This window comes from Arachis hypogaea, chromosome 17 (assembly GCF_003086295.3).
Source record: "Arachis hypogaea cultivar Tifrunner chromosome 17, arahy.Tifrunner.gnm2.J5K5, whole genome shotgun sequence".
NCBI lineage: Eukaryota > Viridiplantae > Streptophyta > Magnoliopsida > Fabales > Fabaceae > Arachis > Arachis hypogaea.
The window spans coordinates 116472391-116544479 of record NC_092052.1 but is presented as its reverse complement, the minus strand read 5'-3'; the positions used below and the strand labels follow the sequence as shown (position 1 = coordinate 116544479).

Below are 72089 nucleotides of genomic sequence, written 5' to 3'. Positions count from 1 at the left end.
AAAAATTAATTTATTTAAATTAGAATTGTTATAAATAGAAATGATATGTGAAATGTGTTTCTGGTGATTATGAAGTCTTATGAATTGTGTGATTTGCCCTGGATGAATATGGTTGCTTGTTTGATTGAAATAATGTCTGATTTTGTTTAAAATGGAAATTTCTAATTGTTTTGGATTGAAATTATTTTGATATTTGAAAGTCAGAATTTTGCTTATTGGAAACTATTTTGGCTTGAACCCATTGGAAAAAATTGATGATTAGTTTGGTTGGGACCCGAAAAGGGTAGCAAAGTCCAAGTTTTAGGGGAGATGTTGTCGAAATTTCTATAAAATCCGAGACTTTGTTTGAAATGTAATTTTAAAAATAATGAATTATGCTTTGATTTGAATTATTGAAAAATGAATTATGTTTGAACTTATTTTAGTAAGGAAATTATTATATTTTGAATGTAATTTATTTAAGAAAAGAATTATGTTTTAAAATCGAATTAAAGACGAAAATTCTTATGTTTTTGAATTTGATTTAAGTAAACAGATTTGGAGGAGTTTTAGTGGATTTAAAAGAAACTTGAAGTTCGATTAATTGATTTCACGTGATGTTTTAGGAGAAAGTTGAAGTATTCTCTAGAACTTTGATTTGGCAAAACTAAAACAATTTCCAAGCCTTTGGAAAAAGGTTTAGGAATGAAATTGGAAATTGGATTTCGGTTTAAAAGAATTTGGTTTTGGTTTAAGTAAGTTGGTTTTGAAATTGGTTTGGAATATTCGGATATGTGATTTGGTTTTAGTTCAAATTCTATTTTTTTTTATTTAAATAAAAAAGCTAAGTTTTAGAGGTTTTCAATGGATTTAAGGAAATGAGTTAGGTTATTCTTCCCTATAGTCTTGAGACTCTGCTGAGGAATTTTATGACCAAATCCTGATTTAGAATGAATGATTTTAAATCTTTCAAAAGAGATTTTGAGTTTGGCCGGGTTTTAAAGTTGTGTGGAAGTTTTTGAAAGATGTTATTGAAAGTGGCTCTGTTTTGAAAAGTGATTCTTGGCAAGATGTGAAATGAATATGTTTGTTAATTGAAAGTAAATGGGCCAAGAATAATTATTGAACTAAGAGTTTGAGCCTGTTTGATTGTTGGATATTGAAAGTGTGCAGGGCAATATATCCCTGGCGTGGTAGATTTTTCTGTCGCAAGAGTGTTCCCGGCACTATATCCATGGGTTAGGTGAGGTCGGATGTAGATTATCCCGCTCACATCCTTTCGGAGTCACAAGAGTGTGCGCGGGTGTAACACCCTACCACACAGAGCTTTACACCTAGGATGTAAAATAGAGGTGGCGAGGCACTACGACCTCTAAAAGAAAAATTACATGTATAATATTGTGAAAAAGGTTTATAACTAGGAGTATTTGAAGAAAGGGATAAAGCAAAACTATTAAATTGAAAAGCGTAACGCTCACGAAGCGATAAAGCAAACGAAGCAAGATAGAACAAGCTAAGGGGTTAATTTACCAAGAGTTCCAAAACATATGTAACAAAACTCAAGACTCGGCTCGCGAAAATAAACCGGTCCGAGCACATAGTTATACATATATAGGAAAACCCAAAAAACCCAAAATACAGAGTTACAAAACCTGAGTCTCCAAAATCACCTCTAAGAGAAATTAATACAACATATATATAATAGGTGGAGATAATAAGTATCTAAGCAAATAAAAATAACCAAAATAAACCCTAAAGATAAATATCTTCGCAACATCAGAAGCTTCCAGCATGCTTCAACTAGGTGCCGCCTGTCCTACATCTGAGAACCACAAAACCCGCATGGGTGAGAAACGGAGGTTCTCAGCATGGTAATAGTGTCCACATATCTAACATATAATGTCCTGGGAAAGCCGAAGGCAATTCTAGAACTTCCAACAGATAATTAAAGCTTAAAACGTAACTAAATCATGAAATTAAAATAGGCAACTAGCTAGGGGTCTTTAGAGCTATCTAAAACTCCCCTTCCCAACTCCTCTGAACCTCCCAACCACCAGCGGAACCGAATACAACAACTACAATTATTACAAATAGAGAAATCATAAATAGGATTCAAATATAGCAGATAATCAAGTAGCATTTAGTTATGCAATCACTTAGGTAATCCAAACAAGACATATAGATGCATATGATGCATGCTTGTCCTAGTGGCTGATGAGTCTCATCTGTCGGTTATAAAGCCAACCCGACAAGTCTTGGTAGCTAACCATTGGACTGTCCTTCTGTCGCGCATCCCCAACTCGAGTATTTCTCAATCATAAACATAATCATAATCATATTCATACAACACCCACACTGGTGTTTATCCACGGGGGAGAGCTTATTCGGAACTTTCACAATGTTCGGCCACCCTTGCGACATAGGGTCAGTAGAGTATCGAGTCTCAACCTGGAGCACATGGTGGCTAGTCACTGCTTTCATCCAGGGAAAATCGTATTTCAGATATTCATTTCACATTCATTTATAATGTTCCATAATCATTCATTATGAACATATAATCACTTATACATCATATAATTCCACTTTTCATACATCACTCATCATAACCCGTGGCAAGTGGGGCGAAACCACAACCCTTGTGTCCACCCGGGGAGTCTCTATACTAACCAACCTGGAGCAAGTGGGGGCAAAACCACAACCCTTGCATCTACCTTGGAGGTACATTCTCATATGCCTAGGAGAAACCAAGGAGGGGATCCTAACCTCCCACCATCTCGTTGGGGGGCGATTTTACAATACCAGGAGGAATAAGGAAGGGGATTCTCACCTTCCAGCATCTCTCTGGGGTCGCACTTTCGAGAAAGAGAGCTCAAGATAAAACAATCATTCACATTCACATTTTTATTTCCAGCCATAAATCACAATTTATCATAGCCATCCGGCTCATAACATAATCCATAACCAGCCAATAATCATTATTAAATACAGCCCTTCGGCTCACGGCTTACACCGCACTTCCATCATCACCCTCAACAACTCATACAATCATCATTAATCATAATTCATTATTAACTCTCCCCTCACTTCACCCTCAAACTACCACCCTTCCTAGCTTCATCTCATTACGAGGCATACTATAAGAATTTAGGACTAAACGGATGAAAATAAAAGGCTTAGAAGTTTAAAACTCGGTTTTAATAAACACAAAAGTCATACTCGTTGAAAACAGAGTCACGGAAGATTACAAGCTTGCTGGGAAGGTTCCACATTTAAAAACAAGGTTTTTATAAGAAAACAGGGCAATGTGCATACGCACAAGGGTGTGCGTGCACACGCCCAGGAGAATTTTCAGAAAGAGTGCATGCGGACAAGGCTGTGCATATGCACAGAAAGTAAAATTTTCATTGTTGAGTGCACGCACAGATCGTGCAAATGCCCCCAACAGAACGTTGTTCCCAGTGTGTGCGTGCGTACAAGGCTGTGCGTACGTACAGCTCATAAAACTTCGTTGATTATGTGCGCGCACAAAGCGTGCTAACGCTCCCAGAAGTAGCCATATCCCTGTGTGTTCGTACGCACAAGGCTGTGCGTTCGCACAGTTTCAAAAATCCACAGGGTGTGCGTACGTACACAAACCAGAAGTCAAATTCTGTAGCATTCACAGAATTCAGATTTCAGACACCAAATTTCAACGATCATATCTCTTTCTACCGAATTCAGATTTCTACAAAATTTAAACCATTTTAAAGCTCGTCGAATCATCTTTTCATTTGATATAAAATGCACTAAATTTCAAAAACGGTGGCTCAAGATATGATCCGTTGAAGTTCATAAAAATCCATCTTTTTTCACAAAATCCACAATCTCCAATTTTCAGTCATACACTTCCAAACCCCCCTTTTTTTAAAAAACCAACCAAAACCTTACTATTTCAATCTTACCTACATTACAACTTCCATATTCATTCCACAACACATCAATTCTCTATTTCATAAATTTTAACTCAATAATCCAAGTTACAATATACATCATCAAATACCAACCTTCCATTTTCATCAAACTCCACCACCAAGATTTCTAATTCCACAATGATCAACATACAAGACCAATTATCCATATCAAGCACAAATTTCAACTTCAATTCAACCTTTATATATACCAAGTATCATCATCATATGAAACTCACATACATCATCAATCAAGAACTTCAATCATACACTCCAAAAACCAATAATCACATAATCATACAACAATTCCAACAACCAATCAACCATCATCACAAATTCAATTCCTATCCTATGGGTCACTAGCCTAAGTTTTCACAACCACATTACATTTTAGATACAGAAAACCGAAACCATATCTTGGCTGATTCCCCGCTCAACCCGGAACACTTCCAATTTCACTTTTTCCTCAATTTTCAAGGCCCCAACACCTCCAAGATCAGCTTTCCAGCACCACAAGCCCACTCCAAGCTTTCCAATACCTCAATCAAGCTTCCATATTCACATAGACACTACCTAAACCACAATTATCACATCCAAACACAACAACTCAATACTCAAATGTCTAAATTCAGAAATTTCATTAGGGTTTGAGATCTCTTACCTTACCTAAGGATCAAAGAGGCAAGATTAAGCCTTTCCTTCAAGCTATTTGGATCCTATAACATCAAAGAGCCCAAAATCTCAATAATTTTTATCCAAAAATTTGAATTCAAGGGCTGAGAAAACTGAAATGAAATCGTAGCTTACCTCAAGAACAAATTTGTGGGCTTTGTAGAGCTTGACGCCGTGATCACGTGGTCACAAACGGTGCGGTAATCGGAGCTCCAGATCAAAAGTTATGTGGATTTGAAGATTGAATGAGGGTTTGGGAATTTTTGTGGTTGTTCTCCCCCTTTGCTGCAGTTGCAGCGTGTTTTGCATAAAGTGAGGGAGAGAATGAGTTGTGGTTCATTTAACTAAGTGTAGTGGGTTGGGCCTTGGGCCCATTTTGGGCCCGGTTCAACCGGTTCGGCCCGTTTGGCCCAATCTTGGGCCAAATTCTTTAAAATTAGTGTCGAAATTCTCGTTTTAATTTTCTCTATCATATTAAACCATGAAAATCACATTTTAAATTTTCTAGAATATATTTTAATTTATGAGTTGACTATTCATTAAATAACCAGATTTTACATTCTATCCACCTGATCGGGAATTTTGCGCACAAAATTCGAGTTCAGTTACCTGAAAATAGTTGCGGGTAGTCTGTCTCCATTTCTAATTCAAGTTCTTCGGTGCGCTTCTCTATTCTAACTTGATTTCCAAGTCACCTCTCTAATAAGACTTCTTTTCCTCATAGTTCCTTACGTTTACGTCATCAATCCTGACTGGGGTCACTTGAAACTTCATATCCTTTTCGAATTGAACTGGTTCAAATTGTTCTATCACCTCAGACAGCCCATCGTCCTCGAAATAAGCTCCTTTAGGTCGATCGCTCTTCTCTTACCGGACGCCGAAGTAGTCTCCAATAATACACAGCTTTCTCTTTTAAACTCTCTAAGCTCACTACGTTAGTCTGCATAAAATTTAGGTCGGCTTGCGCAGTCAGAACCTTAAACTCGATTAACTTAATCTTTCCTCATCGTTTTCGGCTATTAGTTCAGAACCTAAGATGCTTGATTCCCTCGTTCAACATGCTTCAACATTCTTAGTAGCTCTTTATCCTCTTACTGTATTTCTCGAACTCTCGGCCATACAACGCATTAAAATTCGCAACTAATTCAGTCTAATACCTCTAGCTGCTACCTTGATATCCAGCTTTAGACTACAACCTTACTTAACGTTTTCTTCTCTTTAATCATTCTCCAACAACACTCAGGGTCTTTTTACTAAGGGCGCTTGTCACCACTTTACGATGTTGCCTCCACGTGCATCCAAACCCCTTCGATATTGCACTGAAGTAGTATCAAATGATTTATGAGGTTCAAGTGTCATGAGTACTGATACCGAGATTAATCTTCCTCTCAAGACTCGAAAATTTGCTTCGCCTTCAGGCATCCACACACACGGTGCACCCTAGCATGTCAATGTAACTTCAGGTAATACGGTCGGCAAGAATTAAGGCTCTAAAACTCCTCTTGATATCAGACACATACACGCTTCATCTCCCGCGTTAAGGAGTCTTGCTCTAAGGGACCAATATCTTGACGGTTACTGATAAACCCATATTTTGTGATATATTTTGTGCTTAGTTTGAGTGATTTATTCAATCCTTCACCCACTTATTCATATTAATTGCATGGTTTTACTTTCCCTTCCTTATTATGTGATGTATGTGAAAAACATGTTTCCTAAGCTTTAAAATTGATTATTTTAATTACCTTTATTTCCATTCGATGCCGTGATTCGTGTGTTGAGTAGTTTCAGATCCTCTAAGGCAGGAATGACTTAAAGGATGGAAAAGAAACATAAAAAAATGGAAGGAAAGCACAAAACGGAGTTCTTGAAGAAACTGGCATCCACGCGATCGCATGGACGACGCGGCCGCATGCCAGCGCGAAAAGGCATCGACGCGGCCGCATGACTGACGCGACCGCGCGCCTTAAGCGAAACACATATGACGCGGTTGCATGACTGACATGACCGTGTGCCAAGGAAAACTCTAATTGACGCGACCGCATGACCCACGCGGACGCGTGACAGAGGCCACGCATCAGAAATTGCAGAAAACGCTCATAGCGAATTCTGAAGCCCTTTTTGGCCCAAATCCAAGTTCAGAAGGCATAGACCAGAGGTTATGAAGTGGGGTAATGCATCCATTCAGAAAGATAATCTTCACTTTAGTTAGTTTTTCATGATTTAGATTTAGTTTAGAGAGAGGTTCTCTCCTCTCTCTTCTCTCTTTAGGATTAGGATTTAGAATTAGGATTTTATGCGCTTTCAGGATTATCTCTTTATCAGGTTCAATATTCCTTTTTATTATTTTCTCAATTTAATTTATTTTATGAATTCTTCCATGTTACAGATTACTCTTTTGAATTAATGTTATTTGAGGTATTTTAGTTTAATATTTCTTTCCTTTATTTACATTATTGTTATTCCCATCTGAAGACATTTTTATTCCAGTAGATTTACTTTTCTCCTTTTGGTCTTGGTTAAGAAATCAATAACTCAGGAGTTATCAAACTCAAACATGATTGATAATTGTATCTTTGTTAATTGAATTGAACTTCAATAATCCCAATCTTTTCTTAGGAAATAAATAGGATCCGAAGATCAACCCAATTAATCCATTGAACTTCCTTTATCTTAGTAAAGGTTAACAAAGTGGAATTAAGATTCAATTCTCATCATCATTGATAAGGATAACTAGGATAGGACCTCCAATTTCTCATACCTTGCCAAAAGTTTATTTACAGTCATTTATTTATTTTACTTGCCATTTAAATTGCTTGTTCTTCATTTACTTTATTTGCTAATTAAACTATTCACTCCTCATTCTCAAAACCCCAATTTACAATCTCCATAACCAATAATAAGAACATACTTCCCTGCAGTTCCTTGAGAAGACGACCCGAGGTTTGAATACTTCGGTTATCAATTTATTTAGGGGTTTGTTACTTGTGACAACCAAAACTTTTGTAAGAAAGGTTGATTGCTTGGTTTAGTAACTATACTTGCAACGAGAGTTTACTATAACTTCTAAACCATCAATCTTCAGTTCTCATCAAAATAGCGCCGTTGCCGGGGAATTGCAAACGTGTGCCTTATTATTGGTTATTGTAAATATTTTTCTTTTACTTGTTTATTTGTCTTTATTTTCCCCTCTTTATTTCTATTAGCTACTATGAATTCTCACCCCTTTCGCTTTGAGTTTGGTTCTAATGTTATTGAAAGGAATGGAAGTTATAATAGGAACATGCATCAAGGTCTGACCAATCAAAGATGGATGGAGCCAAGAGGATCTGATCAACCCTTTAGGCAACAACACCCTCCAAGATATCATGGACAAAGACCATTCTACAATGCATACCAAGCAAATAGACGTGGTGGACAACCTTGCCATTACCAACAAGCCCCACCATGTGCTTATAGACCATCCTCTCAACATAACTCCGAACCACCACACTCACAAGCTCCTTTTCACCATTCACCACCGTATGATCCTCATTTACCCCGATTCCAATCAAATTACTCCCAAACGTCACCACTTCCCCATGCACCATATCCAAATCTATCACCCCGAGAATCAGAGGTTCGCTTCAAGGAAACAGTGGCTCGACTTCAAACAACCCTTCATCAACTGGAGCAAGCAGTAAGTCAATTATCTTCTAGGTGTTCGAACATTCAAGAACCTTCCAGAGCCCCATGTGGACAATCTAATGAAGAGCGTAGCATGAAGGAGATATTAGAAACTCCAGTGGACAAGACAGAGCATGGCTTCATACTAGAACAAGTAGAGGAAGCTGTCATTATACAAGAAGAAGAGTTGGTTGAAGATTTAGGAGACGCTGAACCTCCATGGGAATCCAAAGTTGTGGAGCATTCTGTCAAGGATGTCACAATTGATGCTAAGGAGGATTGTGCGTAATCCCCAGAGCAAGTCTTTCATGAAGAACTAGACAGAATAACCCAAGAAGCAAGTCTCCTTGATGATGATAATCTCAAGTCAAGTTCTTCTAGTAATGAACTTGCATCAGCGAGTGAATTCTTTGAGATCGAAGAATCTTCCCCAAGTGAATATGAAGATGATACGGAGGTAGATTTCTCTCAACCTCCAGTCTATGACTTAAGTGATGAAGAAGACATAGATGGCTTTGATCAGGACATGGATACATTTGAAGAATCTTGCAAAGAAGTGGAGAATTTCACAGAAGAGCACAAGGGAGTAGAACTCACAGAACCACTGGAACCACCTATCCCAAGGCCATTACCACCCAATACAAGCTTCAAGTGGGTACAATCCTTAACCTTTAACTGTATTTTTCCACTTGAATATGGTTTGCTTGAAACAGATGGCCAGCTTAGAGCTCTCTGCGGCTTTAAGAGTAAGCGGAAAATGGCTCGTACTCAGAGCTGGTGCACAAGGTTCAATAAGGTTCCACGCTTCAACTCGAAGTGCACGGATTGGCACCATGATCAACCGAATAGATCTCAGAAAATGTTTGGTTATTCTGGTGAGAATCTAATTTCTAAACTGCCCGGAAGGAAAAATATAGATCAAGATGAAGGCGGATTTAAAAGCCAAGTTTGGGATCCTGGAATCTATTCTGACACTCGTCACCCCGGGAGCCTGAGAATCCATTTGAAGCTGCTCAGAAGCTTTACATACCTAGTTTGGGACCCCGGAGGCTATTGGCATTCCAAGCATTGGTGGAGATTCCTGGATGAGTTCAAGCACAAGCCACCATAACAGGAAGCTCATCCAATGTCCAACTTAAGGACTTTAACTAAAAGTGCTAGGTGGGAGACAACCCACCATGGTATGATCGTCCCTTTTTCAATTTTTTTTTAGTTTTATTTGTTTTCAAGTTTTATTTTATTTTATTATATTGAACCTGGAGTTTTGCATCGCATTCATGTTAATCATTGCATTCTGCATTTTTCAAAAAAAAAAAGGGTGTGCAACGCGACCGCATCATCCATGCGATCGCGTCAAGTTGCGAAAAACACTTCCCACGCAACCGCGTCATTCACGCGGCCGCGTGATCTGGAGATTGGCGTAAACATCCAACGTCTAGAAAGTTAGGCTGGAATCGTGCGGTCATTGTGCGTTTCGCACAAACGGCCCACGCGATCGCGTCCCTGACGCGATCGCGTCACTTGCACAACATCAATCCCACGCGACAGTGTGAGCGACGCGATCGCGTCGCATGGATTGCACAAACACCCCAAAGGAGACAGAGAGTTGCGCTGAAATGATGCTGGAACTGTGCGTTTCGCACAAATTCCAGCGACGCGATCACATGCCCCAGGCGATCGCGTCATTCACTCTTTTAGCTATCCCATGCGATCGCGCCACTCACGCGATCGCGTCGACCCCCATTTCACTCAAGCCACGCGACTGCGTGCCCCACGTGATCGCGTGGATTCAAATTTATAATCCCCCAGTCACGCGAACCCTACCATTTGCGCCCCTCCCCAAACCCTCATCCTTCCTCTCTTCCCCATCCAACCACCACCCAGCCACCATCACCGACCGCTGCCATCCCGCCGACCACCCAGGCACCGCCACCACCCACCCCTTCCTTCCCTCCCCCCTCTTTCTTCTTCTTCCTTCTTCTTCCTCCCTCCACCGCCCCTGCCCTCCTCCGCGATCACCACCACCCCACCGCCGTCACCGCCCAGCGCCACCCACGCCCCTTCCTTCCCCTATTCCCCTACCCCATTACCCTACCTTTCCCTCCCTGCCCCCGAACAGCAGCCACCGCCGCTGCGCCACCCTCCTCCGCCGTGCCACACACCACCGCCACCATCCCTAGCCACCTCTCTGCCCCACTCTCCTTAATTTGCCTACCAGGTTCTGACAAACACCACCCTTCTATCCATTCGTAGTTAATTCATATTTTTTGGTTTATGTTCATATTTAGGCTAGTTAGTTATGCATGTTGTAGTGGATTCTAGGTTGTTAGATAGCCTAGGATGTGGTTAGTGGATTTAGGCCTTATTAATTGCGCTGTTCGTGTTTCTTGTTTTATAATTTTCACAATTCTGTTGTTGCTATATGTTAGTAATGTTCATATGCTGTTCTCAAGTTCATGATGCTATTGCAATTGTTCTTTCTTGTTCATACTCTTTAATTGCGATCTGTTTTAATTCATATGAACTATTCTGTTGCTGTTTATTTTCCGGGACAATCCAATTTTAGCCGGAATGCTGCCCAAATTTCTGTAAAATGTTTCCATTCATGTCTTGGTTTTGGCATTTTCAACTGTGCTTTCCTTAGATTTAACCAAACCAATTCATGAATGCCAGGGCAAGCTTTCTCATTCTCTTTGATTTCTTGGTTCATCATCTGCATTTTTGATGTTTAGATTCCAATTTTTGCTATTTCTATATCTATCTGACTCATCATCAACTTAATTTCCTTGTCTGGATATGAGTTACCTATAGCCTCTATTTGTGAATGCCTATTACTAGGAATATGATCATTCTGCCACTTACATTAACCCACTTTTTACTAACTCACTAATTTTAACTTCTTAAACTCTTTTTCAATTCTAACCAACCTAACCTTTCATACTCCCTCTTCTTGTTTTTTTTTTTTCACTTTCTCTTTAACCTTCTAACCATGGCATACTAATAATTTTTCCTATTTAACATGCCTTCTATTACATTTTGGATTGTGCATTCTTCTTTTCAAACTTTTAACTCATATTCAATCCTTAATGCACATTTACTTAACTCATTTTCCTTATCCTATTGCTCCTTTGCCACTTTGTGCTTCTTTTGACTATTTGCCTATTTATTTTCCTATTTTTATTATATCCTGGTTTTCTATTTTTCAGGATGTCTGCCACCCAAAGAAAGGGAAAATAAAAGGCAACTACTGGCAAACGTAAAAGAGGAGAATCTGCTATGTCCATCATGGATATCATGCACGATGACTCCTAGCGGGAGAAAAACTTTACCCCGCAGGAAAAGGCCGACCAGCTACTCCCTGCTACTGATCCAATAAAGTTTGCAAACCGATACTGTGAGCTGAAGTATCCAGTGTTTGCAACCTCCAGGAACCTGTACCTGGAGAGGACTTTGAAAATCCCAGAAGAACTCCAGCAATACACCTCTGAGCAAATCAAACAAAGAGGCTGGTTCTTCCTGGAGAGAAACCTGACTGAGGTCAATGCATCTTGGGTAAGGGAATTCTACTACAATTATTTCAAGACTTCCCTAGATGCAGTGAACCTTAGGGGGAAGCAGATTCTGGTCACTGAAGAGGCCATTGAAGATGTTCTGAAGCTTCTGCCTAAATCTGATCAGCTGGATGGTTATCAAAAAGCTGAGGAAGACATGCGCTTCATGAAGTTTGATTGGGATGCAGTCAAGGCCCGGATAGCCCTTGACCCGACTGTTCCTTGGATTATGGGTCAGAACACTACCATGCCAAAGGGAATCAAGCGGATTTACTTGAATGATGAGGCTCGGTTATGGCATCAGATACTTAGCAACTTCATTATGTCGAGCACTCACGAGACTGAGATAACAGCCGCTATGATCACCCTCCTATGGTGTGTGATGGAGGGTAAGGAAATGTACCTACCACACTTTATCCAGTACTATATGGCCAGGGTCCAAGTCCGAGGCACTCTTCCCTTTCCTCATCTGATTACACAGCTAGGCCGTCAAGTTGACGTGCCTTGGGAGGATGCTGATGAAAAGCCACCTACTGCAGAATGCAAGAAGATTATCCCTCACAGCAGGAACTTTCTGACTTTGGGCTACAAACCTCCTTTCCTCACTACTGCTGCTGAGACAGCCACACCATCTACCGCCCCCTCTTCCTCTACAGCTACCTCTGCCACCACCACTGCACCTCCACCTTCCCTAGAGCCCGTCTATCATCTAGTGCACTGCCTGTTTCGACGGCTTGACCAGATGGAGCGTCGCAACAAGCGACGCTATGAGCATCTGAAGCTGATGATACGATCTGGCGACATCCCCTCTGAGCCTGACACACCATCCGAGGCATCTGAGGAGGAGGCGAATGATCACGAGGCTGAGACCCATCCACAGAGTGAGGCTGCGCAGGCAGACACAGAGCTGGCCGCATCACATCAGGAGGCTTTACCTCAGATTCAGCCTGTTGACCCCGAGATCCCTATCCAGTCAGCACCTCCTCTGCAGCAGGCAGATCCTCAAACCACCACCACAGAGACTCCAGCTACCTGCCCTTCCAGTGATGACACCCCTTCACACCCTGCTTGAGTGAGCATCAGGGACGATACTTCATTTTAAGTGTGGGGAGGTCGCCATCTCTGGCGTATTTTTTTGGTGAACCACTACAGACTCTTTCATTTTATTTTCCTATTTTTCTGTATTTTTCTCTTTATTTTTATTTTTATTTTCTCAGTACTTATACATTGCTATTTTCATGTATTTATACTATATTTTCTGCATCTTGCGTCATTAGTTCATATTTTAGCCATTTAGTTTAGTTGCAATTCTAACTTATTAAGTTATAGAAATTGTGGATTAATTAGTATAGTTTACCCTTTTTAGCATAAGATAGCTTAGTTTAATTTGAAAATATAAAAAGGAAGTAAACTAGGGACTTGAACATAATAGAAACAATCCACACACCTTGTATATATAGCATTACATGTTAGTTAGTTAACAACATTTCATCAAGGAGAAACACTAAAACTTTAAAACCATTCAAAATAAATTTTACATTGAGAATAATGGGAAAATTTTACTTGCATGACATACATAACTGATATATGATTTCTGAGCTAGAGAACACACAGCCTGTGAGTTTTGAGCTTAATTGTATGGTTATATTCAAACCATAAATTTTATTCTTGTGTGTTCTGCCCTTCTTATTTATTCTGGAGTTCTTTACTTTGTTTTAATCTATATGTCCGATTATAGAATATAACTACATACCAAGAGAGTGATTGAGGCCATTGTTTGATTTTTAGCTCACTTATCCCAAATTAGCCTACCCTTTTACATCACCCTTGTTAGCCCCCTTGAGCCTTTAAATCCCCTTTTATTCTATAAACCACATTACTAGGCTTAAGCAGAAAAACAAAATAAAAATCCCAAGTTGAATCCTTGGTTAGCTTAAGATAGAAATTGTGTATGGTTTACATGTGGGAAACCTATTGGGAACATGGATGATAAAAACAAAAGGTAGAAAAGTTGAAAAGAATAAAATAATTCAAAATAAAAATCTTTGGGAAGCATGCTCATGTGAAATCAAAATAATTGAATTACCATGTGCATTAAAAAAAAGGAATAAAAATATAATGTTATTTTTCAGTATTTGAATAAAGGGGACACAAAAGGATTCCTCAAATGCAAAAATAAGGCAATGCACATGGGATAAAAATAAAAGGCATGAGCATGTAACATCAAAAGTGGGAAAATATGGAAAAATAGGTAAAGAAGCTTTGCTTTAGAAAGTATATATGTTAGGTGAGATCTTAGACTAATTAAGGATTCACTTATTAGCTCACTTAGCCTTATACATATACCCTTACCTTTACCTTGGCCCCATTACAACCTTAATTAAAGACCTCATGATTTTTGGTATGTCTATATTCTATAATTGTTGATTGGTTAGATGAAGAACAAAGTTATAGAAAGAAAGAATAAAAAGAAGAATAGAGTGATTAACCCAATAAATACTGAGTGATTAGAGAGTAAACACAAAATCCAGTGAGGGTTCAATAGCTCATTAACATATATCTCTGCTTAAATTATTAATTGTCTTGAAAGTTTATAAAATATTTTTCTCTCCCATCTCAATTGTAAAGGCACTTTATCACTATCTAAGGCTTGGCTATATATATATAACTCCTTGAGAATGTGAGTTAATTCAACTACATGCAAGCTTTATATTCAAGTGAATAAAAATTAAAATTGCATGATGCATCATTCATTTAGGTAGTTGCATTTAGATTAGATTGCATTGCATGACATTCCACCACTTTAACCTTACTTTTTACCTTGGATATAGCATGAGGACATGCTATTGTTTAAGTGTGGGGAGGTTGATAAACCCATATTTTGTGATATATTTTGTGCTTAGTTTGAGTGATTTATTCAATCCTTCACCCACTTATTCATATTAATTGCATGGTTTTACTTTTCCTTCCTTATTATGTGATGTATGTGAAAAACATGTTTCCTATGCTTTAAAATTGATTATTTTAATTACCTTTATTTCCATTCGATGCCGTGATTCGTGTGTTGAGTAGTTTCAGATCCTCTAAGGCAGGAATGACTTAAAGGATGGAAAGAAAACATACAAAAATGGAAGGAAAGCACAAAACGGAGTTCCTGAAGAAACTGGCATCCACGCGATCACATGGACGACGCGGCCGCATGCCAGCGCGAAAAGGCATCTACGCGGCCGCATGACTGACGCGACCGCGCGCCTTAAGCGAAACACATATGATGCGGTCGCATGACTGACGCGATCGCGTGCCAAGGAAAACTCCAATTGACGCGACCGCGTGACCCACGCGGACGCGTGACAGAGGCCATGCACCAGAAATTGCAGAAAACGCTCATAGCAAATTCTGAAGCCCTTTTTGGCCCAAATCCAAGTCCAGAAGGCATAGGCCAGAGGTTATGAAGTGGGGGAAGTGGGGGAATGCATCCATTCAGAAAGAGAGTCTCCACTTTAGTTAGTTTTTCATGATTTAGATTTAGTTTAGAGAGAGGTTCTCTCCTCTCTCTTCTCTCTTTATGATTAGGATTTAGAATTAGGATTTTATGCGCTTTCAGGATTATCTCTTTATCAGGTTCAATATTCCTTTTTATTATTTTCTCAATTTAATTTATTTTATGAATTCTTCCATGTTACAGATTACTCTTTTGAATTAATGTTATTTGAGGTATTTCAGTTTAATATTGCTTTCCTTTATTTACATTATTGTTATTCCCATCTGAAGACATTTTTATTCCAGTAGATTTACTTTTCTCCTTTTGGTCTTGGTTAAGAAATCAATAACTCAGGAGTTATCAAACTCAAACATGATTGATAATTGTTATCTTTGTTAATTGAATTGAACTTCAATAATCCCAATCTTTTCTTAGAAAATAAATAGGATCCGAAGATCAACCCAATTAATCCCTTGACCTTCCTTTATCTTAGTAAAGGTTAACAAAGTGGAATTAAGATTCAATTCTCATCATCATTGATAAGAATAACTAGGATAGGAACTCCAATTTCTCATACCTTGCCAAAAGTTTATTTACAGTCATTTATTTATTTTACTTGCCATTTAAATTGCTTGTTCTTCATTTACTTTATTTGCTAATTAAACTATTCACTCCTCATTCTCAAAACCCCAATTTACAATCTCCATAACCAATAATAAGAACATACTTCCCTGCAGTTTCTTGAGAAGACGACCCGAGGTTTGAATACTTCGGTTATCAATTTATTTAGGGTTTGTTACTTGTGACAACTAAAACTTTTGTAAGAAAGGTTGATTGCTTGGTTTAGTAACTATACTTGCAACGAGAGTTTACTATAACTTCTAAACCATCAATCTTCAGTTCTCATCAGTTACCACTAGAGGTTATACGTGATACTAGTTTAAACTCGAATTGATTCTCAAACAAATGGTAAGCTCGGAAGGTGAACGATCAATACGAACGGTGTTCGCGAGAAGTCAGAAGGATGTCTTGTATAGTAATTAAACAAAAGTGGAAGATGAATAACGAAATGCACAAGGAGGAGAATTTAAGGTGAATCTCAAGAAAATGGTTCAAATTAAAGCCGTAATAGGGTAAACAAAGCATATCCAATTAATTAAGTCTCAGCTAATGTCAAAGAGGACGCAAGTTTGTAAAAGGGAGCAACTCCACTTGTAACATGCCCCTAAGATTCAAGGATTTAGATAATTATACCAAGATAAGTTCAGGCTCATTCTGGAAAAATGAGACTCATACATGTAAAAGGTAGCATTGGAAGGAGGATCAATTCATTAAGAATGTCAAGAAGCTTGTGAAATATTTGCAATAACCCATAGATGTTTTGTATGACCAATTGATAAGAATTGATAAAGTTGGGAATTGTGGGCAATAGCGAGTATGTTTGATTATGATAAGATTGATTCTAGTTGGTTTGATGGCATTGTGAGGGTTGAATTTGTGATTGATTATGATGAAAGTTGACTGCATGTGAGTTAAGAACAAGTACACGATTGTAACTCTATGTGAGTGTTTTGCTGGAGATTTTAGTTACATCAGATGAAACACACATGGGGTATTTATAAATAACGGCTATGATTATATTTAAAATGTGTGGTAAGTTGATTATCGAAATTTTTCTGTTTGTTAATTCATTGAAAATTCAAGTAGGAATTTATAATAGGATTCCCAATGTAAGTTACAAAAGAAAGGCTAAGTTGGGTTGCACAGATTCCGTTGGCACACTCCCCTCGCATAAAGCCTTCTGTTGTTCTCTTCCTTCTTCACTGGCATAATCGGTGCTCCTCACAGGAAAATACTTAGTCGGACAGTTTTTTCTTCTAATACTCCCTTCAACTCGATCCTACGTTCTACCGATTATAATGGTGTCTTCGGTTGCGGTACAATCAAAACTAATCTGGCTTCCGGCACTAAATCTATCGCAAACTCGCTTCCTCTCCGAAATGAGGGTTTTGATACACCTCTAGGATTGTCTTGGAAACTCTCTCGCAATAGAGATTTGGTCTCATCTTCACTCGCCTCTCAAACGATTAGCAACTAAAGGTTAAATCCATTCCAGTCCTATTCCTCGCAGTTCACTATCACTGGTTTCTGAACAATAACTACGCACAGTTCTCAACACTTTCGATCCCTTAGATGTAATCCAACCCACTTCTGCTGCGTCACTCTGATTCTTAACCTTCAAGATCCTGGCCATTCCTCTTAACTAAATATTGCTCCGTCTCAACAACTAATGGTCTTCGACTAATCGTCGACTTGGACTTTACGATCATCGATGCTTGTCATGCATTACGAATGAATATCACATATTAATGACACACAAAAAAGTTAGAAATCCAACTGCTAGTTTGTGATTACCTCGGGTCTGAGAGTCAGATTCGGCTGCCTCTCGGCGTTTTCTGTGTGGATAATCTCGATCTATATGCCCTGACTTCCCACACTCATAACATACACCTAGCCTGGCCCTGCATGGTCTGTTTGTATGGTATTTCTTGCATCTTGGGCATCTTAAGTCTTCTAGTTGAGTACTAGCCTGCCCTTCGGAATTTGGACCCAGATGGTTGTCGGTCCTTTGGTCATTATTCTGGCGTTGAGAACGTGAAGTGGCATAACGGCCCCTCTTGAAACTTTGGCCCCTTGGTGTAATCTTTGTCTTCTTTTCCTTTTTCTTTACGAAAGATTCCTGGCGATCACTCCTAGCCATCTCGGTCCTTCTTGAGCTTTCGCCCACTGTTTGACCCGTGTTAGTTAACTCCAAATAACTCACAATTTCCACTGGTGCCACTGTACTCAGGACATCATTTCCGCCTTCATTTCCATCACTACTGTCGTCGCCAACTCTAACTAGTTGTTCCGTCCAACCCCTTGCTTGGCTACTCGTAGCAGCCATAGCGCCAATGGCAGCAACAGCACTCACCATCGCGGTCATGAAATCAGTCAAGGTACCTACCGATATGGTTACATCATTACCTCTCCGTCCTCGACATCGATTACGCCCCCGACCACGTCCACGAGGCGCCATTTGGTTCCTGTTCACACCAAACAAGTGATATCAAGGTGATCAGTCTCAATATCGCAGTCTAGAGCTTCAAAGTTCCAAATGCATTCTCATGAACTTTATGCTATGTATATCAGGCAGATATCCTAAATAGTACATAAACACGACTCAGAGTATGTCCAGAAGCATAGTCAGTCCGTCCCTCAGGCTCTACAAGAACGAACGACTTTGATACCATAATGTAACACCCTACCACACAGAGCTTTACACCTAGGATGTAAAACAGAGGTGGCGAGGTGCTACGACCTCTAAAAGAAAAATTACATATATAATATAGTGAAAAAGGTCTATAACTAGGAGCCTTTGAAGAAAGAGATAAAGCAAAACCATTAAATTGAAAAGCGTAACGCTCACGAAGTAATAAAGCAGACGAAGCAAGATAGCACAAGCTAAGGGGTTAATTTACCAAGAGTTCCAAAACATATGTAACAAAACTCAAGACTCGGCTCGCGAAGATAAACCGGTCCGAGCACATAGTTATACATATATAGATATATAGGAAACCCAAAAGAAAACCCAAAATACAGAGTTACAAAACTTGAGTCTCCAAAATCACCTCTAAGAGGAATTAATACAACATATATATAATAGGTGGAGATAATAAGTATCTAAGCAAATAGAAACAACCAAAATAAACCCAAAAGATAAAGATCTTCGCAACATCAGAAGCTTCCAGCATGCTTCAGTGAGGTGCCGCTTGTCCTGCATCTAAAAATAACAAAACCCGCATGGGTGAGAACTGGAGGTTCTCAGCATAGTAACAGTGCCCACATATCTAACATATAATGTCCTGGGAAAGCCGAAGGCAATTCTAGAACTTCCAACAGATAATTAAAGCTTAAAACATAACTAAATCAGGAAATTAAAATAGGCAACTAGCTAAGGGTCTTCAGAGCTATCTAAAACTCCCTTTTCCAACTCCTCCGAACCTTCCAACCACCAGCGGAACTGAATGCAACAACCACAATTATTACAAACAGAGAAATCACAAATAGGATTCAAATATAGCAGATAATCAATTAGCATTTAGTTATGCAATCACTTAGGCAATCCAAACAAGACATATAGATGCATATGATGCATGCCTGTCCTAGTGGCTGATGAGTCTCATCTGTCGGTTATAAAGCCAACCCAACAAGTCCTGGTAGCTAACCATTGGATTGTCCCTCTGTCACGCACCCCCAACTTGAATATTTCTCAATCATAAACATAATCATAATCATAATCATACAACACCCACACTAGTGCTTATCCACGGTGGCGAGCTCATTCGAAACTTTCACAGTGTCCGGCCACCCTTGCGACATAGGGTCAGCAGAGTATTGAGTCTCAACCTAGAGCATGTGGTGGCTAGTCACTGCTTTCATCCAGGGAAACTCGTATCTCAGATATTCATTTCACATTCATTCATAACATTCCATAATCATTCATTATGAACATATCATCACTTATACATCATATAATTCCACTTTTCATACATCACTCATCAAAACCCGGGGGCAAGTAGGGCGAAACCACAACCCTTGCGTCCACCTGGGTAGCCTCTATACTAACCAACCTGAGGAAGTGGGACGAAACCACAACCCTTGTATCTACCCAGCAAGTACGTTCTCATATGCCTAGGAGGAACCAAGGAGGGGATTCTAACCTCCCACCATCTCTCTGGGGGCGATTTTACAATACCAGGAGGAACAAGGAATGGGATCCTCACCTTCCAACATCTCTCTGGGGTCGCACTTTCCAGAAAGAGAGCTCAAGATAAAACAATCATTCACATTCACATTTTCATTTCCAGCCATAAATCACAATTTATCATAGCCATCCGGCTCATAACATAATCCATAACCAGCCAATAATCATTATTAAATACAGCCATTCGGCTCACGGCTTACACCGCACTTCCATCATCACCCTCAGCAACTTATACAATCATCATTAATCATAATTCATCATTAACTCTCCCCTTAGTTCACCCTCAAACTACCACCCTTCCTAGCTTTCTCTCATTACTAGGCATACTATAAGAATTTAGGACTAAACGGATGAAAATAGAGGCTTAGAAGTTTGAAATTCGGTTTTAATAAACACAAAGTCATATTTGCTGACAACAGGGTCATGGAAGATTACAAGCTTGCCGGGAAGGTTCCACACTTAAAAAGAAGGTTTTTATAAGAAAACAAGGCAGTGTGTGTGCGCACAAGGCTGTGCGTACACACAGAAAGCAAAATTTTCATTGTTGAGTGCACGCACAGATCGTGCGAATGCCCCCAACAGAACGCCCTTCCCAACGTGTGTGACGAGTGCCCAATGCGGGTTGGGAATTTTATCTCAAAATAAGATTGGCGTTGTAAGTATAGTCCCAACCCAACAATCGACCATCAGTCAAAGTTTAGATTTTCAAATTCAAAACATATAACCGAGAGTAATGAAACCTCGGGTCGTTCTCCCTAGGATGCAATTGGAAGGTGTCACGCTTTTGGTTGTTAAGGGCAAAAAGAGGCTTTGTAATCAAAGAATGAAAGATTAAAAGAACTAAGAAATAAAAGAACTAAGAGATGATCAAAATTGGCAAACAATGCAAGTAAAAAGGAAGTGAGATCAAAACTAGTGAAAATGCAATAAATGCAATAAAGAGCCTTGACTTGGGAATGAGATTCTAAGGATTCCTATCATTGCCATAACCACAGCTATGGTAATTATCATGAGTCAATCTTGCTTAGTTAACCCCAAACATCAAGGAGTAAGTCATGCAAGCATAATTGACCTTAATCCATAAGTCCTAACCAACTTACACAAACTAGTTGATAAAAGGCTAGCTTTAATGGAAACAAGAGTCAACTAACTCCCCAAGAATTACCACTAAATGTCGGACATTATGACTCTAGTATCCTAGGAACTCAAATCCCAAGCCAAGGTATGAAAATCTACTCAAAACTCAAAGTTGGCATTTTCACAAACACTTGGTGGGTATAAAACCAAAACATGAGAAATTGCAAAAAAAATAGAAAACTATAACCAACTATGCACAAAATCAACAATAAACATCCAAAAAAACATAAAGAAAGCATGAAACATTAAATTCATCAATCAAAACTTCAAGAACTCAAAATTGTAAATATAAACAAAGTGCTTGAACAAAAGAGAAATTGGAAGTAAAAGTGATGTAATTAAAGAGGAATTAAATAGTACTTACAATTAAAGAAGCAAAATCCAAGATCAAACTTGTTATAAAATGCTACAATCAAAATTGATAAAACCCTAAGAAAGCATTCTACTCTACACTACTCCTATGGAAGATTCCTAACTAATACTACCTAATACTCCATAATCTAAAGTGAGCTCTACTACCTAATACTAGCTAATAAAACCTAATAAAATTTCCCCTTTCATATGTGTTGATATCCCCTTCATATAGAATCCAAATTCAACCTTCAAGCCTTCCGAAATGGGCCAAAAGCCTTCAGAAATTGCGCAGCACGTGTTTCATTAATGAAATCACGTGTAGGGTCCTGTGCGTACGCACAGGTACTTGTCCGCACGCACACATACAAATTTCCTCTTGTGCGCACGCACGGGTACTTGTGCGCACGCACACTTCGCTATGTGTGCTTTTCCTTGTTTTCTTCATGTATTCTCCCTTGTACATGCTTTCTTCCACTTTTGCCTATCCAATCTTTCCAAAAATGACCTGAAATCACTCACAAAATATATCACGGCATCGAATGGCATAAAAGTGGAATTAAAATCACTAATTTAAGCGCAAAAATGCATGTTTTCACATTTAGGTCCAAATTGGGGAGATAATACAAAAGTATGCTATTTGAGTGCTTAAGTGTGAGTTTATGTGATGAAATCCATCAAAATCAAGCTAAAATATATCGAAAAATATGGACTCATCAGTGTGCGTACGCACAAGGCTGTGCGTGCGCACACAAACCAAAAATCACAAATTCTGCAGCATCCACAGAATTCAGATTTTGGACACCAACTTTCAACGATCATATCTCTTTCTACCAAATTTAGATTTCTACAAAATTTAAACCATTTTAAAGCTTGTTAAATCATCTTTCATTTGATACAAAATGCACTAAATTTCAAAAATGATAGCTCAAGATATGATCTGTTGAAGTTCATAAAATCTATTTTTTTCACAAAATCTCCAAATTTCAATCATACACTTCCAAACCCCTTTTTTTTTAAACCAACCAAAACCATACTATTTCAACCTCACCCACATTACAACTTTCATATTCATTCCACAACACATCAATTCTCTATTTCATAAATTTTAACTCAATAATCCAAGTTACAATATACATCATCAAATACCAACCTTCCATTTTCATCAAACTCCACCACCAAGATTTCTAATTCCACAATGATCAACATACAAGACCAATTATCCATATCAAGCACAAATTTTAACTTCAATTCAACCTTTATATATACCAAGTATCATCATCATATGAAACTCACATACATCATCAATCAAGAACTTCAATCATACCCTCCAAAAACCAATAATCACATAATCATACAACAATTCCAACAACCAATCAACCATCATCACAAATTCAATTCCTATCCTATGAATCACTAGCCTAAGTTTTCACAACCACATTACATTTTAGATACAGAAAACCGAAACCATATCTTGGCCGATTCCCCGCTCAACCCGGAACACTTCCAATTTCACTTTTTCCTCAATTTTCAAGGCCCCAACACCTCCAAGGTCAGCTTTCCAGCACTACAAGCCCACTTCAAGCTTTCCAATACCTCAATCAAGCTTCCATATTCACATACACATTACCTAAACCACAATTATCACATCCAAACACAATAACTCAATACCCAAATGCCTAAATTCAGAAATTTCATTAGGGTTTGAGATCTCTTACCTTACCCAAGGATCAAAGTGGCAAGACTAAGCCTTCTCTTCAAGCTATTTGGATCCTATAACATCAAAGAGCCCAAAATTGCAATACTTTTTATCCAAAAATTTGAATTCAAGGGCTGAAAAAAATGAACTGAAATCTTGGCTTATCTTAAGAACAAGGTTTTAGGCTTTGTAGAGCTCGACTCTATGGTCGCGTGGTCACAAACGGTGCGACGATCCGAGCTCCGAATCAAAAGTTATGTGGATTTAAAGATTGAATGAGGGTTTGGGAAATTTTGTGGTTGTTCTCCCCCTTTGCTGCACTTGCAGCATGTTTTGCATAAAGTGAGGGAGAGAATGAGCTGTGGCTCATTTAACTAAGTGTAGTAGGTTGGGCCTTGGGCTCATTTTGGGCCCGATTCAATCGGTTCGGCCCGTTTGGCCCAATCTTGGGCCAAATTCTTTAAAATTAGTGTCAAAATTCTCATTTTAATTTTCTCTATCATATTAAACCATGAAAATCATATTTTAAATTTTCTAGAATAAATTTTAATTTATGAGTTAATTATTCTTTAAATAACCGGGTTTTACAGCGGGCACTATATCCTTGGACCGTGTGCCGGGCACGATATCTCTGGGGTACCCATTTTATTCGTGACTAAAAGGAAACATTTCCATGGGAATGTGTCGGGTTGGCAATTGAACCGACAATGTAATATCACAGCCAGTAGGACAGACATTAATCATTTGCATCTATGTGACATTGTTTGGGTGTGCATATTGTAATTGGTTTGCCTATGTGAATAATTATGTTTAACTGCTAATTTGCCATACTTGATGTAAATGCTTTTATTGTGTTTGAACATCTTTACTTGTGTTTGTGTTTGAAATTGTTTGGATTGTGGTGTTTTGGATGCTGATTGAGTTGTTTGGGTCTGAGGCCATGACTGGTATGTTTGAGGTCTAGTTCTGTATAAATTATCTGACTAGTTCAGTATAGACTTAATGAATCAATACTTGGAATAGGATGATCATTTATACTGCATAGGTAACTTCTTTTATGTTTATGATCTAGTAATGTATGAAAAATCAAACTCTTATAGCATAGACTTAATTGAACCTATGCTTGGGACAGATTGGTCATTTATACTATCTAGGAAATCTTTTAAGATTTTAGATAAATGGAAAAAGGTTTTTGATTTTGAGTGATTAACCAAGTTCTCTTTAAAAAGGATTTCTGGATTTTGAATGTGAATCCTTGGTTTTTGGAAAGGCATAGTGTAAGACCCGAGAAAATTATAAAAGGATTAACTAGATAATTAATCATCAAGTTAAAATAGTTAAAAACACATCCTGATGGAGTCAAAAATCAAGACTAAAGAATTTAAGGATTTTACTATGATATTTGTACTCAGTGAATTTTTCTGAGTCGGAAAACATAATTCTCTGCATAAAAACGTGCACTGAAAATTTGACTGGCAGTACCGGCTGAGATCTATACGGTACTGCAGTTGAGAAAATTAATTATAAGTGAACAAGTTTAAGAAATTAGAATTTATAATTTGGGAAGATAGAAATATTTAAAATATGATTTAAAACTCTAATCTTAAAGGTTTTAGCCCAAAATTGGGCCAACAGACTAAACCAAGTGAACCAGACTAAAGTGGGCCCGAGCCCATATATATAAACCCTCACTTAATAGAATTTCAGCCACTCATCTCCCATAATTGAGAGAGAGCCACAGACTCGAAGAGAGGAGAGTGAGGAGCAACCATTGTTACTATTTATTTCAACATTCAAATCACCATAACTTTTGATCCGGAGCTCCGATTGACGAGCCATTTACGGCCACGCGTAGCTCTCCTCATCCTCTTCAATTATATCTAAACTTTGTGGTAAGAAACTCTCAGTTTTTTGTCCAGTTTTCTGTTCCTTACAGATTCACGTTTTTGGTTTTGGGGTTGTTGAATTTTTGTGATTTTGGTCATTTAGGGGTACTCTAGCATGGATTATAAGTGAGTTTCACCCTAATTTTGTGTGGGTTAAGGTAAGAAAGCTTTATCTCCTTTTGATTTGCTAATTTTATAAACCCTAGGTTGAAATTTGTTAAAATTATAAATTTAGATGAATTAGAGCTTGTTGGATTTGATTGTGGGCGTGAGGTGGAGTTTCCTTGGCAGGTTATTTGATGCAGAGCTCTTGGATTGGGAATTTCAAGGCTTCAAGAGTTTGAACCGCCGATATTCAAGGTACGGATTTGAGTTTCGAGTAGGCATTATATAAAGTTATGTGAATGCCTAGGTTAGTTGACCCTAGGATAGGTGTGGATTGAAATTGGTTGTTGTTGTGGATAGTGAATGGCTAATGTATATGTGTATTGATTACGAATTGTTGTGACATTATAAAGTGAATGACATTTATTGATTTTATTGTTAATTGATTTGGATATTGGGCCGGAGGCCGTAATAAGGTGAGAAAATCTCCTATGAGGTAAGTGAAGGTAATCGGTATGAATTATTGAATGAAATGATTGATGATAATTTAATTGTGATTGATGATTGAGAATTTGATTGTGTTGAGTTTGGGTATGAATTATGATGAGAATATAGTATGTTGAATGAGATGTAGTGAATATGATGTATGTTAATGATGATGAGGATTTATGGATGATTATGGGTGAGTCGTATGTTAGTGTTGGTATGGATTAAGGACAAGGTGATTAGTTGCATGAAAGATTGGATATATGAAGTAGTGATGATTGTTTAAAATTTGAATGGTAATATTGATGTTGATGCAAATTCATGGAACTTGAAGAGTATTGATGTGGTTTGTATTGAGTTTAGAGTTGTTGGATGAGTTGGAATTACTTGATTAAGTGTGAAAATGGTTAGAAAGTGTAGTGAATTGATGGATATATAATGAATATATTTAGAAAAGGTTTTGAAATTACTTTTACTTGAATTTGGATTGAGAAATGGTAAACAATTGAGTTATGAAGAATTTTGGTAAAAAGTGATTTTTAACCAACTTTGGCAGACCATAACTTGGCCCTCGAAGTTTGGAATCGAGTGAACTTTATCTTAAATTAAAGATAATTAAGAGAGCTTTAAAACGATATAAAGATTATTGAATTTGAAATTTTGTAGAGAAAGTTAATGTTGGAAGTTATGGTCAAAAGTTTGATTTTTTGTGATGTTGCAAAAAATTTGAAAAATCTGTCATGTGTGCCCATGCACACCTCTGTGCGTACGCATAGAACAGAGCGGGTGTTTCAAGTTATGTATACGCACAACGTCATGTGTACACATAGGCCGGGAAAGCCTTCTAGTGCGTGCATACGCACACAACCTGTGCGTATGCACAAACTTTGTTTTTAATAAAAACTCTATTTTTACTTGTTTTACCTTCCCGACAAGCTTGTAAACTTCCGTGACACTTGTTTAAAACTTTTTTTCTAATATTTAGACTTTGAATCAAGGGAGAACTCAATGAGTGAATTAAAAAGGGGTATTTTGGTTATGAGTTTAGAGCCGGTGACCTAGGCTTGGAAAATTCTGTGGATGGGTTAATGTATATAAATATGGTGGAGTGTTATGTTGGTGATGAATGAGAAGTGAATATAAATTGAGAAATGAATGAGATTGAGAAATGTCTTATTAAAAAGGGTTTATGTGCTTGAAAGAACTTGAGGATTAGAGTGACTATGATGAGGTTAAAAGTAAGCCGGGCACTATATCCCAGGGACTTGGTTTATTGAAAAAGTTTTATCCTAGCAAGGACGGTGGCTTGATCCCACTTGTCGTGGTTATTGTGCATATACAAGGATGGTGGTATAATCCCGCTTACTCAGTGCATAAACTGTTGTGCAGAGATGGTGGTTTTATCCTGCCTGCAGTGAGGACGGAGGTTTTATCCTGCTTATGTATTGATGAATTGTTTAGCAAGGACGGTGGTGTGATCCCGCTTGCATATTGTTTTGTTTTGGGCAAGGACGGTGGTTTAGTCCCGCTTGCAAATTGAATTGTGAAATGCAACCCGAGCAAGGATGGTGGTGTAATTCCGCTTGTTTGCGGTGCCTAATAAGGATTGTGGTTTAATCCTGCTTACTGTGGAGGCAAGGACGGTGGTTTAGTCCCGCTTGCGTGTTCCGAGCAAGGATGGTGGTTTAATCCCGCTTGTTTATGGAACCTATGGATAAGGATGGTGGTTTAATCTCGCTTATCCGAGTCGGGTCTGGCAACATAACCGACGCATGAGCTCATGGCCAGTAGGACAGGCATGCATCATTTTCATCTATGAGACATTGATTGGGTTGTTTATTATATATGTGGTTTGCCTATGTGATCATTATTGTTTAACTGCTATCTGTTATAATTGCTGTAATTGAATCTGATTGTGCTTGAACTTCATTACTCGTGTTTGTTGTGACTGTTCTATTATGAGACCTTGTATATATGGAGGCTGAGATGAAATAGGGAGAACTTGAGACTGAAAGAAACATGATAAGTGAAAGGTGAGAGAACTAATAAGAGATAGTTTGAGAAGGACTTGAGGTTTATTGGAGAGAGAAATATCAAAGGAAAATTAATGGTGCATGAGTGCAGCTAGTTGGTTAGGCATACCTTACTATTTTTTTTCTGGTTTAGTATATTGCTAGGCTTGGATTTCTGTTTGTTGAAGTGTTAGGATTGCTGATAAACCACTATTTTACGGTTTATCTTGTGCTCAATTGAGTGGATTTTATCAATCTTTCATACACTTAGCCATACAAAATGCATGGTTTTACAATTTCCTTCCTAATCTTGTGCTATGATTAAAAACATGTTTCCTGGACCTTTAAATTGCTAATTTTAATCCTCTCTTATTACCATTCGATGCCTTGATGTGTGTGTTAAGTTTTTTCAGAGATTACAGGGTAGGAATGGCTTGGAGAATGGAAAGGAAGCATGCAAAAGTGGAAGGAATACAAGAAGTTGAAGAAATTGCTAAGCTGTCCAGCCTGACCTCTTGGTACTAAATTGACCATAACTTGAGCTACAGATGTTTAAATGACGCAGTTTTAGTTGCGTTGGAAAGCTAATGTCAGGGGCTTCGCAACGATATATAATTTGCCATAGCTTCCCCAAAGTCAGGCGACACGAACGCGTGGATCACGTGGACACATGACTTGGCGAAAACCCAATCCACGCTAACGCGTGGACGACGCTTCCGCATGACTTTGCAGCGACCTGTACGTACCAGAAATCACTGGAGATTTCTGGGCTGTTTTTAACCTAATTTTTGGCCCAAAAAACACAGATTAGAGGCTACAAAGTGGGGGAATCCATTCATTCATACAACAATTCATACAACATTCAGAATACAACTTTCATAATTCATAATTTTAGGTTTAGATGTAGCTTTTAGAGAGAGAGGCTCTCTCCTCTCTCTTAGGATTTAGGATTAGGATTAGGATTTAGGATTTCTATTATAATTAGGCTATTTCTCTTCAATCACAGGTTCAATGTTCCTTTAATTTATTTTCTACTTTTATTTATTCTATTACTTTAATTGTTATTTATCTTTTCAATTTGGTTTATGAACTCCATGTTAGGATTGATTTTCTTAATTAATACATATTGAGGTATTTCAGATTTAAAATTTCTTTCTTTTATTTATGTTACTGCTGCTTCCAATCTGAAGGCATTTTTATTCGAGTAGATTTTTTCCCTTTTGGCTTTGGTTGAGTAATTGGTGACACTTGAGTTATCAAACTCAGCAGTTGATCGGAAATTGGGATCCCTCTAAAGCTAGTCTTTCCATAGGAGTTGACTAGGACTTGAGGAATCAAGTTAATTAGTTCACTTGACTTTCCTTTATTTAGTAAGGGTTAACTAAGTGGGAGCAAAATACAATTCTCATCACACCTGATAAGGATAACTAGGATAGGATTTCCAATTCTCATACCTTGCCAAGAGATTTTCTAATTATTAATTTATTTTTCTTGTCATTTAAATTACTTGTTCCTTATTTTAAAAAACCCAAAACAAAATATACTTTTTCCATAACCAATAATAAATCATACTTCCCTACAATTCCTTGAGAGATGACCCGAGGTTTAAATACTTCGGTTACAAATTTTATTGGGTTTTGTTACTTGTGACAACCAAATTTTTGTACGAAAGAATTCTCTGTTGGTTTAGAACTATACTTACAATGCGATTATATTTGTGAATTTCTTTACCGGCAAGAATCTGATCATCAATTTCCTAGAGGATTCGTGTAGTCTTTACATTGTCTCTACTTTGGAATTGTTACCCCTGCTGAGAATCCCGAAAGGGATGATGTTCTCACCCGTTTCAGGAATTTCCATCTTACAGGTACTGGATGTGATGCACTCGTTGAGCATGCCGATTTCTCTCCGCGAAGTGAAGATTTTCTGTTGGGAATTTTACTTTTTTCTAGATATTTTATATATATATTCTCCAATGCTGTATTTTATACTTGTATATCCCTCTTAGAGGTTGATTCTGGAGAAACAGGATTTATGTTTATATTTATACTCTTGGGTTCTATTATATTAACTAGTCGGCCTTATCTTCATAGGTCAAGACTAGTGTTGTTATGTATAACCTTTCAATCATATATATAAATACTCTTCTATCGTTCCGCTTACGTATATTACCAGTTTCTGAGTATGATGCGATTTTGCTTATGTCTTTTCTTCACGGGCTCCTAATATATCATATTCCTTCAATTATATACGTATGTATTTTGTTTTTTTTGAAGTCGTGATACCTCACCACCATTGATTTATGACCTAGGTGTAAAGCTCTGTGTGGTAGGGTGTTGCATTATGGTATCAGAGCAGTTCGTTCCTTTAGAGCCTGAGGAATAGACTGACTATGCTTCTGAGCATACTCTAAGTTATGTTTACGTGCTATTCAGGATATCTAACTGATAAACATGGCATAAGGTTCATGAGTTTGCATTTAGAACTTTGAAGCACTAGACTTGCGATATTGAGACTGATCACCTTGATATCACTTGTTTGGTATGAACAGGACCAGATGGCGACTCGTGGACGCGGTTGCGGTTGAGCTAGAGATAGGAATCAAAATGAGGAACACGAGACAAATGCAAATAGCCCCGCAAACTTCATGGCTGCCCTGGAGAACATGGCTGCGGCTATGCAGGCCACGGCTGCTGCCTTAGGAAATCAGGCTAACAATGTAAGTGAAGGAAACGGGGATAATGGGCCGATGACATTGTCATCCTTCCTGAAGGTGCATCATCTAACCTTCAGAGGAACTATGAACCCCACTGAGGCTGACAATTAGTTTCAGGCAATGGAGAGAGCTTTGCAAGCACAGCAGGTACTTGAAGAACAGTGGGTGAAATTTGGGACCTACCAGTTACAAGGAGAAGCGCAGTTCTGGTGGCAAGGAGCTCGTCGTTTATTGCAACAATGTGATATTGCAGTTAGTTGGGATGCCTTTCGAGTGAAGTTCTATAAGAAGTATTTTCTGAACTCGGTTAGGGAGGTGGAGCACAGAATTGTGATCACACTTTTCACAACTCCGGTACAACTAACCAGCAAGTGCACTGGGTCGTCCAAGTAATAAAACCTTACGCGAGTATAGGTCGATCCCACAGAGATTCTCAGCTTAAAGAAATCTATGGTCATCCGTAAATCTTAGTCAGGCGGATTCAATTGGTTAGGAGTTTTGATAATTGAAAGATAAAATAAAACGTAAATTAAAATAAAGATACTTATGTAATTCATTGGTGGGAATTTCAGATAAGAGTTTGAAGATGCTTTGTTGCTTCTGAACCTCTGCTTTCCTATTGTCTTCATCCAATCATGTGTGCTCCCTTCCATGGCAAGCTGTATGATCCTCTCAGTGAAAATGGTCCAAGTACGGTTTCTGCATGGCTAATCAACTATCTGATTTCTCGTCTCGGATGAAAAATACCAGGCATAGCTACCGCACGGTTAATCATCTGTCGATTCTCACTTGTGTCAGAATAGGATCAGTCTATCCTTTTGCACACTATCACTGAGCCCAACATTCATTAGTTTGAAGCTCGTCATAGTCATCCCTTCCCAAATTCTACTCGGAATACCATAGACAAGGTTTAGACTTTCCGGATCTTAGGAATGTTGCCAATTGGTTCTAGCCTCTACCACAAAGGTTCTAATCTCACGGACTCGGTCTGTGGATTAGAGACCCAAGAGATTATACTCCGGCTGTCGTCCAATGACTACGTTGAACATCATATAGACCGCTTGTGGTTGTCAGGCACGCGGATCTTGGCTAAGCAAGTAACGAAGATAATGGGTGATTGTCACGGGTCACCCCTTCATTCTGACTTAACTGAATTAAGTACGAGAGTATATCTTGGAGAAGAAGTAAGAGTGATTTGAAAGAAAATAATAGTACTTGCATTAATTCATGAAGAATAGCAGAGCTCCGCACCTTAATCTATGAGGTGTAGAAACTCCACCGTAGAAAATACATAAGAGAAAAAGTTCTAGGCATGGCCGAATGGCCAGCCTCCTTAAAATGATCAGGTCTCCAAGTGATAAGATGATAAAAGGTATCTGAATACAATAGGAAAGACCAGTATTTATAATAAGCTAGTTACTAAGGATTACAGAAAATAAGTAACTAAGTGCAAATAGTGCAGAAATCCACTTTCGGGGCCCACTTGGTGTGTGCTTGGGCTGAGCATTGAGCTTTACACGTGCATAGGCATTTTCTAGAGTTAAACGCCAGCTTGGATGCCATTTTGGGCGTTTAACTCCAGTTCTGGTGCCAGTTCCGGCGTTTTACGCCAGAAAAGAGTCTCTGGCTGGCGTTTAAACGCCAATTTGGGCCATCAAATCTCAAGCAAAGTATAGACTATTATACATTACTGGAAAGCCCAATATGTCTACTTTCCAACGCAATTGAGAGCGCTCCAATTGGGCTTCTGTAGCTCCAGAAAATCTACTTCGAGTGCACGAGGGTCAGAATCCAACAACATCTGCAGTCCTTTCTTAGCCTCTGAATCAGACTTTTGCTCAGGTCCCTCAATTTCAGCCAGAAAATACCTAAAATTACAGAAAAATACACAAACTCATAGTAAAGTCTAGAAATATGATTTTTGCATAAAAACTAATAAAAATATAATAAAAAGTAACTAAAACATACTAAAAACTATGTAAAAATAATGCCAAAACGCGTATAAATTAACCGCTCATCACAACACCAAACTTAAATTATTGATTGTCCCCAAGCAACTAAAAACAAAATAGGATAAAAAGAAGAGAGAATACAATAAATTTCAAAATATCAATGAAGCTTAGTTCCAATTAGATGAGCGGGACTAATAGCTTTTTGCTTCTAAACAGTTTTGGCATCTCACTTTATCCTTTGAAGTTCAGAATGATTGGCATCCATAGGAACTCAGAATTCAGATAGTGTTATTGATTCTCCTAGGTTAGTATGTTGATTCTTGAACACAACTACTTTATGAGTCTTGGCCGTGGCCCTAAGCATTTTGTTTTCCAGTATTACCACCGGATACATAAATACCACAGATACAAAACTGGGTGAACCTTTTCAGATTGTGACTCAGCTTTGCTAGAGTCCCCAGTTAGAGGTGCCCAGAGTTCTTAAGCACACTCTTTTTACTTTGGACCACGACTTTAACCGCTCAATCTCAAGCTTTTCACTTGACACCTTCACGCCATAAGCACATGGTTAGGGACAGCCTGATTTAGCCACTTAGGCCAGGATTTTATTCCTTTGGGCCCTCCTATCCATTCATGCTCAAAGCCTTGGATCCTTTTTACCCTTGCCTTTTGGTTTAAAGGGTTATTGTCTTTTTCTGCTTGCTTTTTCTTTTTCTTTCTTTTTTTTTTATTTTTCGCCATTTTTTTCCGCAAGCTTTGGGGTTTTCACTGCTTTTTCTTGCTTCAAGAATCAATTTTATGATTTTTCAGATTATCAATAACATTTCTCTTTTTTCATTATTCTTTCAAGAGCCAATAATTTTAACATTCACAAAATTCACTATCAAAAATATGTACTGTTCAAGCATTCATTCAGAAAATAAAAAGTATTGCTACCACATCAAAATAATTAAACTATTTTCAAGATAGAATTCGAAACTCATGTACTTCTTTTTCTTTTTCAGAAAATATTTTTCATTTAAGAAAGGTGAAAGATTCATGGAACATTCATAGCTTTAAGACATAGACACTAAACACTAATGATCATGTAACGAAGACACAAACATAGTCAAAACATAAAGCATAAAAACTGAAAACGAAAAAGAAAATAAACAAGGAGATTAAAAAACGGGTCCACCTTAGTGAGGGCGGCTAGTTCTTCCTCTTGAAGATCCTATGGAGTGTTTGAGCTCCTCAATATCTCTTCTTTGCCTTTGTTGCTCCTCTCTCATGGCTCTTTGGTCCTCTCTGATTTCATGGAGGATAATGGAGTGCTTTTGTTGAGGTCCATGAGTGGGCTCTCTTGTTTACTCCATCCTCTTTCTAGTGATGGGCTTTTGAGATGACTTTCTCCATCTCCCATGACTCGGAGTTGGAAGCAACTGCCTTCCCTTTCCTCTTTCTAGAGGTTTCTTCGGCCTTAGGTGCCATTAATGGTTATGGAAAAATAAAAAGCAGAGCTTTTTCTACACCAAACTTAAAAGGTTTGCTCGTCCTTAAGCAAAATAAGATAGAAGGGAGTAGAAGAATAATGATGCAATTAATTTTGAAAACTTATTACTCCCTTGTGTAATCCTGGCGTTAAACGCCCAAAATGCTATCCATTTTGGCGTTTAACGCCCACTTGACTGCCTCTTTGGGCGTTTAATGCCCAGCCATATACCCTGGCTGGCGTTAAACGCCAGGAATCCTTCTTTACTGGGTGTTTTTCTGAACGCCCAGAATGCTGCCTGCATGGGCATTAAATGCCCATTCTGCTATCCTTACTAGCGTTTAAACGCCAGTAAGCCTGTCCTCCAGGGTGTGCTATTTTTGACGTTGTTTTTTATTCCGCTTTAATTCTGCAGTTATTTTTGTGACTCCACATGATCATCAACCTAAAGAAAACATAACATGGCAATGGAAAAGGAAAACAAATGTCTATAAAAAAATAAATATAATTAAATAACATTGGGTTGCCTCCCAATAAGCGCTTCTTTAATGTCAATAGCTTGACAGTGAGCTCTTAGAGAGCTTCATAGAGACTCAGAGCTTAATGGTGGCCTCCCAACACCAAACTTAGAAGTTGAGTGTGGGGGCTCTGTTTGACTCTGTATGGAGAGAATTGGATGAAGCTTTTCATGCTTCTTCTCCATGTTTACAGAAGAAGATCCTTGAGCCTTAAACACAAGGTAGTCCTCATTCAATTGAAGGACTAACTCTCCTCTGTCTACATCAATCACAGCCTTTGCTGTGGCCAGGAAGGGTCTTCCAAGGATAATGGATTCATCCTCATCCTTTCTAGTGTCTAGGATTATGAAGTTAGCAAGGATGTAAAGGCCTTCAACCTTCACTAAGACATCCTCTACAAGTTCATAAGCCTGTTTCATTGATTTATCTGTCATCTCTAGTGAGATTCTTGCAGCTTGTACCTCAAAGATCCCTAGTTTCTCCATTATAGAGAGTGGCATGAGGTTTATTCCTGACCCCAGGTCACACAGAGCCTTCTCAAAGGTCATGGTGCCTATGGTACAAGGTATTAAGAACTTTCCGGGATCCGGTTTCTTCTGAGGTAACTTCTGTTGAACCAAGGCATTCAATTTCATGATTGCTCCTAGATACCGAGCTATTTGCTCTTCAACAATATCTTCATCCTCATCAGAGGAAGAATCTTCATCAGAGCTCATGAACTGTAGCATTAAGTTCCATGGAATCTCTATGGTCTCTATATGAGCCTCAGATTCATTTGGTTCCTCAATAGGGAACTCCTTATTGGTCAGTGGACGTCCAGCAAGGTCTTCTTCATTGGAAATCACTGCCTTTTTACTCTCTCTAGGTTCGGCCATAGTTATGGCCTTGCACTCTCTTTTGGGATTCTCTTCTGTATTGCTTGGGAGAGTACTAGGAGGAGTTTCAGTAACTCTTTTACTCAGCTGACCCACTTGTGCCTCCAAATTTCTGATGGAGGGTCTTGTTTCAGTCATAAAACTGAGAGTGGTCTTAGATAGATCAAAGACTATGGTTGCTAAGTCAGAGAGGCTCTGCCCAGAATTCTCTATCTGTTCCTGAGAAGATGATGGAAAAGGCTTGCTATTGCCAAACCTATTTCTCCCACCGTTATTATTATTGAAGCCTTGATTAGGCTTTTGCTGATCCTTCCATGAGAAATTAGGATGATTCCTCCATGAAGGATTGTAAGTACCAATACCAATAAAAAAATATACCGTATATACATATGTTTAATGAATAATTGAATCACGAGGTTTTCTTATTTTAATATTTCATAGGATTGATTGATCAATTGGAAATCAGTATATCTTGTTTTGATTTTTATATAGAACTAGACATTTATTAGAAAATTTTCCCCCTCTATATATAGTTAAATATTAGAGGAGATTTCCCAAAAAGTATTTAGTGCCCATTTTGGCCAACTCTCCATCATCTTTCTTTGGCTTAATGGCATGTATTTCCATGGTGCTCGTTTTTTCAATTATGAAGCATGGCTAAGTGATCCAACTCACATTAGACTATTTTCATAGGATTCTCCCATGTAATTCACTTCTTCCATTCCAGGATTCTCAGGGTCATAAGCTTCTCCTTCAGAGGAAGCTTCTTTAGTACTGCCGGATGCAGCTTGCATTCCATTCATATTCTGAGAAATCATAATGACTTGCTGAGTCAATATTTTGTTCTGAGCCAATATGGCATTCAGAGTATCAATCTCAAGAACTCCTTTCTTCTGAGTCATCCCATTATTCACAAGATTTCTTTCAGAAGTATACATGAACTGGTTATTTGCAACCATTTTAATGAGTTCCTGGGCTTCTGCAGGTGTTTTTTGCAGGTTAAGAGATCCACCAGCAGAGTGGTCCAATGACATCTTGGACAATTCAAATAGACCATCATAGAATATACATAAGATGCTTCATTCTGAAAGCTTGTCAGAAGGACACATTCTGATCAATTGCTTGTATCTTTCCCAAGCTTCATAGAGGGATTCACCTTCCTTCTGTCTGAAGGTTTGGACTTCCACTCTAAGCTTGCTCATCTTTTGAGGTGGAAAGAATTTGGCCAAGAAAGCATTGACCAACTTTTTCCAAGAGTTCAGGCTTTCTTTAGGTTGTGAGTCCAACCATATCCTAGCTCTGTCTCTTACAGCAAAGGGGAAAAGCATAAGTCTGTAGACCTCGAGATTAACCCCATTGGTCTTAACAGTGTCACAGATTTGCAAGAATTCAGCTAAGAACTGATGAGGATCTTCCAATGGAAGTCCATAAAACTTGCAATTCTGCTGCACTAGAGAAACTAATTGAAGCTTAAGCTCAAAGTTGTTTGCTCCAATTGCAGGAATTGAGATGCTTCTACCATAGAAATCAGAAGTTGGTGCAGTAAAGTCACCAAGCATCTTCCTTGCATCTCCACCATTGTTGTTGGGTTCGGCTGCCATGTCTACTTCTTTTTCGAAATTTTCTGCAAGGTCCTCTCCGGAGTGTTGTGCTTTAGCTTTTCTTAGCTTCCTCTTCAGAGTCCTTTCAGGTTCAGGATCAGCTTCAACAAGAATGTCCTTATCCTTGTTCCTGCTCATATGAAAAAGAAGAGAACAAAGAGAATAGTGGAATCCTCTATGTCACAGTATAGAGATTCCTTTATGTGAGTATAAGAGTAGAAGAATAGAATGAAGAAGGAAGAAGAAGAAGAAATTCGAACATAGAGAGAGAGAGAGAGAGAGAGAGAGAGGGTTCGAATTATTAGAGGAGTATAAGAGAATTGTTAGTAAATAAATAAAATAAATAGAAAGAGATGAGAGAGAGAGAGAGTATTCGAATATTACTTAAAAGAAAAGAATAATATTTTTGTTTTTATTTTAATTATAAGTTAGAATTCGAATTTCAAGAAAAGAAATAAAAGCAAATTGAAAACTAAATAATTAATTAGTTAAAAAGATTTTTAAAAAATTTGTTAGTTAGTTTTCGAAATTAATGAGAGAGAAAAGTAAACTTATTAAAATAGTTAGGTGATTTTGAAAAAGATAAGAAATAGTAAACTTTTTAAAATTAAAACAAACAAGTCAAGTAATTAGTTGAAAACGATTTGAAAATAAATTTTAGAAAGATAAGAAGTTAGAAAAAGATTTTGAAATTAAAATTTTAAAAAGATATGATTGAAATTTATTTTGAAAAAGAAATTAAAAAGATTTATTTTTTTAAAATTAAACTTGATGACTTGACTAACAAGAAACCAAAAGATATGATTCTAGAACTTTAAGATTGAACCTTTCTTAACAAGAAAGTAACAAACTTGAAATTTTTGAATCAAAACATTAATTGTTAGTAAAGTTTTTGAAAATATGAAATAAAAAAATAGGAAAAATATTTTGAAAATTTATAAGAAATTCGAAAATATTAAGAAGAAAAATGAAAAAGATTTGATTTTTGAAAAAGATTTGAAAAGATAAAGTTTTTAAATTGACATTTTGACTTGACTAACAAGAAACAACTAAATTTTAAAAATTTTTTGGCCAAGTCAACTCAAAATTTCGAAAATTATGAGAAGAATAAGGGAAAGATAATTTCTTTTTTTTTTTTACTTTTGAATTTTTAATGAGGAGAGAGAAAAACAACAAAATGAAACAAAACATAAAAATTTAAGATCAAAACAAATAATGCATGCAAGAACACTTTGAATGTCAAGATGAACACCAAGAACACTTTGAAGATCATGATGAACATCAAGAACATATTTTTGAAAATTTTTAAGAAAAGAAAGACATGCAAGACACCAAACTTAGAAATTTTTAAACTTTAGACACCAATAATTCGAAAATGCATATGAAAAATAACAAAAAACATAAAACAAGAAAATCACAAGATTAAACAAAGAAAATCATCAAGAAAAACTTGAAGATCAAGAAAGAACACATGATGAATTTTCAAAAATCTATGAAAAATTAAAAACATGCAGTTGACACCAAACTTAAAATTTGACACTAGACTCAAACAAGAAACAAAAAATTTTTTTGGTTTTATGATTTTATTAAATTTTTTTTTTTGCAATTTTTTTCGAAATTATTTTGGAAAAATAAAATAAAGAAATACAAAATTTTTAATAAGAATTCCAGGATTCATGCAATGTTAGCCTAAAGCTCGGTCCAAAAGAATTAGACATGGCCAAATGGCCATCCAAGCTTTAGCATAACAAATACAGACATGTCCTTTCTACAATGGAAAGTGGAAACCTTAGTCCAAAAGATTAGACATGGCTTAACAGCCAGCCAGGCTTCAACATATCTCATGAAGCTCTAGAATTCATTCTTAAAAATATTTTGAATTTTTTGCAAACTAAATTTTTTTTTCGAAAATAAAAATAAAAAGTTTAAACATAAAATAAAATTACCCAATCTAAGCAACAAGATGAACCGTCAGTTGTCCAAACTCGAACAATCCCCGGCAACGGCGCCAAAAACTTGGTGCACGAAATTGTGATCACACTTTTCACAACTCTGGTACAACTAACCAGCAAGTGCACTGGGTCGTCCAAGTAATAAAACCTTACGCGAGTAAGGGTCGATCCCACAGAGATTGTCAGCTTGAAGCAAGCTATGGTCATCCTGTAAATCTTAGTCAAGCGGATTCAATTGGTTATGAGTTTTGATAATTGAAAGATAAAATAAAACGTAAATTAAAATAAAGATACTTATGTAATTCATTGGTGAGAATTTCAGATAAGCGTTTGAATATGCTTTGTTGCTTCTGAACCTCTGCTTTCCTATTGTCTTCATCCAATCATGTGTGCTCCCTTCCATGGCAAGCTGTATGATCCTCTCAGTGAAAATGGTTCAAGTACGATTTCTGCACGGCTACTCAACTGTCAGATTTCTCGTCTTGGATGAAAAATACCAGGCACAGCTACTGCACGGCTAATCATCTGTCGGTTCTCACTTATGTCGGAATAGGATCTCTCTATCCTTTGGAACACTGTCACTGCGCCCAACATTCGTGAGTTTGAAGCTCGTCACAGTCATCCCTTCCCAGATCCTACTCGGAATACCACAGAGAAGGTTTAGACTTTCCGAATCTCAGGAATGCTGCCAATTGGTTCTAGCCTCTACCACGAAGGTTCTAATCTCATGGACTCGGTCCGTGGATTAGAGACCCAAGAGATTATACTCCGGCTATCGTCCAATGACTATGTTGAACATCATGTAGACCGCTTGTGGTTGTCAGGCACGCGGATCTTGGCTAAACAAGTAACGAAGAGAGTGGGTGATTGTCATGGGTCACCCCTTCATTCTGACTTAACTAAATAAAGTACGAGAGTATATCTTGGAGAATAAGTAAGCATGAATTGAAAGAAAAACAATAGTACTTGCATTAATTCATGAAGAACAGCAGAGTTTCGTACCTTAATCTATGAGGTGTAGAAACTCCACCGTAGAAAATACACAAGAGAAAAAGGTCTAGGCATGGCCAAATGGCCAGCCTCCTTAAAATGATCAGGTCTCCAAGTGATAAGATGATAAAAGGTATCCGAATACAATAGGAAAGACCAGTATAATAAACTAGTTACTAAGGAATATAGAAAATAAGTAACTAAGTGCAGATAGTGCAGAAATCCACTTCCGGGGCCCACTTGGTGTGTGCTTGGGCTGAGCATTGAGCTTTATACATGCATAAGCCTTTTCTAGAGTTAAACGCCAGCTTGGATGCCAGTTTGGGCGTTTAACTCCAGTTCTGGTGCCAGTTCTGGCGTTTTACGCCAGAAAAGGGTCTCTGGCTGGCATTTAAACGCCAATTTGGGCCATCAAATCTCGGGAAAAGTATGGACTATTATACATTGATGAAAAGCCCAAGATGTTTACTTTCCAACGCAATTTAGAGCATGCCAATTGGGCTTATTTATCTCCAGAAAATTCACTTCGAGTGCAGGAGGGTCAGAATCCAACAGCATATGCAGTCCTTTCTCAGCCTCTGAATCAGACTTTTGCTCAGGTTCCTCAATTTCAGCCAGAAAATACTTGAAATTACAGAAAAATACACAAACTCATAGTAAAATCCAAAAATATAATTTTTCATAAAAACTAATAAAAATATAATAAAAAGTAACTAAAGCATACTAAAAACTATGTAAAAACAATGCCAAAAAGCGTATAAATTATCCGCTAATCAGGCGGCGAAGGAGTTGGAGCTGCTACAGCTGAAGCAAGGTTCTATGATGGTGGCAGAATACACTAGTAAGTTTGAGAAGTTATGTCGATTCTCGATGGTTTGTCAAGGTGCTCTAGAGAGGTATGAGGAGTGGAAGTGTATTAAGTACGAGGGTGGACTTCGGAGTGAAATTTTGACTGCTGTGGGGCCTTTGGAGGTCCGAATCTTCTCTGAGTTGGTGAATAATAGTAGAGTTGTGGAAGAGTGCTTAAGGAAGGCTGCTGTGGAGAAGAATGACTGTGGTGAGTTCTATAGGAATTGTCAAGATAGAGATTTTGCACCAAGGGGCTAAAGCTTTAAGAGGAGTGGTAATGCACGACAATACTCACAAGACCGCAACGACTATCAAAAGGGTGACCATCACAAAGGACATGGTAAGGGAAAGCAGGTAGGGACTCAGCAAGAGGACTTGAGATATCTGAGATGCAAAAGATACCATCCAAAAATGTCGTGCATGGCTGGGCTAGGATTATGCTATCACTGCGGATTGCATAGGCATGTCTCTAGACATTGTCCCAACAGGAAGGACCAGGATGCGAATCGGTCTTAGCAACAAGGTTGAGAATCTCTAATATGAGGTAATTGTGAAATGGGTAACCAAATTCTAATTACATTGTATGATATTGGAACACCGCATTTATCCATAGTTTGTAATGGAGATGGGGATTTAAAACTAAAAATGTCAAACTTAGTGTCACATCTAGGATTAAATTTTATAGTGCCGCGTAGAGTATGGCCATTAGAATTGGCAGAACTTAAGAAGATTTTTGGTTAACATGGGCGGATGATCAAATTCTTAAAGGCAAGCAAATCTAAGTAACGCTGCAGAAGCATAGTTATCTTCATGGCCATGTGAGGTTTTATATGAGTGGGAGTACCAATAAAATCCTTGTGATCCAATCTGTCTCTTCTTTTGTCAGTTGCATTGAAGTTCTTTATTCCCAATTCTTTCTTGGAAATAATTTGAATATTCTCAGTTTTATTACTCATTCGCATATATCCTTGCATGAAACATGTACTCATTGATGTGAGCCCGAACTCATTTCGAACCAATCAAGTGGATCTTCGATCCTTGAGGGGAAAGCACAAGAGTGTCACAAACCATAAATCTTTGATAAGAACCACTTTGAGGCATCAGAACATGATTTATGATACGGTGAAGCAAAGCTCTCACAGGGCCGAGGGCTTTGTGGGTGAGATTAGTGCCTTCAAGTGTAGAAAATTTTTTGCAAACCTGAGTAAGAGCCACTTGGAGGGAAATCCCTACCTGATTTTCCCATTTACCAGACATGTAAGCCATGGCTCCTTCGTCTTGGTACCCCAAAGTAGCGCTTACAGTGTCACGGTTCAAAGTGAGGTAAACCTTTTTAACATATGAAGCACCATGATGGAACATCATGTTAGCATAAAATTCTCGAACCAGGATCGGATAGACTGGTTTCCGAATTTTGAAGAGAGGAGCCCATTTGAGATCATCAAAAAATGCAGTAAAATTAATTCCTTTTTCGCAAAGATTTTTTGGATTTACAACATAAGAAGCACAACGGTGGCGATTCACCAAAACTTGAGAGTGAAATTCAAAGGCAGCGCAAGATATGAAACGGGCAGGATCAAAGTGGGAGTGACTTTTACCATATTTGTTTTTGAAATCCAAAGAGTCCAAGTTTGAGGGTTTTCTGGTATCACGAAGAACTGGCCCTTTTGAACAATGAGAACGACTTGAGGGATGAGGAGTGGAACGTCGAGGTAGAGACAGTTGTTGTGATGGGAGTGGTGATTCTTCTTCCTCTTCAGGAATTTGCTCCTTTCCCTTAGTGTTTCTCTTGGATAAAGCAACTTCCTGCCTTGATGTCGCCCTTGCATGGGTTCCCTTACGTGCCATGGATTCGGTTGAGTGAGAGGACGAGTGTGAGTGAATATAAATGTTTGTGTGTGACTGAGGACCTTTGGAAGATGGAAGATTTTGGGTTATGGAGGTTCGGCCATTTCTGCAAGTTGCAAACTTCTTTCTCATGATGAAGGAAGTTGAGTGGAGAAGGAGAAGTTGAAGAGAGGCCGAAGAGGATGGAAGGTAGAGAGAGGTTAGGCCAGAATAAATGCTTAGTGGAGAGAATGTCAATTAAAGCCCCAACAATTAATGAAAAACAGTTTTAATAAGGAAAATTAAAAATAAAAAAAGTAACTGAAAAGTTTTTTCCTTGAAACATGGGAGAGAATAAGGAAAAAGATTTGATTTGATATGAACTCCCTTTTTGAAGATATGATTTAAAAGGAAATAAATTAAAAATAATTTTATTAAAAGAATGATGAAAAAAATTAATGAGCCAGTATCATGGAATGGGCTTCAAAGGAGGTTGATTGGGCTTGAGTCCAAGGTACCAAAGTTCAGTCTCCCCTGTTTAATGGCTTGTTCATCATGTGCCCAGATTTGTCTCCCTGCTGCCTACGAGACAAAAATAAACAGAAGCATGCAAATCATATTTTTTCAACAAAACTCAAATCCATCATTCCCAAACTATTCCTTAATGAACAAGACCTATCTTCACACAGAAGTTTAGTGAAGATGTCAGCCAGTTGCTCTTCGGATTTCACAAATTGGATATCAATGGTACCTTTTTGCACATGTTCCTTAATAAAATGATATCTTACTTCAATGTGCTTAGTTCTAGAGTGTAGCATAGAATTTTTAGAAATGTTTATAGCACTCATATTATCACAAAACAAAGGTATGCTATTGATTTTCAATTTGTAATCCTCTAATTGAGTTTTTAACTAAATTAATTGAGAGCAACATACAGCGGCTGATATATATTCAGCTTCAGCTGTGGACAGAGCAATCGTGGCTTGCTTCTTGCTTGACCACATGTTTAGTGAGCTTCCAAGGAAGCAACACATTCCAGAAGTGCTTTTTCTATCCACTCGGTCTTCCACATAATCTGCATCACAAAACCCCACTGCACAGAATTCATTAGATTTAGGATACCACAAGCCAAAATCGCATGTGCCTTTAATGTATCTAATGATTCTTTTAACGGCCGAAAGATGGGATTCTTTTGGGTGAGATTGAAACCTTGAGAACACACCCACACTTTGAACAATATCCGGCATAGAAGATGTAAGATACATGAGGGATCGTATCATTTCTCTATACTTTGTTTCATCCACATCTTTCCCATTTTCATCCTTGTCAAGTTTAGTGTTTGGATGCATAGGAGTTCCCATTGGTTTGAAATTTTCAAGGCCAAATTTTATTGATTAACTCTTTGGCATATTTACCTTGGTGAATAAAAATACCACTAGGAGTTTGTTTAATTTGAAGACCAAAAAAGAAGGTTAATTCACCCATTAAACTCATTTCAAACTCACTAGTCATAAGTTTTCCAAACTTTTTACACAAGGCTTCATTGGCCGAACCAAACACAATGACATCCATATAAACTTGAACAAGCAAGATGTCATTATTAGATTCTTTTATAAACAAAGTAGTATCGGTGGTACCCCTTTGAAATTTATTTTCCAACAAGAAGGTACTAAGCCTTTCATACCAAGCTCTTGGAGCTTGCCTAAGACCATAAAGAGCCTTAGAGAGTTTAAAAACATGATTTGGAAACTCTTTGCTTTCAAAACCGGGGGGTTGAGCCACAAATACTTTCCTATCTATAAAACCATTAAGAAAAGCACATTTGACATCCATTTGAAACATTTTAAAATCCTTGTGGGCAGCATAGGCAAGAAGCAACCTAATTGCTTCCATTCTTGCTACCGGAGAAAATGACTCATCAAAATCAATACCTTCCTCTTGATTGTAACCTTGGGCCACTAATCTATCCTTGTTATGAACAACACTACCATCCTCACCCAATTTATTTTTGAAAATTCATTTTGTACCGATTACCTTTTTACCATTTGGATTTGGTACAAGTGTCCAAACCTCATTCTTTTCAAATTGTGCTAGCTCTTCTTTCATGGCTTTGACCCATGAGAGGTCTTCAAGAGCTTGCTTCATATTGAGAGGTTCCAATTGGGACAAGAAGACAATATTGCTTGACTCGGTTTGCTTCTTACTTGAGGATCTTGTGGTTATGCCTTGTGAGGGATCACCAATGATGAATTCATGTGGGTAATCCTTCAAGAATTTCCATTCTCGTGGCCTTTGAGTAATGTTTCTGTCTTGACGAGTTTTAGTGGACAGCTCAGTTCTGGATTCTCTGGCTTGTTCAGGAGACAAAACTGAAATGTCTCCTCCATCCTGATGAGACATTTCTGGATGGACAGATTCATCACTTGGGATAATTTTAGGTTTTTATTGACTTGCTTGATGATTTACATCAGCTTCCCTTCCTGCATCATCATCTAATACAGCTTCACTTCACTTGTGCTATTGCGTGTTGACTGTTGAGTGCATATTATGTTCATATATAGTATTACGAATTAATTTTGATGCTTTGATTAATTACTAGGTCAATGCACTAGGCTTTATGATAAGAGAATTAATTATTAGGGCAATTATATATGCCTAGGTAATTCATATCATGTTTCTTAGAATATAGTTATGCTCAGCTCATTTGTTAATGTGCAATCGAAGGATTGAGCTCAAATTTTGGTGCAATATTCAGATTTATATATTTAACTAAACTATAATCTAATAATTATTAATTATTAATTTTACAAATAAAATTCTATTTTTAATATTTCGATTACCGGAGAGGAATACAACTTTGACGAACACACATAATATGCATTAAAACTATAAAAGGGACCATAAGTTAATGGAATTTCTTTGGATTTTTTTTGAAAGGTTCTTTGGTTTTTTTTTTCCACGTTTAAAGTGATGCTATATTGAATGCAGCATTATTTTTTTCTTTTCTTGATCTAAAACATGCATAGGAAAGTATCAAACAAAGCTTACATGGTAGAGGTTTTAACTTTATATTATTACACTACCCAGTATAAATCTAATTTTTTTGGGTCATACATTGCGCCTTCTACCAATATAGGATCAGAATCGGCATTTATAGTGTCCAACTTTTTTTTGTTCATCTTTTTATTTATTGCTATCTAATTTGAAAATATCATACAGTTTTATTCTGCTATTTCTGTGGTACTGCTTTCCCCTTGCTTTGGTACTAATTATCTACTGTCGAACTGCTACTCGCTGCCGCTGTTACCTCTCTAATTCTACTTCTACTGCGCTAATACTTTGGTGCTATTGTGGTACAGATTAAGACAGTATTTAAGGTTGGTTCATGAAAATTTAAATATATCTATTAATTTGTTATTAATGTTATGCATACAACTTAAGTGCTTTTCTGAGGCACTCACTTTAGGACCTTCTTTAAGAATTGCTAAAATTTAATTTTCTTTGCTATTTTATGTCCAATGCCTTTAAAGTATTTTGGAGACTTGGAAAATGTTGTCTCTTAATTAATTAGGAAGCTAGACTCGTAGTTAGTGAGACTAACAGTAAGGACTTCAAACTAGAAACTTAGCTATCTATTTGAAATATATAGGTTTTTCATGGATGTGTCCAAAGATTGGATGGATACACCACGTCATGAAAAAGAATATCAACTTGGTGTAGAAAAGTTTTTACACTTTGCTTTTTCATCATCGGAAATTCCTTAAGGGAAATAAATTCAGTGCCCATGTGCAAAGTGTTGTAATAGACTTTAGTTAAGGAGAGATATCGTGTATGACCATCTAATATGCAATGGATTCGTAAAAGGTTATAGGCGGTGGTTTAATCATGGGGAATCCCTTGTTGCTATGGATGTTGACAGTGACACAGATGAGGAATATAACTGCAATGATAACATTGATGAGTTGTTACGTGATAGATTCAGAGATACTATACAAGTTGATGGACATAACATGGGGCCTAACGATGGTGCAAAAGAATTTTATAAATTGGTAGACAAGACAAGCCAAGAACTATACCCCAGATGTAAAGGATTCACAAGATTATCCTTTATCATCCGTCTTTACTTGTTAAAATGCTTGCATGGTTGGAGTAATGCGTCATTCACTTCTCTCTTAGAATTATTGAAAGAAGGAATGCCACATTTGAATATTCCTACTTCTTTTGATAAAACTAAGAATATGGTGAAGAATTTGGGTCTTGACTACCAAAAGATCGATGCATGTCGCAATGACTGCATGTTGTATCAGAACGGGCATGAGAATGACTCATCTTGCCATGTCTGTGGAACATCCCGTTAAATTGAGCATCATGTAGAAGAGGACGACGCTACCTCATCTAAAAAGTCTCGTAAAGTTTCTGCAAAAACTCTAAGGCATTTTCCCCTGATTCCCAGACTTCAAAGGCTTTTTATGTGCACAAGGACGGTTGAAGCTATGTCTTGGCATCATAATGAATATGTTAAAGATGGGTTCTTAAGGCATCCTGCCGATGGTGAATCTTGGAAAGCATTTGACAGTCAACATGAAGATTTTGCAAAGGAGCCTCATAATATGAGACTTGGCTTAGCAAGCGACGGATTCAATCCGTTTCGAACTTTGAGTAGTACACATAGTACATGGCCTGTTGTTCTAATGGTGTATAATCTACCCCCTTGGATGAGTATGAAGCCTGATTATTTTATGCTCTCTTTATTCATTCCTGGCCCACAATCATCGGGAAATGATATTGATGTATTTCTTCAACCACTAATTGAAGAATTAAAAGAACTGTGGGAGTTAGGTGTCGAAACATATGATTCCAAAGAGAACAAAACATTCAACATGAGAGCATATCTTTTATGGATAATTAACGACTTCCTTGCGTATGCTATGTTATCTAGGTGGAGTACAAAAGAAAAATTGGCTTGTTCATGTTGTAAGGATGAGACTTCTTCTATATATCTGAAACATAGCCACAAGACTGTTTATATGGATCATCGAAGGTTTTTACCCATGAATCATCCATGGAGACATAATAAAAGATCTTTCAATGGGAAAATTGAATGTAGGTCTCCATCGTAGTTGTTAGATATAACAACTGTATTTGATATATTGCAAGGGGTAGATAATTCTTTTGGGAAGAAGCAAAGGAGATCAAAGAATGGCATTTCAAATTGGAAAAAGCGGTCAATCTTTTTTTATTTACCATATTGGAAGTTCAACATGTTTAGACACAACCTTGATGTCATGCACATAGAGAAGAATATAGTTGATAGCATAATTGAAACTCTTTTGGATATTTCTGGAAAGACAAAAGATCATGCAGCTGCGCATTTTGACCTTAAAGACATGGGTATCAGGAAAAACCTTCAACCAAAAGATACAGATAATCGTAAAAGAACTAAGTTAGCAAAGGCATGCTTCTCAATGACTGCAGTAGAGAAAACAATCTTTTGTAGTGTGTTAAAAGGGGTAAAATTACCAGACGGCAGTGCTTCCAATATCGCTCGATGTGTGCAGCAAACAGAAAAAATATTTCTGGTTACAAGACCCATGATGCTCATTTCATGTTACATTACTTGTTGCAAGTACCAATCAAGAGCATACTTCCTGACCATGTTGCCATCGCTTTAGTTTGATTATGTTCATTTTTTCGCCGGATATGTCAGAAGGTAATTAGCCTAGATAAGGTAGTTAACTTAGAAGCAGAGATTGCTGAGACATTATGCCAATTGGAGAGTATTTTTCCTCCAAGCTTTTTTGACATAATGGTGCACTTGCCTATCCATTTGGCAAATGAAGTGAGGTTAGGTGGTCTAGTTCAATATCGTTGGATGTACCCTGTTGAACGATATATGTGCACACTAAAATTGTATGTTCATAACAGAAGTCGTCTAGAAGGATCCATTGCCGAAGGATATTTGGCGAATGAGTGTATTAATTTTTGCTCAAGATATTTGCATGAAGATGTCCAGACAAGATTCAACAGAGTCCCTCGAAACAATGATGAGTGTGTTTCAAATGAGCTGCGAACTCCTAGTTTGTTTCCAAGCAAAGGATGTTCTTTGGGTGGAAAAATGGGAGATTTGTTCATGTTAGATGAAAAATCAGAAATACAAGGTCATACATACATCCTAAACAATTGTGATAAGATCGAAGTCTACATGAGGTATTTTGTTTGATTCATTGTCATTTTGTAGACCTCAATCATAATATTTTACCCTACTAACAAATAAGAATATGAATATTTGATCTTCAGAGAGCATGAGGAGGCAGTAAATGATAACAATCCACGAAGAACAAAGTGGGAGAAAGCCAAATACCATAGTCAACAGTTCTCAGAATGGTTTAAAACTGGTGCCATGAAAAATGATGTGCCTGGTTGGGTAAAAGGGTTGGCTAGAGGTCCAAATAGAGTTGCAAAAAGATTTTCAGGTTATGTTATCAATGGGTATAGGTTCCATATAAGGCACCATGATGCGAGACGTAAAACCCAAAATAGTGGTGTCACATTGGAGGCATTGACTCCTAGTTTTGCTACTGTGAAAGATAAGAACCCAATCGAAGCAAAAGTAACCTACTATGGTAGAATAGTTGATATGTTTGAATTAGACTATTATGGCCAATTTAAGGTAGTCCTGTTTAAGTGTGAGTGGTATACAGTTGCAAAAGATAACTTTGGTCTCTCATATGTGTATTTCAGTAAAAAATGCTACCAAGAAGAACCATTTGTGCTAGCATCCCAAGTAAACCAATGCTTTTATGTGCAAGACCCATATGTGAGTGACAAACACTATGTTATGAAAACAATTCCAAGAGATTTATTTAGGATAAGTGATGACCTTGAGTCTGATTCCCCCATAATATATGCAAGGGAGCCATGTGAACCTGAAGTGATTCCCGGTCTCCCAAATGACAATGGCAAAGTTGATCTAGTGAGGAATGATCTATGAGCAACCATTATAGATATGGCTCCAAATATGTTTGCCAAACAACGTGGTGAGGAAGATTAGGAAAGCGAATACGAGTACATGGAGGATTCTAATTCTGAAACATCTTGACATGTTTTCATGTAATGCTATTTTGGTAGAATTCTAAACGTCTCATTTTTTTAGTTATTTTGCTTATTTAATTACTCGTTTATGTTGATTATGTTCATTTAATTATTCATAAAATAACATTTTTTTCATTGCAACTCTTTTGTGTATGCAGAATGGAGAAAGGAGAGATCACTAAAAGAAAATGGATAAGTACCTTAGCACAAAAAATGAAAAGAAAAAGTCCAAAAAAAAGAATTCCTTTGAGGTTACACAAGTGAGGTCAAGTGCCGAATTACTACAATAATACAATATTAAAAGAGAAAAGATCATGGCTGAAAATAAGAAGGCTAGCTTCCAAGCTCAAGACCCAAAAGATCAAACAAGAAACCAACCCATCACAATCGTGGAAGATGCCCTTGAAGAGCAAGCTAGGACTCCAAAGAAGAAAAAAAAGGTCCAACCAACGTCACTTTTCAAGAATGTGAACGTAATGGGAACGGGACAATGTTTCAAGCTAAAAAGACCTCCAAAACTGGGAATCAAAGGACTGTTGAAGCTGATACAATGGAACAAAATGATTTAAGTTCTGATGATGAGGAAGAAGATACAAGCGAGCTAAGTGCAAGTTCAACGAAAAAAGAAATGAGTCTTGACATGTATTTTAAGGTACATGGGATAAATTTGGAAGATGAAGAAGATGAAAAAGATGAGGAAGACGAGCTTGATGATGCTGCAAATGATGAGGGTAACGGAGGACAAGCTAGTAATGAAGGTGCTTTTCTTGTTTTACCTTATTGTCATTGTATTACTTCTAAATTGATTTGAGTTAAAATTTTATTATTTTAATCGGACTTAGGCAGAATAAAGAAGAAAACTCGTGAAAAGACTATGTGCAAAAAGCTTCATGCCACTGATTTTAATGATCGACGGGAGGTGGAATTTTTTGGAGGGCAGCCTATAGGTCCGACCAAGGAGGTCGTATCTAACCTCAACCAACTTTTGGACACAACAGTTAGAAATTCTCGTTTTGTGACTTTGCTATATACTAGTTGGCATGGTGTGCCTAAAAACCTCAAAGAGGACATGTTGGAGTATTCCAATGTATGTAAATATAGCATTATAGATAATTTTTTTTTAATTTATTTGTTACTTTATTTATGCTAACCTTTGACATTCTAATTTGTTGTCTTGTTTAGCAGAAATTCATTCTTCCAATAACTTCAAAGCCGTGGGTAATGAAGGGATTTTGTCGTGCATGGAAAAAATACAAAGGCAAAATAAAAAAGAAAAATTTCTTGAAGTACAACACAAAGAAAGAAATGATAAAGAACCGACCATTAGAGATCCCTGAGGTTCAATTTCACAAACTAATTCGGTATTGGAGTCTTCCGACTGTCAAGATAATATTGTCTTTTAGTTCTTTATGTGATTAAACTTGGTGTTTTGGAAAAAGGTAATGTGATTTTGAAAAACAAGAAAACATGTTTATTAAGAATAATAACATCTCTTTTTCATGTTTATATTTAGGCTGTGTCTACTAAGAATGCTGAAAATAGGTCAAAGCAAACATGTCCTCACCGGATGGGATCCACAAATTTTGGAATAGTTTGCAAGGAGCTGGTAATATAACTTATTTTTTTGTGATTTCTCATTTATATTCATGTTGTAGTTTTCTAGTTAGTATGCTTCATGTAAATTTTTCTATATATACTCTAGCGCGACTCTAAAGAGAACAGTGAAAGAACCATCAAGAGTTGAAGTTTTCATAGCAACTCGCACAAGTAAAAAAGAAAAGAAATTGACGCTAAAACACAAAGCACAATTGTGAGTTGTTTGTATTTGTATTTGGATTTGTACAGTATAAATTCTATAGTAATTTCTATTAATATTGAGTTAATGCGGCTTTGTATTTTATTGCTCCTCAATTTTGACAAGCTGAACTTCAAACCCACATAGAGGTAGGGGAAAATGATGATGATGCATTTGTAGGAGTGCTAGGAAAGGACCGACCAGGTCGAGTTCATTGTTATGGGGCTTCGATTACAAGAAGCTCTCTTAAAAAGGAAGAGGAGATTCGACAAGTCAAAGTTGAATACAACGAGAAGGTCTCATCATTAGAGAAGAAGATGGATGGTGTATGTAGTTTATTAAAGGTATTGGTGCACCAAGTCAACCCTGAAATGAGTGAGGAAGAGGTATCAGCCTTAGTGCAAGCTGCCCAAAATTCTCCTTTGGATGCCTCAAGTAGCAGACTAAGAAATACTCCTCGCTCCTCCGAATCAACTCATATTCCACCCAAAGATGTAAGTAACTATCTTTAGATATTCGATATATTTCCATTCAAAGTTGTTGACTTATTGTTGTTGTTGATTTTGGATATTTCCTAGTGTAGCATTGAATTCAATTTTGGAAAGTGGGTAATTTAGATTTGATAAGCATGCAGGAATATGTTTTGAATATTCTCATATGATGCTGTTATATATTAGTGGGTAATTTAGATTTGATAAGCATGCAGAAACTCTGTATAGGTATCCGTACATCAATCTCAATTATCAACTCAGTGCCTTAACAGAAAGAACTAATGAGAATCTGAATAAGAACTATAAGAAAGGGCAGACTCAAGTTTATATATTACTATGTTAATTTAATTGTTACAAGCAAATGATTTGGCAGTTTCTTATAATTTTGGTATACAGATGCGTTGTAACTTCAATTTTCTTAATTATGATATATATAGTCTATGAGTTTTTTGTTAGATATTGTTCAAGTCATTTTTCAATATACATCAGTGAGGATAATCTCTCTATTCAAAATTGTACGGATAATCTCTTGTTTGTGGCACACTTAATGCTTCATTTTGTGCTTTTGGTTTAATAGGAAATAAAGTTATTCATTTTATTTAAAACTGTTCACTTTATGTTATTCTGTATAGAGATTGTGCAAGAAAATTGAAATATTTGTTTGCAAATATGATTATTACTAGAAATTAGCTTTTAGCCTTTACTGGTTACAATTATTGTACGACTATAAGGCAGTTTGTTAATAAAACAATTATTGCTACTAACATTGCTAATGTGTAATATATGTCTTTTCATTTTTTGGTTTGATATAAGATGCACTAACACACAACAATATTTAAAATTATGCAGGGCAGTGGTGAAAACAATTTCACTCACAATGGATGATCAGTAATCATGAAATTTTATATTTTGTAATGAAGTGTAAATAAAGGAAGTAGATAATGTAACCTATGTTGAAATTGTAATTCAGCTATTAGGAAATTGCTAGTGGAATTGTCATGACTTTGATTTTTTGTATTTTGTTAGAGTATATCATGTGATCAAACACTTTTTTTCTGTAACAAATTTATGAAGCAAGGATTAGTTGAATTAAAATTAGTAGTCATCTTTTATATTTTAAAATTATCCATGATTTTGTAAGGAAAAAAGAGTGCCAATAGGTTACTAAACTAACTTACAGCCACGCTTTAAGAGAGTGGCCATATTGTACAGCAGCAATCAACATCCACGATTTATAAGCGTAGCCATATGTCACCCTATTGGCACGCTTTAAAAGCGTAGCCGTATCTCCATCTATTGGCACGCTTTTAAAGCGTAGCCATATCTCCACCCGTTGCCACGCTTTGAAAGCGTGGCCATAACGTTACAGTGGGCATCAATAGTTACGCTTTAAAAGCGTAGCTGTATTTCACGCTATTGGCACGCCTTAAAAGCGTAGCCATATGTCTTGCTATTGGAACGCTTCAAAAGCGTAGCCATATGTCTGGATATTGGCACACTTTTAAAAGCGTAGCCATAGCTCGATATGGGCACCCTTTAAAAGCGTAGCCATATCTGGTACATATGGCCACGCTTTTGAAGTGTGGCGATGCTTTAAAGCGTGGCAAAAAAAGTGTGGCGATAGGTCACCAAAAGTGTGGCAATAAAGCAACCGGCACCCTTACAGACGTGACCCTTTCAAAAGCATCCCGATAGCTCCAAAAGCGTGGCGAAAAGCTATCGCTACGCTTTTTTGAGATTTTCGCCCCGCTTTAAAAGCGTAACAAAAAATAAGTTTTCTTGTAGTGTTAATAAATTATTTTTTAATAATTAAATTCTATTTTTGCCAAAATATTCTTTTATAATTTTTTTAATGATTAAATTATTTTTTCCTAAGATACATTTCAATAATTTTTTAACTATTTAATTATGATTTTACTATTAATTTTTTTATATCAATGTATATTATTTTAATATTAAATTAAAAAATCTTACTATTATTAATATGTATAACAATTAATATTAATAAATAATTTATTTTGTAGAACTATTGAAAATTATTAACAACTTTATCAAAACTTAAAAATAAGTCGAGATAGATAAATTCAAAATTTAAAAAATTAACATCTCATTCCTTAATAATTAAAAAATTAATAAAGGGTATGTTAGAAAAGAAAATTTAATAATTAAAAATTTTTATAAAAATATTTTGAAAAAAAATATAATTTAATGAATAAAAAAATAATTTATTAAAGGATATTTTGGTAAACAAAATTTTATCACAATAAATTTTTTGTTAAAGAGTGTTTTTGTTAAAAAGATTATTTTTCTTCAAAAATAGATAAAATTAATGGTAGTTGACACAAAATATTTTAAACAGATTAAATAGGAGATTTTTTTAAAAGTTATAAAGGAGAGGAATATATATCTTATAAATAAAAGAAAGAGAGTATCAGTTTAATATCTTTTAGAAGAGAAAAATGAATTTTTCTCTAAAATTAATGGTTAATTTTATTATCATATTTATTTTTTATTAGAAATTTATTTATTAGAAAATAAAGATAGGATGTTACGAAATTGTAAGGTTAAAAAGTTCAACAACATTATTCAGAGTGTAATGGATAAGATAATCCTTAGTAAGTTGACTACAAACTTTATTAGTATAGGCAGTATTGTTGGATATTCTTATAGTTAACTATGAAAAGCTAAAGATGTTATTGTGGGCAGGCTGGGATGGTTTTAAGTGTAGTGTTGTGGAGGTAAGTGTTTTATTACAATTTGAAATTTTTTTGAGTAATTTATGATAATAATATTTATTTGTCTCTATTAGATTATTAAATTTGACTCCACAATAATTTTTTATTCAATTTTTGGTACTTAATCATTAATTTAAAAATTTTGTATTTGATATTCGTTAGAATGATCAATTCTCAGATTTAAACAAAATTAGTGTTCTTTTTTAGAATTAGCTTTAGTTTTTGCGTAGCAACTGTATTAATTGGAAAAACTTTTCTAACTATAAATATCAATAAGAGTCGGTTTTTAATTATGTTGGAAAGTGAATTTTTAAATAATTACTTAGTAATTAATATATATGAAAAGAGAGAAATTTTGATGGTAGTGTTAAGAGAAAAATTACTTAATTTTTTAAAAATATAAAACTTAAAATAATAGAATTTTAAATTATATATTATTATTTAAATTACTATTTTAGTGTTTTAATTTGTATATTAGATATTTTGAAGGCTACTCGTATTTTATTTACAATAACAAAATATAATCATAACAATAATATACGTACATAAAAAATAATTATTTGTATAAAATATATATTGAAAATAAGTTAAACAATATATATTTTATACACATATATATAGTGGTTAATAAATAATTTAATATTTAATTTTTATTTATACATATTATTTTTATTATAAAATTTTTTATTATGTTATATAAATTTTGTCTTCACTATCAAAATTTGTTGGATCCATCACTGATTGTGAAATATGTTGCATAAGTTTTAAAAAAAAATCAACTAAATAAAAATAAATTAGTACGTCGCATTACTAAACATAAACTAGACCTTAACTTTCAAGATAATAATAATGATAATCATACGATCATATGGAGATAATTATGGAATGAATTTCAATATCTAATAAATTTAGATATAAATTTGATCAATTAATTTGATTTTATCTCTTTTTTTTGTTTAATTATTAAAAAAATACGAACTTAGATGTACAGTAGTAATAATCTCAAATCCTAATACTTAGAGCAAACTATCATTTTTACCTATAAAATTTAAAAATACTGATAGATTTATTCATAAAAAAAGAAAGAATAAAATATTATTTTTGTCTCCAACGTTTGAGGTAAATCCTATTTGTGTCCCTAACGTTTAAATCGTCATATTTGTATCTTTAACATTTGTAAAAGTGATTCAATGTTGTCCTGCCGTCAATTACACATCATGAACGCTTTAGTTTGAGTTTTAAAAATTTGTTTTTGAAGTTAGAATACAAATGTCTGGGATAGAATCGATGATCCACTCTGAAAAATAGTTCATCAAAAGTTGAAACTAAATCCTACCACATTTACATAATTCACTTTTCTAGGGACATAATTGAATCTAAACACAAATAGTGGGTATAATATTAAAATCGAACACATCCAAATGAGACCTAATTGAGAATAAATGCATCCAAGTGAGAATAATTGAAAAATATAATCTGATTTGTTAGTATAATTGATAGTAGGATAACATTGAATTACTTTTATAAATGTTAGGGATACAAGTAGGACGATTTAAACGTTAGGGACACAAATAGGACTTACCCCAAACGTTGGGGATAAAAACAATACTTTACTCAAAAAGAAATTATCATTTGTATTCATAAAACATAAGTTTTATACAACAAAATTATTCAAACACTAAAAAATCACATAAAATTTTCAGATTACCGTTATCATCATCCGCATCATCTTTCTCCTCCCCACTAACCATTCCATCGTCCTCGTCTACTCATCACCTTACCACCACCACCACCACATTTCAAACAATCCTAGCAGCAACCCTTTCTTCTGCTGTCGTCCTCCTTTTGTTGTGACCACCCCTCCTTCTCTCTTTCCCTGTCTCGCTTTCGCCGACCAGAGGACCTTCAATCGCATCAGCCCCTGCTTCGCCGCCGCCAGCAACCCTAGAGCCGCGGTGTTCCGCTTCTTCTCTCTTCACCGCTGACCATCCTCACCTACTGCGGCTACCTTCTCCTCAGCAGCCACCACCACCGCGGTCCCTTTTGCGAACCAAAACTGCGACGAGCTCTCTCTCTCTTTTTGTATCTTTCGCCATCTGTTTTAAACCACCGAACCCTAATTCACTTCTCCTTCGCCTCTTCTTCCTCTTCTTCTTTCCTCTTCAAGAACCAAAGACCTCCGAACCACCATCATAGCCTTGCCATCATCGCCGTCCGCACTTCCAGCCGCCAGAATCGCCGCGAACCACTGTCGTCTCCACCATCTGCGACGATTCCGAGCCACCCTCACCGTTCCAGTCGTTCTTTCTCTCAGTCCAGACCACTTCCAGCGAGCCACTCACTAGTCTCGCACCTCCTCCACCGAACCCTAATTCAGCCCCTGTTCTCACTCTCTCTTCTACTCCAACGAGCTACCGGAAACGTCACCATCATCATCAGCTTCTCAGTCGCCAAACTTTCAGAGCAGCTGCCGTAGCTAGCGTCTCTTTCACCGAAACAGAGCTGAAATAGAACAAGTTCATCCCTGTCTCTCAGAATTTGGCTTAGGTGAGGATTGTTCAATTCGTTCAACAATTCATTCAATAATTCGTTCAATTCTCCACATGGCCTATTTGAGTTTGGCAATTGATTTATTGTAAGGACATTAGGTGGTAACATTCTGTTTTGAGTTCAATAAAAAGTTAAAAGCGATAATGATAAGAGTAATTTAAAATTTTTATGTAATTTTATTATGTTTAGATAATTTTATTGTATAAAATTCATGTTTTATAAATACAAATAATAATTTTTTTTTTATGAATAGATCTATCAGCATTTTTAACTTTCGTAAATAAAAATAATAGTTTACTCCTAATACTTATGTCTCAATTCAGATTGTTCACTTAATTTTAGGCGTATAAATATTACTTAATACCCTGCAAAGATACTAACCTCAATCCGAAATATTAATTACAATGAATCTAACTTATAATCATTCATTTTACGCAATTGAGTATAACTTAAACCGTACACAGTCCTTTTATTTTAAACTCATATAAATTACCGGGAATAATGTTAAAGAGACGAACAAAACAAAATAATGCTACACATTTACGATTTTTTATTAATAAAATCTAATTAAGTTAAATAATAAAATTTAAAATAATGTTAATTATAACTAATTTTTATTATGTTAAAGTAATTTAGTTAAATTTAATTAATAAAAAAATTTAAATATGTAATATTATTTTAAAAAAATAACTAAAATTTATTTTATTTAATATTTATTAATTATTATAATAATTAGTGAATACTAAGACAAATTTTAATTATTTTTGGCTAATATTTTTTATTTATCAAATATTTTCATAAATTTACAATATAACAAAAATTAAAATGTAAATTTAATAACCACATACTTTGAATCTTATGCAACATATCCCACAATGATATATTTGTCTTTTCATAGTTAACTAAAAAAAATATCCAATAATACTGACAATACTAATAAAGATTCGAAAAAATACTCAGTTTGGTTTTTGATATAATATATTTGGCCTTTAATTTAGTTCTTAAAATTTTAAAAATTGTTTCAATTTAATCTTTAAATTTGTCAAATTTTAATCACATTAATTTCTACGATGATTTCTGTCACAAAGTCAATTAAAAGTTTAAAAACTAAATTGAGACAATTAAAATTTAAAAGATTAAATTGAAAATTGAGTATAACTTCAGGACCAAACTAAATATTTTCTGTAACTTATACTAAGAGATCTTATTCATTACACTTTAAATATTGTTGTTTAACTTTTTAACATTACCATTTCGGAACATTCAATCTTTCGTTTTCTAATAATTGAATTTCCAATTAAAAAAACAAATATTGTAATAAAATTAATCATTAATTTTATATATAAATTTACCCTCAATTTTATATTTTAAAATAATTTATCCGTTCCCAATTGAGGTAGTGCATTTTGTGGCTATTTCTATTTCATTTTTAGTTTTTTGTTTGGTATACTTGTTATTGATTAAATCAAAAAGTCAAGTAAATGTGTTCTTTGTGCAAGACCAAATAAATAATTGCTCTTTATTTAATGATTGTACAGGAGTGATAGCTAGTGATCTCTTTTCGTGTTGTCTTTTGATATATTTAGTGTTTTCTTTTGGTTTAATTAATTTGCAGGTCCTTATAGTTTCACCGAATTTTCAATTAGGTCTCTATATTTTTTTTCTTTTTAATTGGGTCTCTGTACCTTAATTTTTTTTCAATTAAGTCCCTGTAAACGTTTGACGTTAAAAAAAATGTTAGTGAAATGTGGAATGACTTATTTACCCCTATCTTCTCCCTATAAACACTCTCGTTGCAGTATCTGAGGTTTCTCTTCTTCTCCCTCTTCCATTTTCAGTTTTCATATTCTCCAAATTTATGGCTCATAGTCAAGGAACCTCATTCATTCTCTCTTCGGGAAGCTGTGTTTCTAGGAGCTCGTACTCGAAGGAAAGAAGACACCTATGTTTCTGTGGAGAGGCAGTAACCGTCCGCCGTTCCTCAGCCGTTTCTGACCATGGTAGGAGGTATGTTATGTAACACCCTACCATACAGAGTCTTATGCTTAAGTCATAATTCAGAGATGGCAAGGTATTACGACCTCTAAAACAAAAATTTAGTACGTATAGTAGTATGAATAATTGATTATAACTAGGAGCCTTTGTAGAAAAAGGGGTAAACAAAAATCGCAACTCGAAAGCGCAACACTCCGATCGATAACGTAACGAACAAGGATAAACCAACGCGAGATAACATATATACAGAGGAGTGTCAAAAACAGGAATATCAAAACTCAAAACCCGGTTGCGAAGATAACCGGTCCGAGCATAGCAATACATACATATAATAAAATAAGGAAACCCCAAAGGAAACCCAAAGGGACACAAATACAGAAATCTAATCTCCAAAATCTCCTCTAGAAGGAGTCATCACAGTTGTATTATTTAATGGAGATAAAAGTATCTAAACAAGATATATAACCCAAAACAGAGTCCCGAGAACAAGGATCTTCGCTAAATCCAGAAGTCTCCAGCATGCCTCAACGAGAAGCCTCACGTCCTGCATCTGAAAACCACAAAATCCGCATGGATGAGAATCAGAGGTCCCCAGTACGGTAACAGCTTCCACATATATAATACATAATAATAGAGGAAAGCCGAAGGCAATCCTAGAACTTCCCCCAGATAATATCAAAGCTTATAAACAAGCTAAACCGTAAGTGGCAACTGACTAAAGATTCTTCAGTCTAACTAATACTTCCCTTTCCAATTCCTTCAGACCTCCCAACCACCAGCAGGAGTATAATATAGCAAACACAGTTATATCAGACAAGAGATTTACAAATAGGAACAGATAAGGCATTTAGGCAATTAGCAAGTAATATGCAGTCAAATAGGCAATCTCAAACAATTCATGTAGTATGCTTATGATGCATGCCTGTCCCTAGTGGCTGATGATATCATATGTCGGTTATAGAGCCAACCCGACAAGTCCTGGTAGCTAGCCATTGGACTGTCCCTCTGTCGTGCATCCCCAACTCGAGTTATACTCATCATAAACTTGATCATAATCATGATCCATATCCATCACCCTCACTGGTGAATATTTATCCATCACCATCATTGGTGAATATTTACGGGGGCGAGCTCATCCGGGCCTTTCACAGTGCCCGGCCACACTTACGACATTGGGTTAACAGAGCTTCGAGTCTCAACCTGGAGCACATGGTGGCTAGCCATTGCTACTACCTAGGGAAACTCTCATCTCCAATGGTGGAAGTGCACACATTCACAATTCAATCAACAGCATATATGCATTTATACTTAGCCATAAACATGGCTCCGCCGTCACACGGCATAATCCAGCCATCCGGCTCACGGTTAAATCCATAACCAGCCAATTTATTAACAATTACGGCCTTTCGGCCCATGGCATAACAAGCACTTCCACCGCCATTCTCCGCATCTCACATAATCATCTTTGATCCTCAATGATCATTCATTTTTCCCTTGCTTCACTCGCAAGTTACCACATTCACTATCCCTTTTTCTCATGCTAGCATATCATAATGATTTAAGACATAAGTGGTGAGATCGGAGGCTTAGAAGTATGAAATTTGGCTTTTAAAACTCAAAAATCAACTTTGGGATGAAAACAGGTCCATGCGTATGCGCACTCCACGCGCACGCGTGGATGGCCTTAAAACTCATTGACGCGCAAGCGTCATACGCGCGAACGCGCGGATTGAAAATTAGCCAAACGACGCGTGGGTACTCTTGCGCCCCAGGCACAAAACTAGCACAACTTTGGCACAACTCTCTGGAAAATGGCTGGGCATTGGGTGCAGCACATTCGGCGCGCCCGCGCACATCACGCGCATGCGTGGATGGCGCTTTCTCAAAGAACGGCGCGTACGCGCCAAGTGCGCCTACGCGCGGAGGGTCATTCTGCTAAAAATTTTCTAAGTTAAAAGCTGCAGAATTTACAGATTCAACCCCCAATCTTCCGACGGACATAACTTCCTCATTTTAAATCATTTTCACCCGTTCTTCGAATGGCATGGACATCCCGGATTCAATTTCATTTCTAAATAGATTTGGCACAAATCAGAGATCCGTAGTCCAAGTTATGTCCCGTCAAAGTATGCCCAAAAACCATGTTTTCATACAAAACCACAAAGTGCCATTTTCAAAACAAGCCACTTTCAACTCTTTTCAAAATCAATCAAAACATGCCAATTTCAACCCTTCTCTTTGAAATCATTCAAAATGTACAAAAATCAACAACAAGCCATCCTCAACTCACACATTGACACTTTACCAAGGTTCCCAAAACCACATCCAACCATTTTAACACTTCTCAATCAAATGGCTAAAGGACAAACACAATATCATGTCATACATCCTTCCTCATCCTAATTTCCAATAATACCATTTCCAATCAACCATCATTATACATAATCAACATCATACTCACCATCAACATGGTACCACCCATCAATTCAACCTCAATCATCCATCAAGCATATATCACAACATGCATTTCTCATATTTCACACAATCAAGGCATCAATATTCATAATCACATATATGAACACATCATATATTTTAACCATTCAACAACACCAACAATTCAATGCCTATCTTAGGGCCTCTAGCCTAAGTATTTCCTACCACATTACATATTAGATACGGAAAACCGAAACCATACCTTAGCCGATTTTCCACGCTTAACCGGAGCACTTCCAAACCACTTTTCCTTAAGCTCTCAAGGTCTCAACACCTCCAAGAACAGATTTTATCACACAAAACCCTCTTCCAAGCTTTCCAAAATCACCAATCAAGCTCCAATATTCACATATACACAACCTAAGCCACAATCATCATATCCATACACAACATCTCAATACCCAAACATCATAGAACAACAAATCACAATAGGGTTGAGAATCTTACCATACCCAAGGTCCAAGGAGACAAGATTAACCTTCTCCTTCAAGAGAGTTGGATCCTATAACATCAAAGAACCCAAAATCTTAACATTTTTGCTCATGAAACTCGAAGTCAAGGGCTGGAATTTCGAACAATAAAACGTGGCTTACTTCAAGATTGATTGTATGGATTTTGTAGAGCTCTCCGCGGTGAATGCGTGGCCGCAAACGGAGCGGCAATCGGAGCTCTAGATCAAAAGTTATGGTGGTTTGAAGATCAACCAAGGGAGAGAACTTGAGAGAGTGTTCTTCCTCCCCTCTCTTCAATTTTCAGCGTGTATGAGTGTGTTGTGAGGAGAGAGAGTGCTGAAAACTAGGGTTTTGGTTTAGTTATGTTGGGCCAAGGGCCCACTTTGGGTTTGGTTGGCCCGGTTTGGCCCGTTCGGTCCAATCTTGGTCCGATTTCTATAAAATTGGTACCGAAATTCTCGTCTTAATCTCCTCTATCACATTAAGCCATAAAAATAACATTTTTGGCTTTCTAGAATAAATTCTCATTTATGGGTTAATTAGCCGTTAATTAACTGGGTCTTACATTCTACCCACCTAATTGGAAATTTTGCCCACAAAATTCAAATTCAATTACCTGAGAATAAGTGCGGATAATCCGTTCGCATCTCCGACTCAAGTTCCCAAGTGTGTTCCTCAACACCGCCTCGACTCCATACCACTTTGACTAATGAAACCTCTTTTCCATGCAATCGTTTGATACTAGTATCATCAATCCTGACTGGAGCCACTGGAAGCGTCAAATCTTCCCTTAACTGAACCGATTCAGGTTCTAACACATGGCTAGCATCAGGAGTGTACTTCCGAAGCTGCGACACGTGAAACACATCGTGCAGGTTCAAAAGATGAGGTGGTAGAGCCACCCGATACGCCACCGGCCCAATCCTCTCCAGGATCTGAAATGGACCAATGTATCGAGGATTCAACTTCTTTGCTTTAATCGCTCTACCTACTCCTGTGGTCGGAGTAACCTTCAGGAAAACATGATCTCCTTCCTCAAATTCCAAGGGCTTCCGCCTCTGATCGGCGTAACTCTTTTGGCGACTCTGCGCCGTAAGCATCCTGTCTCGGATTTTCTTGACTTGTTCAGTGGTCTCAGCTATCATTTCCGGCCCCAACAAGCCTTTCTCTCCAGCTTCATACCAACATAGCGGAGATTGACATTTCCTCCCATACAATGCCTCATACGGAGCCATTCCGATGCTCGCATGGTAACTATTATTGTATGCAAACTCCACTAACGGCATATACCGATCCCAACTTGCCGGTTGGTCCAAAACACAAGCTCTCAACATATCCTCTAGTGTTTGGATCGTCCTCTCAGATTGACCATCTGTTTGAGGATGGTAAGCTGTACTCAAGCTTAATCGGGTTCCAAAAGCTTTCTGAAATGCACCCCAGAATCTCGAAGTGAAACGAGGATCTCTATCAGAGATTATAGTAGCAGGTACACCATGGAGTCTCACAATCTCCTTTATGTATAACCGAGCTAGCTCCTCAAGGGTGTAAGTCATCCGAATGGGCAAAAAGTGAGCTGACTTCGTCAGTCGGTCCACAATCACCCAGATAGCATCAAAACCAGTCCTAGTCCTTGGCAATCCCGACACAAAGTCCATTGCAATACTTTCCCACTTCCATTGCGGAACCTCTAAAGGTTGCAACATCCCGGAAGGTCTTTGATGTTCAATCTTTACCTTTTGACAAGTTAAGCACTTTGAAACATATTCCGCCACATCATTCTTCATACCCGGCCACCAAAACATCACCTTTAAATCATGGTACATCTTAGTACTTCCCGGGTGAATGGAGAATCCGCTTTTGTGTGTCTCTTTTAAGATATCTTGCCTCAAAGTACCAACATCCGGCACAATGATCCTACCCTTGAATCTCCATAACCCATCTTTTTCTTCCGACACTCTCCACTGTTTTCCTTGTTCGATAGCCGGTAACACCTTCCATAACGCTTCATCATTTTCATGAGCCTTTAGGAGTTCGGACTTAAAGTCACTCGAGATTTCTAATCGGCTCAAACACAAGGTTCCAGATACTTCTCAAACACCAATTTTTAGACTCTCGAATCCCTTGAGCAACTTCTCCTCTTGAAGCATCATCCAAGCCGCATATAACGACTTCTGACTTAACGCATCCGCCACTACATTTGCCTTTCCCGGATGGTAATTCAACTCAAAGTCGTACTCTTTCAATAATTCCATCCACCTCCTATGCCTCATATTAAGCTCTTTCTGATTAAAGAGGTTTTCAAGCTCTTGTGATCAGAGAAGACTTGGAACTTAACCCCATAGAGATAATGCCTCCACACCTTCAAGGCAAACACGACCACAGCGAGTTCCAAATCGTGCGTAGGGTAACTAACTTCGTGAGGTCTTAACTGTCGTGAGGCATACGCCACCACATTATGATGCTGCATCAGCACGCATCCTAGACCCTTTAGTGAGGCATCACAGTACACCTCAAAAGGTTCGTTCGGCTCAGGTAACACTAACACAGGTGTAGTGGTCAACTTTTTCTTCAATACCTGAAAGCTCTCCTCGCACTCAGGAGTCCAAACAAACGGAGTGTCCTTGCGGGTTAACTTTGTCAACGGCAAGGCTAATTGCGAAAAGCCTTTGATGAACCTTCGGTAATAGCCAGCTAAACCCAGAAAACTCCTTATCTCAGTTACTATGGTTGGTTGCTTCCAATCCATCACAGCCTCCACCTTAGTTGGATCTACGGCTATTCCCTTCTTACTCACCACGTGGCCCAAAAACTTCACCTCACTCTTCCAGAACTCAAACTTAGACAGCTTCGCATAGAGTTTCTTCTCCTTTAAAATCTGCAACACGGTCCGCAAGTGTTCCGCATGCTCTTCTTCAGTCTTGGAGTAAATCAGTATGTCGTCAATGAAGACAACAACGAATTTATCCAGAAACGGACGGAATACTCTATTCATGTAATCCATAAACACTGCAGGAGCGTTCGTCAACCCAAAAGACATTACAGTATACTCGTAATGACCATAACGAGTCCTGAAAGCGGTCTTAGGGATATCCTCACCCCTCACCCTTATCTGGTGATAACCGGATCGCAAATCGATCTTGGAGAAAACCCCAACTCCTTGTAACTGATCCATGAGATCATCAATCCTCGGCAATGGGTACTTATTCTTTATGGTGACCTTGTTCAGCTGCCTGTAATCCACACAGAGTCGCATACTTCCATCTTTCTTCTTTACCAGTAACACTGGAGCACCCAACGGGGAAACACTTGGTCGGATAAAGTTCTTACCCAACAATTCCTCTAACTGAGACTTTAGCTCGACCATCTCTGACGGTGACATTCTATATGGAGCACTTGAGATTGGTCCCGCCCCAGGCACCAATTCAATAGCAAACTCGACCTCTCGGTTAGGTGAAAATTCCTCAATATCATCGGGAAACACTTCCGGAAACTCACACACTACTGGAATCTGATCCAACCTTTGATCATCACCCGAAACACCCGCGGTTAACAACAGAATACCCTGACATTCGATTCCAGAACAGTTCACCCTCATCGAATTCAAGTAATAATTATTTACCACGACCGGCCCTTCTGTATCTTCCGGCATAAAGTACACCGACTTTGTAGAACAATCAAGCAGGACATGGTTCTCAGATAACCAGTCCAATCCCAACATAAGATCAGGACCGATCATCGGTAAGCAGATTAAATTATGGACAAAATCACGCTGCTTGAACCTGAACGAAACTTTCGGGCATCCTAGCCTAGTTACCATGGCTTCATGGGTAGCATTATGTACCTTTAAGTCATAACCTAAGGTTACGATCTTCAATCCTAACTCATGGGCTTTCTCAAATGAAATAAATGAATGCGATGCTCCCGAATCAAATAAAGCATTTAAAGTTTGACCAGCCATTTCACAGTTACCTCGAATGAGTGTCTCGGATCCCTCTACACCCACAGCTGAGGTGGTGAACACTCGACCAGTCTGTTGTGCTTTCCCAGCACCTTGCTTTTGCTTCTCCGGACAACTTGCGGCTTTATGCCCCGCCTTTCCACAATTGTAGCACAAACCCCATCTGGCCTTGCATGGTACACCCGGATGGTGACTTCCACACCTAGTACAAGCTTGATCATTTTGAGGCTGCTTCCCAAACCTTTTTCCTTGGGAGTTGTTGTTGTTGGGCCTCCTAAAAGAACCTCCCCTCTTGAAGGACGGACCTCTAGGTGCAAAGCTCTTCCCTCGATTCTGTGAAAATGATCCTTTGTGACTTTCTCTCTCAGCGGTTGCCCTCTTCACACACTCTTCAGCAACCCTACACTTGTTCACCAACTCGGAGAAAGTCCTAATCTCCATTGGCCCCACCGAACCGAAAATATCGCTCCGGAGTCCTCCTTCGTACTTAACACACTTCCATTCCTCATATTCCACCGGAGTCCCTTGACACATACGAGAGAATCTAAACAGCTCCTCAAACTTGTTAGTATACTCAGATACGGACATAGTACCCTGCTTCAGCTGCAACAACTCAAGCTCCTTGGCCGTCCTAGTAGAAGTCGGAAAGTACTTCTTATAGAACTCCTCTTGGAAGACATCCCAGGTGATATAATCATCACCATACTGCAGGAGACGACGGATACCTTGCCACCAATGCGACGCTTCACCTGTGAGCATATAAGTAGCGAACTCGACACGCTGTCCTTCAGTACCACTTGTGCTTGCAGTGCTCGCTCTATAGCCTGAAACCATGTATCGGCCTCAGTCGGGCTAGTAGTTCCCTTGAACTTAGGTGGATTAACCTTCAAAAAGTTCGCCAGTGTCATCGGGCCCTGAACTCCACTCCGTCATTACCGTGGTTGTTCATCTGTTGACCAAGAGCCTCAACAGTGGCTTGCATAGCAGCAGCCATGTTCTCCATCGCAGTCATAAAGTTCACCGGGTCATTAGGGTTAGTCTTCGGCGTACGAGTATTATTACGACTCCTCCCACGACCTCTACCGCGTCCACGAGGCGCCATCTGGTTCCTATACACACCAAACAATCAATATTAAGTTGATCAGTCTCAATATCGGAAGTTTAGTGCTTCAAAGTCCCAAATGCATGCTCATGAACGTTTATGCCAACTATATCAAGTAGATATACTAACAGCACATAACACACATACAGAGAATGCACAGAAGCATAGTCAGTCCATTCCTCAGGCTCTACAGGAACGAACTGCTCTGATACCATAATGTAACACCCTACCATACAGAGTCTTATGCTTAAGTCATAATTCAGAGATGGCAAGGTATTACGACCTCTAAAACAAAAATTTAGTACGTATAGTAGTATGAATAATTGATTATAACTAGGAGCCTTTGTAGAAAAAGGGGTAAACAAAAACCGCAACTCGAAAGCGCAACACTCCGATCGATAACGTAACGAACAAGGATAAACCAACGCGAGATAACATATATACAGAGGAGTGTCAAAAACAGGAATATCAAAACTCAAAACCCGGTTGCGAAGATAACCGGTCCGAGCATAGCAATATATACATATAATAAAATAAGGAAACCCCAAAGGAAACCCAAAGGGACACAAATACAGAAATCTAATCTCCAAAATCTCCTCTAGAAGGAGTCATCACAGTTGTATTATTTAATGGAGATAAAAGTATCTAAACAAGATATATAACCCAAAACAGAGTCCCGAGAACAAGGATCTTCGCTAAATCCAGAAGTCTCCAGCATGCCTCAACGAGAAGCCTCGCGTCCTGCATCTGAAAACCACAAAATCCACATGGGTGAGAACCAGAGGTCCCCAGTACGGTAACAGCTTCCACATATATAATACATAATAATAGAGGAAAGCCGAAGGCAATCCTAGAACTTTCCCCAGATAATATCAAAGCTTATAAACAAGCTAAACCGTAAGTGGCAACTGACTAAAGATTCTTCAGTCTAACTAATACTTCCCTTTCCAATTCCTTCAGACCTCCCAACCACCAGCAGGAGTATAATATAGCAAACACAGTTATATCAGACAAGAGATTTACAAATAGGAACAGATAAGGCATTTAGGCAATTAGCAAGTAATATGCAGTCAAATAGGCAATCTCAAACAATTCATGTAGTATGCTTATGATGCATGCCTGTCCCTAGTGGCTGATGATATCATATGTCGGTTATAGAGCCAACCCGACAAGTCTTGGTAGCTAGCCATTGGACTGTCCCTCTGTCATGCATCCCCAACTCGAGTTATACTCATCATAAACTTGATCATAATCATGATCCATATCCATCACCCTCACTGGTGAATATTTATCCATCACCATCATTGGTGAATATTTACGGGGGCGAGCTCATCCGGGCCTTTCACAGTGCCCGGCCACACTTACGACATTGGGTTAACAGAGCTTCGAGTCTCAACCTGGAGCACATGGTGGCTAGCCATTGCTACTACCCAGGGAAACTCTCATCTCCAATGGTGGAAGTGCACACATTCACAATTCAATCAACAGCATATATGCATTTATACTTAGCCATAAATATGGCTCCGCCGTCACACGGCATAATCCAGCCATCCGGCTCACGGTTAAATCCATAACCAGCCAATTTATTAACAATTACGGCCTTTCGGCCCATGGCATAACAAGCACTTCCACCGCCATTCTCCGCATCTCACATAATCATCTTTGATCCTCAATGATCATTCATTTTTCCCTTGCTTCACTCGCAAGTTACCACATTCACTAGCCCTTTTTCTCATGCTAGCATATCATAATGATTTAAGACATAAGTGGTGAGATCGGAGGCTTAGAAGTATGAAATTTGGCTTTTAAAACTCAAAAATCAACTTTGGGATGAAAACAGGTCCATGCGTATGCGCACTCCACGCGCACGCGTGGATGGCCTTAAAACTCATTGACGCGCAAGCGTCATACGCGCGAACGCGCGGATTGAAAATTAGCCAAACGACGCGTGGGTACTCTTGCGCCCCAGGCACAAAACTGGCACAACTTTGGCACAACTCTCTGGAAAATGGCTGGGCATTGGGTGCAGCACATTCGGCGCGCCCGCGCACATCACGCGCACGCGTGGATGGCGCTTTCTCAAAGAACGACGCGTACGCGCCAAGTGCGCCTACGCGCGGAGGGTCATTCTGCTAAAAATTTTCTAAGTTAAAAGCTGCAGAATTTACAGATTCAACCCCCAATCTTCCGACGGACATAACTTCCTCATTTTAAATCATTTTCACCCGTTCTTCGAACGGCATGGACATCCCGGATTCAATTTCATTTCTAAATAGATTTGGCACAAATCAGAGATCCGTAGTCCAAGTTATGTCCCGTCAAAGTATGCCCAAAAACCATGTTTTCATACAAAACCACAAAGTGCCATTTTCAAAACAAGCCACTTTCAACTCTTTTCAAAATCAATCAAAACATGCCAATTTCAACCCTTCTCTTTGAAATCATTCAAAATGTACAAAAATCAACAACAAGCCATCCTCAACTCACACATTGACACTTTACCAAGGTTCCCAAAACCACATCCAACCATTTTAACACTTCTCAATCAAATGGCTAAAGGACAAACACAATATCATGTCATACATCCTTCCTCATCCTAATTTCCAATAATACCATTTCCAATCAACCATCATTATACATAATCAACATCATACTCACCATCAACATGGTACCACCCATCAATTCAACCTCAATCATCCATCAAGCATATATCACAACATGCATTTCTCATATTTCACACAATCAAGGCATCAATATTCATAATCACATATATGAACACATCATATATTTTAACCATTCAACAACACCAACAATTCAATGCCTATCTTAGGGCCTCTAGCCTAAGTATTTCCTACCACATTACATATTAGATACGGAAAACCGAAACCATACCTTAGCCGATTTTCCACGCTTAACCGGAGCACTTCCAAACCACTTTTCCTTAAGCTCTCAAGGTCTCAACACCTCCAAGAACAGATTTTATCACACAAAACCCTCTTCCAAGCTTTCCAAAATCACCAATCAAGCTCCAATATTCACATATACACAACCTAAGCCACAATCATCATATCCATACACAACATCTCAATACCCAAACATCATAGAACAACAAATCACAATAGGGTTGAGAATCTTACCATACCCAAGGTCCAAGGAGACAAGATTAACCTTCTCCTTCAAGAGAGTTGGATCCTATAACATCAAAGAACCCAAAATCTTAACATTTTTGCTCATGAAACTCGAAGTCAAGGGCTGGAATTTCGAACAATAAAACGTGGCTTACTTCAAGATTGATTGTATGGCTTTTGTAGAGCTCTCCGCGGTGAATGCGTGGCCGCAAACGGAGCGGCAATCGGAGCTCTAGATCAAAAGTTATGGTGGTTTGAAGATCAACCAAGGGAGAGAACTTGAGAGAGTGTTCTTCCTCCCCTCTCTTCAATTTTCAGCGTGTATGAGTGTGTTGTGAGGAGAGAGAGTGCTGAAAACTAGGGTTTTGGTTTAGTTATGTTGGGCCAAGGGCCCACTTTGGGTTTGGTTGGCCCGGTTTGGCCCGTTCGGTCCAATCTTGGTCCGATTTCTATAAAATTGGTACCGAAATTCTCGTCTTAATCTCCTCTATCACATTAAGCCATAAAAATAACATTTTTGGCTTTCTAGAATAAATTCTCATTTATGGGTTAATTAGCCGTTAATTAACTGGGTCTTACATGTTACTTGTGGGAAGATACCAAAATGTAACTTTTTTGAGTGGATTGATGATTTTGATTGGATTGAGATTGATGACGGTGCAAAGAATGGGTGGCCAAAAGAAAAGGAAAGGCGGGTTCACTGTTTGTGTGGTGACACTCTGAGTCTTCAAATTTCAGGAACAACAAAGAATCCTAATAGAAGATTTATTTCTTGCCCTAATAGAAGATGCAAATTTTTTGAGTGGGTTGATGAAGTTGGTGCAAGAAGTAACGTGTCTGCTGCTGTTGTTGGAGTTGTTGGAACACAAAATTCTGCTAAGTTGGAAGCTGAAATGTGGAAATTTGATGCACAAGAAAGAAAGATAGAGAGGCTAAATGTGGAGATGAAGAGATTAATTGTTGAAGCCAAAGAAATAGATGCTTGTGTGGGTAGATTATGTGATGAGTTGAATATTCTCCAAGAACAAGTTAGGAGGTTGGATGACAATATGAAAATTCAATGTAAAATGAAATATATGCTATTTATGTTTTTGCTAGTCTTAATAATTGGAATGTGGTTTGCAAGAGTTTAGAGTTATCTGTGCTATGAAGTTGTAATATAAGATATTATATGGCTTTAATCCAATTAAAGTTAATTAAGTTTAGTTTGAATCAATTTTGCACTTTGATGTATTTTGTGTGTATAACAAATGATAGTTGGGAAGCAACTTTATCAATGTGAATATTTAAATTTTCACAATTGACAACTTGCAGCAAGAAGTGGCCAGAAAATATGCTACATATATTTTCATTAAGTGTTCCTGTAAACCATACTTACACAAAATATCATAACATAAGTGGTCATATAATATGCCACATATAGCTAATCCAAAATAAATATCCAAGAAGTGCAACAATTAAAAGTGGTCCAACCTGATTACAAAATATCAAAATAGTGGTCCTATCCACATAATAAACAGTGGCCACATAGACACAATTCATCACAAGATATACTATTTAAAAGCAACCCCAACAACCCTAACTATAAATATAAAGAGACTTCAGTCATCACTTAGGTCTATATGTAGACTAGGTGCTCCTTTTTGCTTCATTACTCCTAACTTCAGCCGCCCACTTCTCCTCACATCAAACACCTTTGTCTTTGGTAAAGGTTGAGAAGATGCTCTAGGTGCTTGGTGAGATTTTGCACTTGCCATAGCTAGGAGAG

General features: G+C 37.5%; 1 protein-coding gene and 1 non-coding gene across 2 annotated transcripts; both read left to right on the top strand.

The window, feature by feature from the left end:
• Window positions 1-36399: 36399 nt before the first annotated feature.
• Window positions 36400-36507, top strand: LOC112767867 (small nucleolar RNA R71). Its single transcript, XR_003185307.1, has one exon. It is a non-coding gene; the product is annotated as a small nucleolar RNA R71 (small nucleolar RNA).
• Window positions 36508-47023: 10516 nt separating this feature from the next.
• Window positions 47024-49521, top strand: LOC112763718 (uncharacterized). Its single transcript, XM_025809317.1, has 4 exons — window positions 47024-47571; window positions 47800-47983; window positions 48238-48737; window positions 48828-49521. The coding sequence occupies exons 1-4, from the start codon at window positions 47024-47026 to the stop codon at window positions 49519-49521; spliced, it is 1926 nt and encodes a 641-aa protein (XP_025665102.1).
• The last annotated feature ends 22568 nt before the right edge of the window (window positions 49522-72089 follow it).

Excerpts from the sequence above, each read along its gene's own strand:
- LOC112763718 (XM_025809317.1), top strand. The coding sequence starts at position 47,024 with ATGTCTTGGCATCATAATGAATATGTTAAAGATGGGTTCTTAAGGCAT. Across the intron at positions 47,984-48,237 it reads AAAGAACTAAGTTAGCAAAG|AAGGTAATTAGCCTAGATAA; the intron begins GCATGCTTCTCA and ends CGGATATGTCAG. Across the intron at positions 48,738-48,827 it reads AAGATCGAAGTCTACATGAG|AGAGCATGAGGAGGCAGTAA; the intron begins GTATTTTGTTTG and ends TTTGATCTTCAG.